The sequence below is a fragment of the Capricornis sumatraensis genome, chromosome 2 (assembly GCF_032405125.1).
Source record: "Capricornis sumatraensis isolate serow.1 chromosome 2, serow.2, whole genome shotgun sequence".
Lineage (NCBI taxonomy): Eukaryota > Metazoa > Chordata > Mammalia > Artiodactyla > Bovidae > Capricornis > Capricornis sumatraensis.
Window position 1 is genome coordinate 190839629 of NC_091070.1, and position 72089 is coordinate 190911717.

The following is a 72089-nucleotide window of genomic DNA, read 5'->3' on the forward strand; positions in this document are numbered from 1 at the left end:
AGCAGTAGTTCAGTTCTGTTTGTGTGTTTTGATTTTCTCTCCTTCTGGGAGGTGAAGCAGAGCCTCAACCACAGAGCTGTCTGAATAAGCTTCTTCTCTCTCCCTTCTGCTTGTCTATTTCTAATTTGGGCAAAACTGAATTAACTGAGCTTGTTAAAACTGAGTGCTGACTCTGAATAAAAGCCAGTCTCTATGCAGACTCAGTCATAAAATATGTGGTGTTGATGCAGGATATTTGAGATCTTCATGGTAGAGTTCAGAGATCTTTTCTGGCCTAAGATTAGAGAGTGAAAGCTATTAGAAAAGCTCACCTCAGGATGGACATGTGGAGCCTGAAGTATGAATACTTTGAATATCTTTGGTCTGCCCTCATCTCTCTCTTGTTTCAACATAGGTGGGTACAACTGTGCTCATCACCATTTTACAGTCAGTGAAGAATGAAGCCTCAGACAGAAGGATTGGTGTTAGGAACATGGGCGTGTCTTGAGGACCTGTGGGGCATTATCATTCAACTAAATTAAACTCTTTATTTAGACTCAGAGTCATACAGTTCAGGGACTTCCCTTCTGGTCCAGCAATTTATATTCTGTGCTTCCTCTGCAGGGGGTGCAGGTGGGGAAGTTCTTCCTGTCATGAGGTGCAGCCAGTGGGGGGAAAAAAAAAAAAAGAAAAAACTTAAAAATCAGCAGTAATCACATTTTTAAAAGAATCATACAGTTCATCAAAATAGATTATTAGGTATGTTTCTTCTCTGGATTAATTTTATCCCAATAAACTATTGTTTTAGAAGCATCACCTCTCACTATGATAGAATCATGAAAGAATCACAGGACATTCATGCTAGAAGAAACCTTCCAGGTGAAACAGACTGTGCTTCCCTGATGCTATTCTAAAGGTCCTTGTTGGTCCTGAAAAAATTTTTCCAGTCTGGAAAAATGAAATAAAAATGAGGAAAGTGAGAAAATTCAGCCATTTTTAAATAAAGTTAACTCATTCCATTTAAAGAAATGCCTTGTATCCTATAATTTTGCTCTTCCTTCTTTTCTGATGTCCTGGATCCTTTTATTTAAAATGATTGTAATGGTAAGTGCCAGTTCTCTGAAAGGGATCTAAATATTTATCAAGTCAAAAGTTTGAATTCTATGTCACGCTTCTGGTTTGTGATTACTCTGGTTTTATTGTTTGATCTATAAATTTCAAGTTTGAGAATTTAAGAGTTAAAACTTAAGAATTTCAGCCAGCTCCTTTATTTTCAGATGGGAGAACAGAGACCCTGAGGAAAATGCCAAATGGAACACAACCAGAAAGCTGGAAAGCCAGAACCAAAGGCTGGCCTTGCTGTTCTTTCTGCTCCACATCTCTGTCCTTCAATAGGTAGGATGTTAGTCTTATTACCAATTCTGTGGGATGAGAAACATGAAGTTTTTAAAGAGGAAGGGATTGGAGAAAATGGAATTCTATTTCTCAAACACACTGATGTGCCAGACAATCTGAATACTTCATATATGTTATTTTGTTAATTCTTTTAGACAACTCTAAAAGAAAGGTTAAAATTGAATACACATTATAACTGGAGAAAACTAAGTTCAGAGATGTGAAATAACTTGATGATTCAGAGTCCACCAAATCACATTATCACCTAGTTATTGGTCATTCAACAAATATCTATAGAGAGTCTTCCCCATACAGGATAAGTCTAATGCAAGTAATTAAATAATTTAGCAAATTATAAAGTGATAACCAAGCATTCAGTAATTGTTTACAATTCCTCTCAAACAGTGCTGTGAAGCTGCTTATCATTATCTCCATTTTAAGGTGAGGAACACAAGCTAACAGAGTTTAAGTGGCTGGCCCAAAGCCTTATATTTGCCATGTTGTTGAGCTGAGGCTGGCTTTCTGACTTTTAATCTTATCTTCCTTGCCCTATTTTATGTTAGGCATATCTTTTTCTAGAGAGGAAACATGATGCACTGGCAAAACTTTAGTCTACAAAGGATCATGAGTCCATAAGCTGCAATTGTTGCTTTGAAAAGGCAGAAGTAAAAGAAGAGTTGATGGAGATACCAGACATGAAAGGGTTGTAAGTTCTGGGCTTTCCAATAATAAGCCATTCTCCTCCAGATGATTTTAATAATCTCCAGCACATGTGTTCTAACCCCTTGATGCTGTACAATATGTGTAACCAAATAAAAGATCTCTCCAGATTCAGAGATTTACTGTTTGTGATGGGAAAAGGCCAACCAGATGACATCATTTATATTCCAAATATGAGCTGCTGCCAAGGCTAGTGATGTTAAGCTGGAGAAATTGATCCTCAACATTATTCTATGAAGAAAAAAAGAAAGAGGTCTTGGCCTTGATAGTATCATTTTTAAAAATTTATGTGACTGCGAAGACGAGTTTAATAAGCTTCTATTTTATCTAGAATTGCTTAAGTCCAATGTGTGGGTTGTTTAGGCACACAATCACTTCCATATATTGCAAGTTACCAGGTTAGGGACTAAGAGTTATCATTTTGCTGTTGCTATTGAATGCTGTTGAATTGGTGGGCAGACTGACCTGAGTCTGTCTGCTCCAGCAGAGCACACAGCTTTCAGAGCTGTGCTCACTTGTTCCAAATCAAAGGTCCCCAGTTTATAAGTGCAGTATAATAGTCTCTGCTCCCATTTCTCAACTTCTTCATGTCTAACGCAATCATGGTTTCTTCTTCTTTTTTTTTTTTTCAGGTATTAATATCCTGCACTACCATGATATACAGGGAAAGTTGGCCCCATTACCAGTTACAAAGGTAGATCGTGATTCAGTTCAGTTCAATTCAGTCGCTCAGTCGTGTCTGACTCTTTGCGACCCCATGGACTGCAGCTCGCCAGCCTTCCCTGTCCATCACCAACTTCTACTTAAACTCATGTCCATCGAGTTGGTGATGCCATCCAACCATCTCATCCTCTGTTGTCCCCTTCTCCTCCCACCTTCAATCTTTCCTAGCATCAGGGTCTTTTCCAGTGGGTCAGTTCTTCACATCAGGTGGCCAAAGGATTAGAGTTTCAGCTTCAGCATCGGTCCTTCCAATGAATATTCGGGACTGATTTTTTTAAAGATTCACTGGTTGGACCTCCTTGCAGTCTAAGAGACTCTCAAGAGTCTTCTCCAACACCACAGTTCAAAGGCATCAATTCTTCAGCACTCAGCTTTCTTTATAGTCCAACTCTCACATCCATACATGACTACTGGAAAAACTGTAGCTTTGACTAGATGGACTTTTGTTGACAAAGTAATGTCTTTGCTCTTTAATGTGCTGTCTAGGCTGGTTATAGCTTTTCTTCCAAGGAGCAAGTGTTTTTTAATTTCATGGCTGCAGTCACCATTTGCAGTGATTTTGGAGTCCAAGAAAAGAAAGTCTGTCACTATTTCCATTGTTTCCCCATCTCTTTGCCATGAAGTGATGGGACCAGATGCCATGATCTTTGTTTTCTGAATGTTGAGCATTAAGCCAACTTTTTCACTCTCTTCTTTCATTTTCATCAAGATGCTCTTTAGTTCTTCGCTTTCTGCCATAAAGGTGGTGTCATCTGCATATCTGTGGTTATTGATATTTTTCCCAGCAATCTTGATTCCAGCCTGTGCTTCATTCAGTCCAGTGTTTCTCATGATGCACTCTGCATATAAGTTAAGTAAGCAGGGTGACAATATACAGCCTTGACATACTCCTTTCCTGATTTGGAACCAGTCTACTGTTTCATGTGCAGTTCTAAGTGTTGCTTCTTGACCTGCATAGCGATTTCTCAGGAGGCAGGTAAGGTTGTCTGGTATTCCCATCTCTTTAAGAATTTTCCACAGTTTTTTGTGATCTACACAGTCAAAGGCTTTGGCATAGTCAATAAAGCAAAAGTAGATTTTTTTTCTGGAACTCTCTTGCTTTTTGATGATCCAATGGATGTTGGCAATTTTATCTCTGGTTCCTCTGACTTTTCTAAATCCAGCTTAAACATCTGGAAGTTCACAGTTCACATACTGTTAAAGCCTAGCTTGGAGAATTTTGAATGTTACTTTGCTAGAGTGTGAGATGAGTGCAATTGTGCAGTAGTTCAAATATTCATTGGCATTGCCTTTCTTTGTGATTGGAATGAAAACTGACATATTCTAGTCCTGTGGCCACTGCTGAGTTTTCCAAGTTTGCTGCCATGTTGGTTTAGATCTTGGTTAATCTAAACCAATATACACATGCCATTCCCCTATGACCAGTGATCCAGGAGTGACCTGTTATAATCAGACAAAGGAAAGGACTTGGGTTCTATTTGAGGGAAAGGACTTTTCATCTCTCTCCCTTGCTATATGATTACAAATAGGTATAGAGCCCAAATTACTCTTGGCATCCCATTTATAATTTCAGGGTGGAAGGATCAGGTTTAGAATGAGGCCAAAGTTGGGGATGGCTGACTGGAGAGATGAAAAAAAATTCAACATGTTTGATTATACCATTGAGCTTCAGATTGTCCAATGCTTTCCCTATCCTTAGACTTTTATGGAAATATTGCATTTCCTTATTACTTAAGCCAGTTTTTATTTCTTTTGCTTGCAGCTGAAGCATTCTGATTGGAAGAGGTGACAAAATTTGCTTCCTGAGGTCCTATCAACTTTTTGAACCACACCCTCATGATGTTTTGCATTGTCTTAAATCTATGCTGAATGAATCATTTTATGTGTTCAGTTGTCACCACATGCAGATTTAGTAATTTTAAGTCAAGAATTACTCACAATATTCCATGACTTCTTGTTGTTACCACTTCCAGCCTCATCTCTAGCCGCCCTGCTCATCAGTCACTCTATCATCTTGCAATTATTCGGATATGCCAGTCTTTCTCTCATCTCTAGCCTTGTTCATGCTCTTTCCACTGACTCTGACAATTTCCCTGATGACCTCTTTCCCCAAACTTTCCCTCCACTGAATCTTGACTTAGGCATAATTTCCCCTGGGAAGCCTTCTCTTCTTTGGCCTTTCTTATACTTCTCTAGCATGCTATTCTTCCCCTATAGAAGTACTTTCCATTGTATATGGAAGTGACCCATCATCTCTTCTGGCCTGTGGATACTTTGAGGACAGGAAACATCTGTTTACAGTTTTGTCCCCAGGGCTTAACACATAGTTGGTACTACATAAAATATTTGTTGAAAGAATGATGAATTAATTACTTAAAGCTATTCAGACATGCCGCATGCCTAGTGCCCAAGTGCCTTAATATGGCTTTCAATGATCTGGCCCTGACTTCCTGTCCAAACCCCTCTACTGTTACTTACCAGAAATTTCTTATTTAAAGCCTACTGAATCACATATCCTTTGCTGTTTCACGTCTCAATGCCCATGATAGGCATCTTGCTACTTCCTAAACCTACCCATTGTTTTGCAGTTCTGCTTCCTTAGGTAGGGAGGGTGCTATGAAATGATAAAATGAGTAAAAACAAAAACAAAACCCACTCCAAAAAGCCCAACCTGGGTTCAAATTCTGATCACTCTTCTCAGTGACATTGGGTAGTATACTTCATCACTTGATCACAATGTGGTTATATAATTGCACCCAATGGGGTTGTCATGAAGATAAATGGATTAAGAAGTCACCTGGCACAATACTCTTTGCACTAAGTTCTTAGAATATCTGTTTGCTGAATCATTGTTGAACTCTGCCCTTCTGGCTTTAGAAACAACCAGCAATTTGATTCTATACTATTTCTTTGAATAAGTAAAATCAGAATAAAAACTGACCATGAAGTTTGGCTTCAGGAAAAGAAAATGTTTGTGAAGGAACAAAGTGGCCTTGCAGGGCCTTTATTCATCTCTACTTTAAAGTCTGGAGAGTTTTGGGTCAGCGGGAATGCTGTTTGGGGTTAGTGGGAATACTCTTTGGGAAATTAACTTTGTTTTGGCTAAAATGATTACTTCATTAGGGGTGAACCTGCAATTTCCAGGAAGTTTCAGAGTTTCCACAGTTTCAACAAAAATTGCAGTGCCCACAAGGCAACCCCTCACGGCCAGATGAGAACACAATGGCAGGTGTTTAGTGGTGCTTTTCAGATGCTGCTGGGCAAGAGAGGAAGAACTGGGGAGAAACCCATTACAACTTTTTCAGCTAGGAGGGAACCATGCTCTCTGGGTTCACAGAATGAGCTGGACTGACTATCCTTGCAACTTCCTCCCATCTTATTTGGTTCTATTTCTTGAATAAGCTCCTGGTTTCTGATCCCTGTCTTCACTCCAGTGGTTTCTGTGGTTTGGGGCACTTTACCTTTTCAGCAACCAGCTTTTCCTAGACCCATTTTAGAGGGGCAGAGGAGGAAATAAGATAGCTTCTAGAAAAGGGTACAGAAATTAGAGACTGCATCTAACAGGACTTTGCCATCACTTAAATGTCTTCACTGTTGATTGAGAGGGGACAACATGTGCTTTGGAACCCCAGAGAGTCAGTTTTGAGTTTTGGCTTATCCACATGACTTTGGGCATGCTATTTAACCTCTTTGAGCCTCAGATTTTTCATCTATAAAATAGGGATAATATCTGCCTTGTAGAGTTTTTATGGTGATGAAATGAGGCCATGAATGCAAGACATCCAGAAAAATGCAGAATGCTTAGTAGGTGTTTAACAAAGGTGACTTTATTGCTAATCTTTTATTATCACAAGAAAGTTGTATTCCCTGTAAATTGACTGTAGTCACTTCAGAGTAGGGTGGGAGGGACAGTTCTCTTTTAACCTGATTTACAATTTATAAGGGAAGAGATATAATTCAGAAAGTGTCAGAATCATATTCACTTTACATTTTAACCTCTCTGAAAGCTTTATCCACTAGAAGAGTGGGCCAACACGTGTCTTAGAATACCGAGAACCAGATCCACATTCCTCATTGGGAATGAAGTGAAGCATGGGGCAAGCTCTCCATGGAGGGAGAATTAAGTATGATCTCTCATAGAGGTAAGAAGTAAATGGGCAGAGAGAAGGAGAACTAAAGGTAGAAATGGGAGTAAGAATGCCCTGAGACTCAGTTTCCTCATTTGTAGAATAAAGAGGTGGATGACTGTGGATTGCCAAATTATTTACATTTCCTTCAAGGGGCCCAGGGAGAGCAGGGATGAAAGGAAGAAGAGAGAAGGAAAAACAGTATCATCACTGTACTAAAGATCAGGAGTGGGTAGGAAAAATGTAGTGATATTTTCTGTCTTTGGTCCATGGAATCCAGCTAATGCTTAAAGTCACTTACAACAATTTTCTTTTTTAAAAAATTAATAACCAACAAATACAATATTCCAAGGAGAATATACTCAAACTAAACAGGCCAGAGAGTAACAGTTAGAACTGGACATGGAACAACAGACTGGTTCCAAATAGGAAAAGGAGTATGTCAAGGCTATATATTGTCACCCTGCTTATTTAACTTACGTGCAGAGTACATCATGAGAAAAGCTGGACTGGGAGAAACACAAGTTGGAATCAAGATTGCTAGGAGAAATATCAAGAACCTCAGATATGCAGATGACATCACCCTTATATCAGAAAGTGAAGAGGAACTAAAAAGCCTCTTGATCAAAGTGAAAAAGGAGAGTGAAAAAGTTGGCTTAAAGCTCAACATTCAGAAAATGAAGATCATGGCATCCGGTCCCATCACTCCATGGGAAATAGATGGGGAGACAGTGGAAACTGTGTCAGACTTTATTTTTTTGGGCTCCAAAATCACTGCAGATGGTGATTGCAGCCATGAAATTAAAAGACACTTACTCCTTGGAAGAAAAGTTATGAGCAACCTAGATAGTATATTCAAAAGCAGAGACATTACTTTGCCAACTAAGGTCCGTCTAGTCAAGGCTATGGTTTATCCTGTGGTCGTGTATGGATGTGAGAGTTGGACTGTGAAGAAGGCTGAGCACTGAAGAATTGATGGTTTTGAACTGTGGTGTTGGAGAAGACTCTTGAGAGTCCCTTGGACTGCAAGGAGATCCAACCAGTCCATTCTGAAGGAGATCAGCCCAGGGATTTCTTTGGAAGGAATGATGCTGAAGCTGAAACTCCAGTACTCTGATCACCTCATGTGAAGAGTTGACTCATTAGAGAAGACTTTGATTCTGGGAGAGATTGGGGGCAGGAGGAGAAGGGGATGACCAAGGATGAGATGGCAGATGGCATCACTGACTCAACGGACGCGACTCTGAGTGAACTCTGGGAGTTGGTGATGGACAGGGAGGCCTGGCATGCTGTGATTCATGGAGTCACAAAGGGTCGGACACGATTGAGCAACTGAACTGAACTGAACTGAAACATTTTCTGAACAGCTACAAGCAGCTATTGTATTAAGTACTAGGGATATGAAGATGATTAAAATGTGGTCCATGATTCCATTGACTCCTACAGTCTAGTGGGAGAGACAGAGACCATATACATCACTTCAGTTTAGAGCCGTGAATGTTGTGATGGGGGAAGCCTAAGGGCCGTGAAGTTTTGAGGAAGCGACTTGATGGCAAATGTTGGGGAGGTCACCCCCAAGTATGTGATACCTTGCTGAGTCTTGAAGGATGAGTAGGAGTCAGCCTTGTAAGGAAAGGGTCTCCATTCAGAGTGACCCTAGTAATCCTGGGTTATTTTTCTGAATCACTCTTGGGGCAACAACATGGAAATCATTCCAAATCATTGGCTTGGGATGGTTTATTTTGTATGTGCTCAATTACTGAGTACATATTTTTCCAGGATTTGTGAGGAGATGGATTTCCATGTGTGCTGTGCTTTAGCATGTCTCCTCGGGGTATTTATTTACTGTGCTTTATTCCATAACTTAGCAGGGTGTCACAGCTGGAGGCAGCTGGTGGTAAATAAATAGCTTCCATTACCCAATCCCATCACAATCCTCCATTCTGCTTCAGAAACATGGTTTCAGCCTATGGTTCCTTCACTCTCAAATCCATTGCAATATCAAAGCCCCATGGAGTTGCAGGAGTTTCTTTTTAAAAATAAAATTGAGAGATAAAGCAAAAGACAATTTAGGGCACTGAGGAATTTAGACTCTAAGAAGACAGACTTTCTTAGTGAAACCTAATCAATCACATCAGTTCCTTGATAGGAAAACAGAGACACAAACAAACAAACCAAACTTCTTGTATTTGGTCTGCTAAGAATGTGATTTTGGGGTGATTGAGTTAAACATGGTTTGCTTGAGACTCCTTTGTGTGTCTCTGCTTTCCCATACTTTATCTTGTTTGGTGAATAATATGTGCTAGGTTTTCCAAACAAATAATGAATGAAGGCAGAGCAAATGGGAAGGATGAAGGAAGGAAACTAGAATTATCTGCTTTCTGCCTGGTAGAGGGTTGGTGTAGTAAAATTCAGATACAGACTCACAATTAATGCGGCACTGTTGTATCAAATACTACAGTGCAGAAAAGAAGGAGGGGGCTCTTCACTAGTCAACAGCCAAACATTCTCAGTCCAGTTCTTTAATATATGCAACTTACAGGCTTTCAGTTATATACAAATTCGACCTAAACTCTCCTTCTTGTGCTGTCTGGGAGGAGAGGGTCTAGTGGTATACATGAAGAGGAGAGGACAGCTTAGACACTTAGTAGAGGAGAGGAAGGCAGGCCTTAGATTCCTGAGTTAGCAAACTCTAAGAAGCCTCTAAAAAGTGGAGCTAAAAACACACATTAGAAGTGTATATGGTATTTATCCATTGAGATATCTAACATTTAAAAAGCAAAGTACGTGTCCAAGGGAGGAAAACATTGAGTGCATATAATTTTATTTTTTCATTTAATATAGCATTAGCAAACACATGATAAAGAGGAATAAGGAATTCTTAGATCTTTGCCTTGATAACATCCCTGATAATATTCTTTTACTAGGCAGGCGTTTTTCTTGAAGTTATGCTTGATAAGTCTCCATGAATAGCTCTTGGCAAGTAACAGATCAGGGTAAGAACGAACTATTGCCACAAAAACAGTTTCTGTTAGACTCTGAAACAGCTACCAATCCAGTTGGCACTTGAGCAATCAGGAGGCCAGGATGAAAAATAGAAGCCTTGTTGTAGAAATAAATGCATTTCTTCTTCAACAAGTTTGAATATGATCTCCCTTCTGAGCCTTTCCTGTTATCTTGATAAACTTGACATCAAATGAGTTCTCTGAGGAGAACAGGAGAGAGAGCAGCACATGAAGAAAAATCATGGTAGAAAAGAAAGCACGTTCTGCCTTTTGGGAGCAATTCTTTCATTTTAACAAAATCCTATAAATAGGTTTTGTTCATTTATTTGTTTGTTTTAGCTGGAGACAGTTTTTGGCATCTATGGAGCCACAGTGTTATGGGGTATTGAACTTATTTCAAGGTATTCTAAAAACTGAGACCAGAAAAGATTTGCCACAGAAATTTGGATGCATATCTGAAGGCTTCCAAAATGCAAATAGTTAGTGTGTAGTCATCATAAAAGCAAATTGCATACTCATCTTGTCTAAAAATATTCAAGTTTGAAACTTATGAGAACGGTCATAAAGCTTGAAATCTGTCTGTATGCACAGAAAGATGATATTTCATAGTATTAAGAAAGTATTTTTTAATATTTCTATATTTCATTTGTTAATTGAATTTAATTATAGGCCATATTGAAAGCAAAGATGGGATAATCAAGTAGTTAAGATTTTTTGATGGTTTCTTTGTTTTGTTTTTTGGTGTCAATAAATGTTCATTTAATTTAAGGAAAACTGTTCTCTATGGGCCCTATGCACCTGTAAGTGTGCTAAAGCCAACAGAATATTTTTTTTGGTGACCTTATCTTTTTTCCTAAATTTACCAGCCCATAGTAGTATTATGCTATAGAGGTTCTTATATAATCTTTATCATTTGACATTTTAAAATCTATTGACTTGTCCATAGATGGCACAAAACACCATTTATTAAATGTTAGAGCATTCATCTGCCCCAGCCCTTTTTTCCTTTTCTGCCTGTGGAGATAGAGTAGATGAGGAATCTTTCAAAATAGATGGATAGAGAGATTAATGCATAAACTTTAGATATGTTATCGTTTAGACCAAAGGGATCAGATGTTATCGGCTCTGCAACTATAAAGGCTTTGAGGTTGTAGAATGTCACATGACTCATAGGCATAAAAGCTCATCTAGGCTTTTTTCTTTCCTTTCAAGCTCTAATAGCATGACAAGAATCCTCATAAATTCACCCATCACAAGACCTGTATGTGGCAGTCTGCTGACTCCTTGGCTCCTGTGTTCCTCTTCTCAGCACAGCCGAGCGGCTTCATTATCACCTTGCATGTTTAACTTGGTCTTTCCATTAGAAGAAAGCTGGCCACTGTGCTCCTATTTCCTTGTCCATAAAGTGGGAATAATCATTCCTCTCTTTGGGGAGAAGAGGTCTTTCGAGGATTAAATCAGATAATAAAGTAGTATATCTAGTTCCTAATATTGACCAAGTTTTCAACATGGTAATTTATGCCTTCTGTGTCTCCTTGAAGGTCAATAGTCAGTGCTGTTTTAGGGGTGATTTGAAGTCCCCTAATTAAGTGTATATGGTGACTAAGCTTCAAGGTAACCTGCTTAATAGTTCTGCAATGAATGTATATTTCATTTCTAAAATCTTGGTCTTTTAATATATTCCTAAGGGGTGGGGGTAAAACTTATCCTGTACTTGAAGAAGAAACCTTGGATCTCTCTCTCTTTTCAATCTTGACCTAATTGGTACTTTCCAACCAGCTGTTCAGAATGAGCCCCAAGGCTTTTATAGCTTTTCCTGTCCAGCCAAAGTTTTCTGCCAGCAATGAATTGCAATCTAGCCTCATTCACTAATGCCATTAGTAATCCTTTAGGTGACACGGTTAAGAGTTGAGCTCTCTTTGAGATCTAAAGAAGATTGGTTCCAATCCTTACTTCTCTGCCTTTCTCAAGATGCCTGTGACTTTCAAGAGACTTAAGTGATGGTGGCTATATTTGACTCTGTTTTCTCTCTTATGAATGATCTCACTATTTCCATCTAATTTCTCTGTTCTACATTATATTGTTCCTCTGCCTTGATTTCTATGCAAAATCAGCTCATACAGTTGAGCTGATTTATTTGTGATACATTTATTGAGGATAAACAGAGGATTCTAAGAAGGAATTTATACCGCTACAGTGAAAGCAATTTTAAATTTAGTGTGAAGATTTCGGTATATTAGATCATTGTTTAGCAAATATCTACTCCATACTGCTACCTCTGCCTTCATCAGAGGAGTTTACCTCTCTACTCCAGTGATAATAGGCTTGGTCATGTGACTTGCTTCAGCCAACAGAGCATTATCAGAGGTAACAGAAGCAGAGGCTGGAAATGTGATGTGATTGTGAGAAGGGATCTGGCCCTTGCAGGACCCCACTGGTCCCAGAGGAATGAAGGCCATATATAGTAGACCTGAGAGAAACACAAGGCCTAGACCAAGAATTAGCCTAGACTTTCAAACTCACAAATGCTAGTTAACAATTACTTATTGTTGTTTTCTGTTTTGGAATCACCTGTTATACAGCAATATCTAACTGATACAAGGTCTCATTGTTCTTGAATATCTTTTGGAAATGGAGAATTTCTTTGGCCATGGTGAATTTCCACTGTTCTCTTCATTCTGTACAGTGGCCTAGCCCCATGCCATTTAATTTTTCTCCACTTCCCCTACTTTTCACTAATCTTCTCTTTTTCCTCTATCACCCAAACTCATATTAATTTTGGATGTAGTGTACATTATTTCTTCTTTTCATGCCTTAGCTTCTGCATCCCCCAGAACAGTAGTTTCATTTCAAGCTGCTTTATAAGTTTTTAACAAACAAAGAAAAATTTCCCCTTAGAGGAATTCTTGCTCTGCTTGTTAAAACAACATTTTCTCTTATCTATCATCTGCTCCCACCTCCATTCCCCGTTTCAGAGCTCAGATCCACATATGGTAACATCTTGGAGAATTTCAGCAATGATATCAGGTGGCAGGCCAAGCTTGATTGGTCTGGGGTTGCTTAGATTACAGTGTTTGCTTGGTATTCATACTGGCCTGAGCATTTAAACTAGTGTGATCAACACGAAATAGCATGTATCCTTGAAAAAGTATTGTGAAACCTCTTTTTTTGTCCCTACCTTTGGCCTCATTCTCCTATCCATTCCAACATTTCTGTAGTTCTATATAATTTGATAGTGTCTCCTAGTCTTTGGGCTTTCTTGGTAGCTCAGCTGGTAAAGAATCCACCTGCAATTCAGGAGATCCCGGTTGGACTCCTGGGTCAGGAAGAAACCCTGGGAAGGGATAGATTACCCACTCCAGTTCTCTTGGGCTTCCCGGGTGGCTCAAATGGTTAGTCTTTTATTCTCTGCCACTGTTTCTTTTTTTTTTTTTTTTAACTTTTATTTTATATTGGAGTATAGCTGATTGACAATATTGTGATAGTTTCAGATGTACAGCAATATGATTCAGTTATACATATATATGTATCTATCCTTTTCCATATCCTTTTCCCATTTAGGTTGTTATATAATATTAAGCAGAGTTCCCTGTGCTGTATAATAGGTTCTTGTTGATTATCCATTTTAAATACAGCAGTGTATATGTGTTAATCCCAAGCTCCCTAACTATCCCACTGATTTTTAACTAGCAAGTATTCACTTGATCTTTCCTATTCCAGGTCCCTTCTATAACTGCCACTTTCTTCTCTGCTCAACTTTAATGACAAAAGACTCCCATACACCAGAACAGTCCCTCAGTTCCCCTGATCAGAAGGCTCTGCGATAAGGGTAATCACGGTTTTTCCATCCACTCAGGGCCTAATGAAGGGATGGGGGAAATACAACCCACAATCCCAGCCATGTTTGACACTGTTGTTTCTGCCAGCACTCTGTTTATTGCCAGTACTGCATCTAGAATATCTTTCCTTCTGGGTTTTGGACAAAGTTCTGGCTGATTCTGTTCTTTCTGGAGTTGTTGCCTTCTCTGACCTGGGCTCCTAAGATCAGTCTCTGTCCCACCCCTCTTGATTCCCATGTTCCCCAGAACTGTGTTTCATCTGCTACCCTGACCTGTCCTTGTGACTTGAATGTAGAAGTGTTCACCCTTCTACTGAGTGACCACTGCTGTTTACCTCATGCTCCTGCTGAAGCCTGCTATTTCTTGCACTCAATGCCTCTCTGCTATGGGCCTGTCAAGCAGAAGGACTCTCGGGTTGTGGTCTGACCTTTTAGGAGCGCTTGTTGTCACTCAGTACCCCAGTGCCTCCTGGATCAGGATCAGGGTCACTAGATATCTAAAGCACTGAAAGGATTATGGTGTCCCTCCCTCATATGCAAGTCAAAATAAAATTGAATAAAGCCATAAAACTGATAGGCTAGGTGAAATTAAAATCAACTCCTCTTTCAGTTTTGTATTATTAATAGAACATTCTGGATCTACCAGAGCAGAACTTCTATTATATTGTTTCTTGTAAAATTACTCATTCATTCATGTATTTAATTGTGTATTAGGTAACCTTTCTTAAGGCATGGTTCAGATGGCTGCAATTAGAAAACCCCACATTGATTAAATCTCAGTCTTGTTCACACTGCCACACCCCTTGCCCGTGTTACCTTTGGGCATGTGTGTGTTCTCAGTCACTTCAGTCATGTCCCACTCTGCCTCCCCATGGACTGTAACCTGCCAGGCTCCTCTGTTCATGCGATTTTCCTGTCATAATACTACAGTGAGTTGCCATGCCCCCTCCAGGGAATCTTCCTGACCCAGGGATTGAACCCACATCTCCTGCACTGCAGGTGGGTTCTTTATCTTGGAGCTACCGGGGAAGGCCTGCTACCTTCATAGCATGCCTTTATATGCTTGCATGCTACACATTTCCTCTTTCCAGGCCCTCCAGAAAGATGAGTATTCTTGTCCACTATTTAGAAAGACCTTCCTCTCCTGCTGTCTTGTGGGGAGAGAAATCTAGTTAGTGCTGTGAGTGGCTAAGCCTGGTTAGTGCTGTGAGGAGCACTTATATTTCCTTCACTAAATTTCCAGGCTGGTTTGCTTTTGCAGGGCAAGGGCAGGGAGGGACAGTGAGTAACGTCTAGCAAGGCCTCTTCTGTTGAAATCCAAACACACTCAGGCTGTGCACTTAGAACTAGCCCAGGAAGGCTGCCAGGTGTTTATACTGCCTTTCCACAGAAAGCAAAGCTTTTTTATTTTTGTTTGCTTATTTGTTGAGTTGTGAAAGGGAAGTTTGAATAAGACCCATTCCTGGGCAATGGAGGGCAGAATGTTTAGAGGTCCTGATGAAATACATGACTGATCTCTAGGTGGGTGATTGTCTTGCTGTTTGACAGCTGGGGAAACTGGAGGTCCTTGGAGCACAGACTGGACAGGATCTTTTTCTGGCTTGTTGTTTGGAGAGCTATGTGCTTGTTGGACAAGTAATAGTCCCTAGGGAATATGGCTTTGCAGCTAAGAACCTAGGCTCTGGAATTAGTTCTGGGATTGAATCATAGTTCTGCCTTAGGCAAATTGTATCCTATGTCTGGGCCTTAGTTTCCTTACTGAAAAATGGGGATCATATCTTACTGGGCTCTTTATTTTAGAAATTAATGATATAATCTAGTTCAAAAAATTAACACAGTAACTGGAACTTCCTGAAAGCTCTGTTCCTTCATCTACAGGTGAGATACAGGACTTCATCTGGCTCACGTGTTCTTGGGATCCATGGTGGTATCAGGACTGCTCTGGGCTGCTTGCTTTCACAGGTAGACACCCCTTTCTTGGCCTCTGGATGTTCTTCAAGGTTTTCCTTGTCTTGTCTTGTTGTCCTGACAACTCAGGCCTTGACTCATGAAGAGCCTCTCTCCACATGAACAAACACATTGATGGTATGTATGTATCTTAGACCAGAAGTTGTGGCCTGTGTAACCAAGGGAGAATTTCTGTTGAGTCACAAAATTAGCTGCTAGCATTTAGACACTAGAAGTCAGAAAATGTAAGGGTGTATGTTATGGGGATGTTTTCTGCCTTTTTTTAGTGGTTGCTTGTGTTGACCCCTCACTAATAATGTCTTTCTCTTCACTTCACCCATTGGTCATACTGACAGACAGCATGGAGCAGAAAAGAAGTGCTCACCAGGATTCGGTCTTGTATCTGCTACTGTCTCACAGTGGTACCTCAGGAACATATTTCAATATTTTGACCTCTTTGACGCAGTATGCATGATGAGTAGGGCATGGACTAGAGTATCTGGTTTCAAATCCAATTGCTCAGTGAGCTTTGTGACTTTGAACACACTACTGACCTTCCTCAGTCTCAGGTTAGGATGAGGATAACAATAGCACCTCTCCCATTGCTTGTTTCAAAGATTAGATAAGATATAGTAATAATTAAAGCTTCCCTAGTGGTTCAGAGGTAAAGAATATGCCTGCCAATGCAGGAGATGCAAGAGACATAGGAGATGCAGGAGACATCTCTGGGTTGGGAAGACCCCCTGGAGGAGGAAATGGCAACCCGCTCCAGTATTCTTGCTGGAAAATCTCATGGACAGAGGAGCCTGGTGGGCTATAGTCCATTGAGTCACAAAGAGTCAGACATGACTGAGCAACTGAGCACAGCACAGCAGTAATAATTGATAAAGCTCACAATAAAATATACTAAATATATATACTTAATGTGTATATATATATACATTAAATAGCTGATATGTGTGTGTATACACACACACAGAGACACACACACACACACACACACACCCTTGGAGGAGGAAATGGCAACCCGCTCCAGTATTCTTGCCTGGAAAATCCCACAGACAGAGGAGGCTGGCAGGATAGAGTCCATAGGGTCATAAAACACAACTGAAGCAACTGAATACACACACTTGCACATACACACACACACACACACACACACAAACATATGTAGAGATACTTTTATCACTCATTTATTATACACAAAATTATATAAATATATACACAAATATATCACTTAGAATTGTGCTCAGTGCATAGTCAATGCTAAGTAAGAGGCTGTTGTCACTGTAATCATCATCCAATTCTTTTCCTGTAAAATGAGTGATGATAAAACTCCTTCATAAAGTTGTTTTAAGGTGAAGTATTTCCTTTTCTTCATTCTTGTTCCCAGTCCAGCTCAACTTTCTCTTTCTCTCTCTCTTTCTTTCCTTTCTTCTGTCCTGCCTTCTTTCCCCCTTTCCTCCATCTCTCCTTTCCTTCTTTCTGTCTTTCAACTGTAGGGTCTTTGTTGTACTCAAGACATAAATACAAAGCAGAAAACAGTATAATTACAACAATTGAGTCTGGAGAATAACAATCTAGAGAAATATATAAAACATTTTTAGCTGGTTGAAAACAAAGCTTGCTAATAATTGCTTTCAGTATGAAGTGCAGATGGTCAATACCAAAATCAGATTGATTATATTCTTGCAACCAAAGATGGAGGAGCTCATAAGTCAGCAAAAACAAGACCAGGAGCTCATTGTGGCTTAGATCGTGAACTCCTTATTACAAAATTCAGACTTAAATTGAAGAAAGTAAGGAAAACCACTAGACCATTCAGGTATGACCTAAATCAAATCAATTTTGCTATGAAAGTGACAAATAGATCCAAAGACTTAGATCTGATAGACAGAGTGCCTGAAGAACTATGGACTGAGGTTCATGACATTTGTATAGGAGGCAGTGATCAAGACCGTCCACAATAATAAGTGAAAAAGGCAAAATGGTTGTGTGAGGAGGCCTTACATATAGCTGAGAAAAGAAGAGAAGTGAAAGGCAAAGGAGAAAAGGAAGATATACCCATTTGAATGCAGAGTTCCAAAGAATAGCAAGGAGAGATGAGAAAGCCTTCCTCAGTGACAAATGCAAAGAAATAGAGGAAAACAATAGAGTGGAAAGACTAGAGATCTCTTCAAGAAAATTAGAGATACCAAGGGAACATATCAGGCAAAGATGAACACAATAAAGAACAGAAATAGCATGGACCTAACAGAAGCAGAAGATAAGAGGTAGTAAGAATGCACAGAAGAACTAAAAAAAAAAAGATCTTCATGACCCAGATAACCATGATGGTGTAATCACTCACCAGAGCCAGACATCCTAGACTGCAAATTCAAGTGGGCCTTAGGAAGCATCACTTCAAACAAAGCTAGTGGAAGATGGAATTCCAGTTGAGCTAGTTCAAATCCTAAAAGATGATGTTGTTAAAATGCTGCACTCAATAGGCCAGCACATTTGGAAAACTCAGCAGTGGCCACAGGACTGGAAAATGTCAGTTTTCTTTCCGATCACAAAGAAAGGCAATGCCAAAGAATGTTCAAAGTACTGGACAATTGCACTCATCTCACACTCTAGCAGTGTGATGCTCAAATTCTCCAAGCCAGGCTTCAACAATACATAAACCGGGAACTTTCAGATGTTCAAGCTGTATTTAGAAAAGGCAGAGGAACCAGAGATCAAATTGCGAACATCCTCTGGATCATCAAAAAAACAAGAGAGTTCCGGAAAAACATCACTTCTGCTTTATTGACTATGCCAAAGCCTTGATTGTGTTCAGTTCAGTGCAGTTCAATCACTCAATTGTGTCTGACTCTTTGTGACCAAAGGGACTGCAGCATGCCAGGTTTCTCTGTCCATCACCAACTCGCAGAGCATGCTCAAAATCATGTCCATCAAGTCGGTGAACTGCCAACCATCTCAACATCCTCTGTTGTTCCATTCTCCTCCTGTCTTCAATCTTTCCCAGCATCAGGGTCTTTTCCAATGACTCAGTTCTTCACATCAGGTGGCCAAAGGATTGGAGTTTCAGCTTCAGCATCAGTCCTTCCAATGAATATTCAGGACTGATTTCTTTTAGGATTAACTGGTTTGATCTCCATGCAGTCCAAGAGACTCTCAAGAGTCTTCCCCAGCACCGTAGTTCAAAAGCATCAATTTTAATACTTAGCTTTCTTTATAATCCAACTCTTACATCAATAAATGACTACTGGAAAAACCATAGTTTGACTAGACCAACATTTGTTGGCAGAGTAATGTCTCTGCTTTTTGATATGCTGTCTAGGTTACTCATAGCTTCTCTTCCAAGGAGCAAGCATTTTTTAATTTCATGGCTGCAGTCACCATCTGCAGTGATCTTGGAGCCCAGGTAAAGAAAGTGTCACTGTTTCCATTGTTACCCCATCTATTTGCCATGACGTGATGGGACCGGATGCCATAATCTTAGTTTTCTGAATGTTGAGCTTTAAGCCAACTTTGTCACTCTCCACTTTCACTTTCTTCAAGAGGCTCTTTAGTTCTGCTTTGCTTTCTGCCATAAAGGTGGTGTCATTAGCATACCTGAAGTTATTGATATTTTTGCTGGTAACCTTGATTCCAGCCCTGCATTTCACATGACACACTCTACATATAAGTTGAATAAGCAGGGTGAAAATATACAGCCTTGACCTACTCCTTTTCCTATTTGGAACCAGTCTGTTGTTCCATGTCCAGTTCTAATTGTTGCTTCTTGACCTGCAGACAAATTTCTCAGGAGGGAGGTAAGGTAGACTGGTATTCCCATCTCTTTAAGAATTTTCCAGAGTGAAGTAAGCCAGAAAGAAAAACACCAATACAGTATACTAACACATATATATTGAATTTAGAAAGATGGCAATGATGACCCTGTATGCAAGGCAGCAAAAAAGACACAGATGTGCATAGAGGACTTTTGGACTCAGAGGGAGAGGGAGAGGGTGGGATGATTTGGGAGAATAGCACTGAAACATGTACACTATCCTGTAAGAATCGAATCGCCAGTCTATGTCCGATGCAGGATACAGCATGCTTGGGGCTGGTGCACGGGGATGACCCAGAGGGATGTTATGGGGAGGGAGGTGGGAGGGGGTTCATGTTTGGGAATGCATGTACACCCGTGGTGGATTCATGTCAATGTATGGCAAAACCAATACAGTATTGTAACGTAAAATAAAGTAAAAAGAAAAAAGAAAAAAAAGAATTTTCCATAATTTGTTGGGATTCACACAGTTGAAGTCTTTGGCATAGTCAATAAAGCAAAAGTAGACATTTTTTTGGAACTGTCTTGCTTTTTCGATGATCCAGAGGATGTTGGCAATTTGATCTGGTTCCTCTGCCCTTTCTAAATCCAACTTGAACATCTGGGAGTTCATGGTTCACATACTGTTAAAGCCTGGTTTGGAGAATTTTGAGCATTACTTTGCTAGCGTTTAAGATGTGTGCAACTGTGTGGTAGTTTGAACATTCTTTGGCACTGCTTTTCTTTGGGAATGGCAGGAAATTGGACTGTTCCCAGTCCTGTGGCCACTGCTGAGTTTTCCACATTTGCTGACATATTGAGTGCAGCACTTTAACAGCATCATATTTTAGGATTTGAATTCCATCACCTCCACTAGCTTTGTTTGCAGTGATGCTTCCTAAATCCCACTTGTTTTCATACTCCAGGATGTCTGGCTCTAGGTGAGTGATCACGTCATCATGGTTACCAGGGTCATGAAGATCTTTGTTGTATAGTTCTTCAGTGTATTCTTGCCACCTCTTCTTAATATCTTCTGCTTCTGTTAGGTCCATACAATTTCTGTCCTTTATTGTGCCCATCTTTGCAAGAAATGTTCCCTTGGTATCTCTAATTTTCTTGAAGAGATCTCTAGTCTTTCTCATTCTATTGTTTTCCTCTATTTCTTTGCACTGATCCCTGAGGAAGGCTTTCTTATCTCTCCTTGCTATTCTTATGAACTCTGCCTTCAAATTGGTAAATATTTCCTATCCTCCTTTGCCTTTCACTTCTCTTCTTTTCTCAGCTATATGTAAGGCCTCCTCAGACAACCATTTTGCCTTTTTGCATTTCTTTTTCTTGGGGATGTTCTTGATCACTGCTTCCTGTTCAATTTCAAGAACCTCTGTCCATAATTCTTCAGGCATTCTTTCTATCACAGTGTGTGTCTTTGACTGCGTGGATCACAACAAACTGTGAGAAAATCTTAAAGAGATGGGAATAACAGACCACATTATTTGCCTCCTGAAAAATCTGTATGCAGGTCAAGAGGCAACAGTTAGAATTGGATATGTAACAACAGACTGGTTCCAAATTGCAAAAGGAGTATGACAAGGCTGTATATTGTCACTCTGCTTATTTAACTTATATGCAGAGTACATCATGTTTAATGCCAGGCTGGATTAAGCACAAACTGGGATCAAGAATGATGGAAAAAATATCAATAACCTCAGATACACAGATTATACCACCCTTATGGCAGAAAGTGAAGAAAGTCTAAAGAGCCTCTTGACAAAAGTAAAAGAGAAGAGTGAAAAAGTTGGCTTAAAATTCAACATTCAAAAAACTAAGATCATGACATATGGTCCCATCACTTCATGGCAAATAGATTGGGAAACAATGGAAACAGTGACGGACTTTATTTTCTTGGGCTCCAAGATCACTGCTAGTGGTAACTGCAGTCATGAAATTAAAGATGCTTGCTCCTCAGAAGACAAGCTATAAGTCACCTAGACAGCATATTAAAAAGCAGAGACATTACTTTGCCAGAAAAGTTCTGTCTAGTCAAAGCTATGGTTTTTCCAGTAATCATGTATGGATGTGAGAGTTGGACTATAAAAAAAGCTGAGTACCAAAGAATTGATGCTTTTGAACCATTGGAGAGGAGTCTTGAGAGTCCTTTGGACTGCAAGGAGATCCAACCAATCAGTCCTAAAGGAAATCAGTCCTGAATATTCACTGGAAGGATTGATGCTAAAGCTGAAACTCCAATTCTTTGGCCACCTGATGTGAAGAACTGACTCATTGGAAAAGTCCCTGATGCTGAGAAAGATTGAAGGCAGAAGGAAAAGGGGATGGCAGAGGATGAGATGGTTAAATGGCATCACTGACTCACATGACATGAGTCTGAGCAAGTTCCGGGAGCTGGTAATGGACAGGGAAGCCTGTTGTGCTATTGTCCACGGGCTCACACAATTTGGACAGGACTGAGTGACTGAAATGAACCGATGAAGTGCTCCTTTCAAGAGTAAGAAAAAAAATTCCTTCTCCAGAGGATCGTCTCAACCCAGAGATCGAACCCAGGTCTCCCACATTGCAGGCAGATTCTTTACCATCTGAGCTACCAGGGAACCCCTTAAAGAAAAAAAATTAACTTAGACTCAAAATCTTTTGTGTGATCTTTTAGGCAATTCTACTAAATGTCAAAGTTGAAAAAACAACGTAGGCACTAATTTTGCACATAACTGTGTTGGCTTATGGAAAATTTGTTAGATAAGTGTGATTTCATTTGTTAGACAAGTGTGATTAATCATGATTTAATAAAATAGCCAGATTCTTCATGCTTTTTTAGCTAACCTATCATCTTCTGATCCTTCCAGCTCACATCACTTATCTCTTTTTCTGCATCCCCAGCATGTGATATCTAATAAAAGTAAATAAATATTGTTTAAAGGATAATAAGAACCATAGTTGAGAATGTTCTTTTAAAATTCAAGGCTCAGGTCAAATCTACTTTTGCTTCTGTAGACTCTCCCAAGGCAACTCTATCTCATCTTTCTCTATGTGCCTCAGTTCAGTTCAGTTCAGTTGTTCAGTCATGTCTGACTCTTTGCGACCCCATGAATCACAGCATGCCAGGCCTCCCTGTCCATCACCAACTCCCGGAGTTCACCCAGACCCACGTCCATCGAGTCAGTGATACCATCCAGCCATCTCATCCTCGGTCGTCCCCTTCTCCTCCTGCCTCTAATCCCTCCCAGCATCAGAGTCTTTTCCAAAGAGTCAACACTTCACATGAGGTGGCCAAAGTACTGGAGTTTCAGCTTTAGTGTCAGTCCTTCCAAGGAAATCCCAGGGCTGATCTCCTTCAGAATGGACTGGTTGGATCTCCTTGCAGTCCAAGGGACTCTCAAGAGTCTTTTCCAATACCACTGTTCAAAACCATCAATTCTTTGGTACTCAGCTTTCTTCACAGTCCAACTCTCACATCTATACATGACCACTGGAAAAACCGTAGCCTTGATTAGACAGACCTTTGTTGGCAAAATAATGTCTCTGCTTTTCAATATGATACCTAGGTTGGTCATAACTTTTCTTCCAAAGAGTAAGTGTCTTTTAATTTCATGGCTGCAGTCACCATCTGCAGTGATTTTGGAGCCCCCCAAAATAAAGTCTGACACTATTTCCACTGTTTTCCCATCTATTTCCCATGAAGGGATGGGACCAAACCATGATCTTCATTTTCTGAATGTTGAGCTTTAAGCCAACTTTGTCACTCTCCACTTTCACTTTCATCAAGAGGCTTATTTCCTCTTCACTTTCTGCCATAAGGGTGATGTTATCTGCATATCTGAGGTTATTGATATTTCTCTGGGCAATCTTGATTCCAGCCTGTGCTTCCTCCAGACCAGCGTTTCTCATGATGTACTCTGCATAGAAGTTAAATAAGCAGGGTGCCAATATACAGCCTTGATGTAATCCTTGTCCTATTTGGAACCAGTCTGTTGTTCCATGTCCAGTTCTAACTGTTGCTTCCTGACCTGCATATAGGTTTCTCAAGGGGCAGGTCAGGTGGTCTGGTATTCCCATCTCTTTCAGAATTTTCAACAGTTTATTGTGATCCACACAGTTAAAGGCTTTGAATAGTCAATAAAGCAGAAATAGATATTTTTCTGGAGCTCTCTTGCTATTTCAATGATCTAGCAGATGTTGGCAATTTGACCTCTGGTTCCTCTGCCTTTTCTAAAACCAGCTTAAACATCTGGAAGTTCATGGTTCAAGTATTGCTGAAGGCTGGCTTGGAGAATTTTGAGCATTACTTTACTAGCATGTGGCACTAAGTGCAGGTGGCAGCGGCGGGCCGGTGCACTAAGTGCGGCCGAGAGCAACCCCACGTCCGAAGTCAGGGACACCGGCCCAGAGAGCCTGACTGTGACAGCACAGGAATGGCTGGGAGGAGCCACCCCCGCATCCGAGGTCAGGGGCGGCAGCCAAGAGGAGCTACCCCGCATCCAAGGTCAGCAGTGGCCGGGAGGAGACACCCCACGTCTGAGGTCAGGGTGGCGGCCGGGAAGAGCTACCCAGCGTCCGAAGCCAGTGGCGGCCGGGAGGAGACACCCCACGTCCGAGGTCAAGGGTGGCCATGGGAAGCCACTCATGCCTGAGGCCAGGGGCGGTGATCGTGAGGAGCCACCCTGAGCCTGAGGCCAGGGGCAGCAGCTGGGAGGAGGCAACCACGCCCGAGGCCAAGGCCAGCAGCCAGGAGGAGCAACCTGAGGAGTGGTGGCTGAGCAGGTGCAGGAGGGCCTAGAGGAGCTATCCCAGTTGAAGGTCAGGAACAGCGGTGGTAAGGAGATACCCCTCATCCAAAGTAAGGAGCAGCAGCTGTGCTTTGCTGGAGCAGCCATGAAGAGATACCCCATGCCCCAGGTAAGAGAAACTGAAGTAAGATGGTAGGTATTGCAAGAGGGCATCAGAGGGCAGGCACACTGAAACCACACTCACAAAAAACTAGTCAATCTAATCACACTAGGACACAGCCATGTCTAACTCAATGAAACCAAGCCATGCCTGTGGGGCAACCCAAGACGGGAGGGTCATGGTGGAGAGGTCTGACAGAGCCTGGTCCGCTGGAGAAGGGAATGGCAAGCCACTTCAGTATTCTTGCCTTGAGAACCCCATGAACAGTATGAAAAGGCAAAATGAGAGGATACCGAAAGAGGAACTCCCCAGGTCATTAGGTGCCCAATATGCTACTGGAGATCAGTGGAGAAATAACTCCAGAAAGAATGAAGGGATGGAGCCAAAGCAAAAACAATACACAGCTGTGGATGTGACTGGTGATAGAAGCAAGATCCGATGCTGTAAAGAGGAATATTTCATAGGAACCTGGAATATCAGGTCCATGAATCAAGGCAAATTGGAAGTGGTCAAACAAGAGATGGCAAGGGTGAACGTTGACATTCTAGTAATCAACGAACTAATATGGACTGGAATGGGTGGATTTAACTCAGATGACCATCATATCTACTACTGTGGGCAGGAATCCCTCAGAAGAAATGGAGTAGCCATCATGGTCAACAGAAGAGTCCAAAATTCAGTACTTGGATGCAGTCTCACAAATGACAGAATGATCTCTGTTCATCTCCATGGCAAACCATTCAATATCACAGTTATCCAAGTCTATGCCCCAATCAGTAATGCTGAAGAAGCTGAAGTTGAACGGTTTTATGAAGACCTACAAGACCTTTTAGAACTAACACCCCCAAAAGATGTCTTTTTCATTATAGGGGAATGGAATGCAAAAGTAGGAAGTCAAGAAACACCTGGAGTAACAGGCAGATTTGGCCTTGGAATGCGGACTGAAGCAGGGCAAAGACTAATAGAGTTTTGCCAAGAAAATGCACTGGTCATAGCAAACACCCTCTTCCAACAACACAAGAGAAGACTCTACACATGGGCATCACCAGATGGTCAACACCAAAATCAGATTGATTATATTCTTTGCAGCCAAAGATGGAGAAGCTCTATACAGTCAACAAAAACAAGACCAGGAGCTGACTGTGGCTCAGATCATGAATCCTTATTACCAAATTCAGACTCAAATTGAAGAAAGTAGGGAAAATCGCTAGACCATTCAGGTATGACCTAAATCAAATCCCTTATGATTATACAGTGGAAGTGAGAAATAGATTTAAGGGCCTAGATCTGATAGATAGAGTGCCTGATGAACTATGGAATGAGGTTTGTGACATTGTACAGGAGACAAGGATCAAGATCATCCCCATGGAATAGAAATGCAAAAAAGCAAAATGGCTGTCTGGGGAGGCCTTACAAATAGCTGTGAAAAGAAGAGAGGTGAAAAGCACAGGAGAAAAGGAAAGATATAAGCGTCTGAATACAGAGTTCCAAAGAATAGCAAGAAGAGATAAGAAAACCTTCTTCAGTGATCAATGCAAAGAAATAGAGGAAAAGAACAAAATGGGAAAGACTAGAGCTCTCTTTAAGAAAATTAGAGATACCAATTGAACATTTCATGCAAAGATGGGCTCGATAAAGGACAGAAATGGTCTGGACCTAACAGAAGTAGAAGATATTAAAAAGAGCTGGCAAGAATACACAGAAGAACAGTACAAAAAAGATCTTCATGACCCAGATAATCATAATCATGTGATCACTATTCTAGAGCCAGACATCTTGGAAAGTGAAGCCAAGTGGGCCTTAGTAAGCATCACTATGAACAAAGCTAGTGGAGGTGATGGAATTCCAGTTGAGCTGTTTCAAATCCTGAAAGATGATGCTGTGAAAGTGCTGCACTCAATATACCAGCAAATTTGGAAAACTCAGCAGTGGCCACAGGACTGGAAAAGGTCCGTTTTCATTCCAATTCCAAAGAAAGGCAATACCAAAGAATGCTCAAACTACTGCACAGTTGCACTCATCTCACATGCTAGTAAAGTAATGCTCAAAATTCTCCAAGCCAGGCTTCAGCAATACATGAACCGTGAACTCCCTGATGTTCAAGCTGGTTTTGGAAAAGGCAGAGGAACCAGAGATCAAATTGCCAACATCTGCTGGATCATCAAAAAAGCAAGAGAGTTCCAGAAAAACATCTATTTCTGCTGTATTTACTATGCCAAAGCCTTTGACTGTGTGGATCACAATAAACTGTGGAAAATTCTGAAAGAGATGGAAATACCAGATCACCTGACCTGCCTCTTAAGAAATCTGTATGAAGGTCAGGAAGCAACAGTTAGAACCCAAATAGGAAAAGGAGTACGTCAAGGCTGCATATTGTCACCCTACTTATTTAACTTCTATGCAGAGTACATCATGAGAAACGCTTGACTGGAAGAAACACAAGCTGGTATCAAGATTGCTGGGAGAAATATCAATAACCTCAGATATGCAGATGACACCACCTTTATGGCAGAAAGTGAAGAGGAGCTAAAAAGCCTCTTGATAAAAGTGAAAGAGGAGAGCGAAAAAGTTGGCTTAAAGCTCAACATTCAGAAAATGAAGATCATGGCCTCTGGTCCCATCACTTCATGGGAAATAGATGGGGAAACAGTGGAAACAGTTTCAGACTTTATTTTTTTGGGCTCCAGAATCACTGCAGTTGGTGACTGTAGCCATGAAATTAAAAGACGCTTACTCCTTGGAAGAAAAGTTATGACCAACCTAGATATTATGTCCAAAAGCAGAGACATTACTTTGCTGACTAAGGTCCGTCTAGTCAAGGCTATGGTTTTTCCTGTGGTCATGTATGGATGTGAGAGTTGGACTGTGAAGAAGGGTGAGCGCTGAAGAATTAATGCTTTTGAACTGTGGTGTTGGAGAAGACGCTTGAAAGTCCCTTGGACTGCAAGGAGATCCAACCAGTCCATTTTGAAGGAGATCAGCCCTGGGATTTCTTTGGAAGGAATGATGCTAAAGCTGAAACTCCAGTACTTTGGCCACCTCATGAGAAGTGTTGACTCATTGGAAAAGACTGATGCTGGGAGTGATTGGGGGCAGGAGAAGAAGGGGACGACCGAGGATGAGATGGCTGGATGGCATCACGGACTCGATGGACATGAATCTGAGTAAATTCCTGGAGATGGCGATGGACAGGGAGGCCTGGCGTGCTGCGATTCATTGGGTAGCAAAGAGTAGGACACAACTGAGTGACTGAACTGAACTGAAGTTACTAGCATGTGTGATAAGTGCAATTGTGCAGTTGTTTGAGCATTCTTTGGCATCGTCTTTCTTTGGGATTGGAATGAAAACTGACCTTTTCCAGTCCTGTGGCCACTGCTGAGTTTTCCGAATTTGTTGGCATATTGAGTGCAGCACTTTCACAGCATTGTCTTTCAGGATTTGAAATAGCTCAGCTTGAATTCCATCACCTCCAATAGCTTTGTTCATAGTGATGCTTTCTATGACCCATTTGACTTCACATTCCAGGATGTCTGGCTCTAGGTGAGTGATCACGCCATCATGAATATCTTGGTCGTGAAGATGTTTTTTGTACAGTTCTGTGTATTCTTGCCACCTCTTCTTAATATCTTCTACTTCTGTTAGGTCCAGACCATTTCTGTCCTTTATTGAGCCCATCTTTGCATGAAATGTTCCCTTGGTATCTCTAATTTTCTTCAAGAGATCTCTAGTCTTTCCTATTCTGTTGTTTTCCTCTACTTTTTTGCATTGATCGCTGAGGAAGGCTTTCTATCTCTTCTTGCTCTTCTTTGGAACTCTGTATTCAGATGTTTATATCTTTCCTTTTCTCCTTTGCTTTTCATTTCTCTTCTTTTCACAGCTATTTGTAAGGCCTCCTCAGAGAGCTATTTTGCTTTTTTTGCATTTCTTTTCCATGGGATGGTCTTGATCCCTGTCTCCTGTACAGTGTCATGAAGCTCCATCCATCGTTCCTAGTTGGAGATAAAAGCTGTAAGGGAAACACTGTTTGCTCTTAACTGATTACTGTCCTCAAATATCCTTTTTCGTATGCAGCTAGGTGAGGTTTCCCAGTCTCCGTTACATGAAGCGTGACCACGTGTCTGAGTTCCCTCCAAGAGTCTGTGAGCATAGTGATGGCTCTGCCTCCAGGCCTGGCCCACATCAGCCTCCCACATTTGCTTCTCCATGCTCATTCTCTCTTCCAGCCCACTGAGATGTCGACACCTAGGGTAATCTTGGAAGCCACAAAGTAAATATTCCAAGCTTCCATCAGTATGGAGGAGAGTGGCCCTGCCAACACACACTACGGACCATTAAGTGAACAAGAAATACATTTTGATTGTGTTAAGCCACTGAAGTTTTGTCTGTTTGTTACTGTAGCCTGGCCTAATACAATATTAGGTACATAAACAAATCAAATTTGGGGTCCAAAAAATAGGATCACAAGGGAAACTGAGCTACCAAAGTGAAGGGTAATAGAAACTAACTTTCCTTTTGGGCTCACTGAATACCAAAACTAATACTTGGCAAGTGGCAGGTGCATTGCATAATTTCTCCCATATAATTTTTCTTGGAACCCCTTTCTTGGAAGCCATAATGCCAGGTATTATGATCCCTGTTTAACAGATGAGGGATGTGAAATAGAGAAAGGTAATATAAATTGCACAGCAAGTAGGTGAGAGAACTGAGATTCAAGGCAAATCTGATGAAGTCCAAAGCTCTTCTGCCCACCCCTTACTGCCTCTGGGGAGATGTCCAGTCCATTGCTGTAGTCCATAGGTGTTCAATGGGGGCAAAGAAAGCATCGTATAAGTAGATTTATGTCAGTCTTGTTTTCAGACACTTTGAATGAGCTGCTTATTTTTTTAACCACATAACAGGCTGTTTCATGAGAAGTCTCTACCCCTGCAGACTGGGGAATCATCCATCCCACAGGACTAAGTATGAACACAGGTGACTCTGTCAAGAGCCTGGCATGTGGCCTGGTGCCAGGTCAGAGCAGCTGATCCCAGCTTTCATGGCGCTATTTACAGTTCATGGCCTTCCTGGCCTCTGTCATACCCCTCAGAGTGGCTGCCTTGTCTACATTCCTTGGTCACTCTGGATAAACAGAACACCCTAGCCCACTTATGCAACTTTCAAGAGAGATTTCTAAACATAGAGATGTTTGTAAACTTTCCTTCTCCCACTTGTTTTAATGGAGTGTTGGGGCTTGGAAACCAGTCTCCCAGCTGGGTCATCTTGGGCACATCTCTGGGCTTCAATTTATCCCTCTGCAAAAGAAGTTGGTCTAGAGCTGGATATTTAAAACTTCATATCACTAAAGACATCATTTGATATAATAAATGATCTCAAGAACCCTTTAATTTTCTATTAAAAAGAAAAAACTAAGGACATGTCTTATCTTTGGTGCCTAATACAATGCCTGGCACAAAACCAGTGTTCTGTAGATATTTGCTTACAGGATTAGTGTCTCTAAAACTTCCCTAAGCTTAGTAGTCATTTGTGCTTTTTACCAAGTATTTCAAATGCTCTCCTCTCCCAGGCATATGATAAGATGGCTCTGCCAAGTCCCCTCATGGCTGCACTAGGCCACCGGATGTATTCTGGCCAGTGAGCTGTGAGAGAAAGGCTAAACACTGTCTCCAGGGCAAGATCCTCAAACCTTCCATTTCTGTCCACAGGAAGAAGGCGATGTTATAGATGGGGGCTATCTAATTCACCTGAGTCCTGGAGGGAGTGGAGGACGTGGAGTCTTAGCTGACTCAACAGATGTGCACCCGAAGCAGAGGCACACTTTCATTGTTCTAAATCACTGAGACTTTTATTTATCTACTTATTTATCTTAGCTGCACTGGGCCTTTGTTGCTGTGTGTGGGCTTTCTCTAGTTGCCGTGAGCAGAGGCTACTCTTCATTCTGGTGTGAGGGCTTCTCATTGCAGTGGCTTCTCTTGTTGAGGAGCACAGGTTCCAGGAGCGCCAGCTTCTGTAGTCTCAGTTTGCAGACCCTAGAGGACAGGCTCAGTAGTTGTGGTATGGGCACTCAGTTGTCCCACAGCATGTGGAATCTTCCCTGACCAGGGATCAAACCCATGTCCTTTGCATTGACAGGCAGGTTCTTACTCATTAAAACCAGGGAAGTCCAATACTGACATTTTGAAGATGTTTATTGTCATAGCGTAATCTGGCCTGTCCCAACTGATTCAGTAAATTAAATTGTAATCAAGTGGATTTCTCACTTTTAATAGCCACTTCCAAATATAGCCTCTAACAAGAATAAACAAAGTAGTGTGATCATATTCAACTGATAGCATTCCTGCCAAAATCAAAGCAATGTGATAATTTCAGTAGCAATGATCACAATAGATAGTTTATTTCACTTAAAAATATAATTTATGTTAGGTTTTCATTTTTTGTTTTAATTAAAATTTTTAATTGAAGGAGAGTTGATTTACAATGTTTCGAGTATACAGCAAAATGATTCAATTATACATATATATATATATATATATATATATATATATAGATAGATAGATAGATAGATAGTTGTTCAGTCACTAAGTTGTGTCCAACTCCCTGCAACTGCAGCCCACCATGCTTCCCTGTCCTTCACTATCTCCCAGAGTTTGCTCAGATTCATATCCATTGAGTTGGTGATCTATCTAACCATCTCATCCTCTGCTCTCTTCTCCTTTTGGGTTTCCTACATGGTAGGCAGCAGCAGCAGGCAGATTCTTTACCATCTGAGCCACCAGGGAAGCCATATATATACTTTTTTTCAGATTCTTTCCTATTTTAGGTTCTAACACCTCAATTTTCCCTGGGGAAATAGGATATAAAAGAGAGGCAACACAATAGTTAGTGCCAGTATGGCTGGGTTCTGGTGAGGGCTCTCTTCTGGGTAACAGACTGCCCACTTCTCCCTGTGTTCTCACATAGCTGAAGGAGAACAAGTGAGCTATCTCATGATTTTTATAAGGGCACTAATACCATTCACGAGGGTTCTACCCTCTTGATTCCATTTATTAATCCCAGTTACCTCCCAAAGACCCTACTTCCTAATACCATCACATTCAGTTCAGTTCAGTCGCTCAGTCATGTCCAACTCTTTGTGACCCCATGAATCGCAGCACGCCAGGCCTCCCTGTCCATCACCAACTCCTGGAGTTCACCCAAACTCATGTGCCTTGAGTCGATGATGCCATCACATTAGAGGGGAAATTTTCAATATATGAATTTTGGAAGAAATACAAACATTCACTCCATAACATTCTTTATACATTTTCCCTAGATTTTCCAAATGTCAATATCTTATTAAAATTTTAGAAATTCTTTTCTCTTTTTCTCTGTGTTTTTTGAAACGTTTGAGAATAAATTGTAGACATATTTCTTTAACCCTAAGTGCTTCAGTGTGTTTTTCCTAAAAACAAAGTTACACTCTTTTGTAACCACACTACAATTAGCAAACTCAGGAAGTTAGCATTGAGAGTATGGTGGTGGTGGTTAGTCACATCTGACTTTTGGAAACCCATGGACTGTAGCCCATCAGGCTCCTCTGTCCATGGGATTTCCCAGGCAAGAATGCTGGAGTGGGTAGCCATTTCCTTCTCCAGGGGGTCTTCCTGACCCAGGGATTGAACTCACATCTTCAGTATTGCAGGCAGATTCTATACCAATTGAGCAACCAGGGACACCTCAAACTATTATCTAATCTATGAACCTTATTCAAAACTTTCCAGTGTCCCAATAATATCTTTTATAACAAAAGAAAACTGTGGCTTACTCATTACACTCAATTGTTATGCCTCTTTGGTCTTAGTTAATCTGGAGCAATTTTGTTCAGTCTCCCTATTTCTTTCATAGCACTGACATTTTTTAAATGTGCAGGTCAGTTATTGTGTGGAATGTTCTTCAATTTGGTTATCTATGTTCCCATAGGATTAGATTCAGATTATGCATTTTTGGCAAAAGTATCACAGAATGATGTTACAGTCTTCTCAGTGCTTTATGTCAGGAGGCATGTGGTGCCTGCCAATTTTCTCTACTGTAAAGATCCTATTTTCTTCTTTATAATTAGTTTTGGAGAGATACTTTGAAATTATACTGATATCCTGTTACTCCTCAAACTTTCACCCACTAGTTTTAGCACTCATGATAATTCTTGCCTGAATCACTTATTGTCATGACTGCCAAGTGGTGATTTTCTAAATCCAATATTTTGTCTGTTTTTATTAGTTGGTTTTCTACTGTAAGGAATATCTTTCCCTTCTTCACCATTTGCTTAGATTCTTACAGACTCATCATGTATTCTTTTTTAATTCAGCGAATTACAATCTTTGCTATATTTATTTGTTTTGCTGCTCATGTACCATTGGCCACCTCTAGTCATTTTCCATATTTGTTTCAAAATTCATTGTTTTCAGAAGCCTGGTCCAGTCCACCTGGGCCAATGAGCATCTCACTTCTTTGCGTGCCCTTGTATCATGAATGTCCCCTTCCTTACACATGTTTCTTGTTGGGTACTTCTTGGTTTCTATTTTCATATTAAATTGTGAGCTCTTGAGTATAGGGAGAGTGTCTGATTCATCTGTATATCTTCAGTGTTTAGTGCAGTGACTGGTGAAAGGGGAAAACTCAGTTCATCCTTGTTCAGAGCTTGAATGAATGGAAGAAAGAAAAACAGTGCTTAAACTTCTACCAATCTGCCTCAATCCTGTTTGGGGGCACTAGCTCCAACTAGCTAAAAGGAAATCATCTATTAATGTTCATAGCAGGCTACTGTGGGTCTTGCAATAGCAAGGCCAAATCAACGCGGATTAAATTGTTGACATGTAGGAACTTAACATAAACGTTCCCCCCCATCGCAGGGGCTGCCTGCCAACTCTGATCTCATATCCTTACTATTTCTTTACCATTAATTTGATATGTTTCTGGTTTTCCTATTGGTTCTTCATTCATTAAGAACCTCTCTTCTCAAAAATAAAATAAAGAGGTGTTATCAACCCTTCCACTGGAGGTGGTGAATTAGTGGAAAGAGTCTGGGCTCTTGATTAAGGGACTTGGGTTAGTTCCCTATCTGTGCAGCTAGATATGTGACTCTGGGTGAGTTATTAACTTTATTGGGTCTTTGTAGCCTTTACTTTGAAACAGAGCTCATAAGACCTGTGATGCAAAGATATTCTGGGCTCCAAATGAGGTAACCTCCATGAAATCACTTTGAAATTCTCTTGGAGAATCTGAACTTTTACTTGGTGTTCCATTTTGTCTGAGATGAACCTTCCTGGTCTCTGCTGCCTGTTTATCGGAAAATCCCTCCTTAAGATTCAGAATTCCACTCATATATTGCCTCCTGGCATGTGGCATCCTTGGGTGACATATTGTACCCTTCAGCTCTCAGGTTTGTCTTACTACAACAAAAAGGGACACTGGGATATATATTTTCCATCCATAAGCCACACATTGAATTTTTCCCCCTGAACTGTACCTTGATTATATTCATGGTCCTGGCATTTATTTGTATAGATTCTTTGCACGATCCCTCAGTTAAACTTTCAGCTCTCGGACTCTGAAAGTTTCATTTGGTTCCCAAAGGTTCCCCCTCTCAGGGTAATCCATGCCCCAAAGCCTCATACTTAGGCTGACCTCCTATGTCAAACACTCTTTGCTGCCTCACCCTAACTCAATGGATTTTCCCTAGATTTGAGAAGAAGAAAAAAAGAAAAAAAAAAAGCTGTTAGAGATGGAAAGGAAGACCAGAACATGTGTATTAAAAAGGTAGCAGCTATTTTAATTAGGAATTTACAGATGGAGCCAGATGAGACACATTAAACTTTTCCTTTGGTTGTCCATCCCCAATAAGGAGAATTCATCCCTTCTAACCCTGCCTCTGTAGTGGTAGTAGGTTTACAGTATGCTACAGTGAGGAGGATTTTATAGTTGTTCCCAGGATGAAATGGAGTAATTGATTTGTAGTTCTTCCAAGGACACGGAAAGGAGGAATTGGCAGCACCTGTGCCATATTCGTGCCATCCCTGATCTAGTCCAACGTCTTCTACAGTTAATGAACCTTATTGTCATCTTTGGACTAGACATTCTTTCTGGTCCTTGAGAGTTTTACATTCTCAGTGCCTGGTCCCTCCCATTCAGAAGGCAGTGTGGGTAAGATGCTCTCCAAAGGTGAGGTATAGCAGGATGATGGATGATTTTTCTGCCACTATGTCACTCCTGAATTTTCATCACCGCATTCCTGATTTGACAAGTGATTTAGCATCCCAGGCTGGGGAAGGACTGATGGATGAATCGGTCCTCTGTGCATGGCCGTTGGGCAGGAAATTAATAAGAATGCTAGCTGACATGATCTATGGTACTGTAAGCTCATTATGCCTGATTAGCTTCCAGCCTTTCACTCCCTCTGACAGCTACAGGGCCTCAAGGTTTCCAATGGCAACCGTTTCCCTTTCTCTAGCTGATTGCTAGGCCTCTGACCATGAAACCAGACCACCCCCTACCACCACAGACTTGTCAGAGTGGGGACTTTTCTGCATAGTGTTACCTCCTCCTTCTTGGCAGTGGGAAGGTAAGCTCCTGGGTTGTCTAAGTGGTGTTGACAGTGAGGCCCTTTGAACTCAGGAAACAAAGTTTGAAGGGGTCAGTTCAGTTCAGTTGATCAAGTTCTTATCAAGCTACTTACTATGTGCTGACATCTGTATTCATTATGGAAGAGGCAATAGAAGGAGACCACATGAAGCAGAAAATAAGGGGGAAGTATTTTAATTTCTATAGCAAATATTTATGAAATACAGTAGCCCTAAGCACGGTGGTAGGCATTAGGAACAAATGGTTGTGGATAAGTAGATAAAATGAAATAGAGGAGAGTGCCATAAATGAATTCAAATCAATATATATTTGAATTTACATATTATTATATGAATATAATTGAATATATATATGTTCAAGTGAATTCAAAATGTCTAATACATATATATTCATATGCAAACATACATTTATGCATGAATATATTCACACATACATATATTTATGTATATATTCTAAAAGTACCTACTATACCTATTATATCCTCAAAATTGGGTTAACCTCTCTTTGGCATCATCTTTGTCATCCTGAACCCTTGTCACCTTGTTCATGCTCCCCTAAAACACACTTTTTTGTACTTTTATTTCAGGTTTTATTGTTTTTCAAATAGCCATAGATTAGCCTACATTTGTCATTTTGAATAAGGCATATGGGTTGAGATTTCAGTTTCAGTAGAGATGGGAGAGAAATGAACAGTGAATAAATCTAATTTAGGTAAACATTACTGGCAGTTTCTATAGTAATTATTTTTATGAATATAGATTCTAAACAAATCCACTTGAAAGTGCTATTGGTTCTTCTCCTGTGGGCAGCCAAGTGGAGACTTTTGCTTTCTTGGTGGAGTAGAAATGAGATAGATTTTAGCTTTAGGGTCAAACTCAAAAGTTATTGCTGCAGAGAGAGCTCTTCCCTGACCCCATTCATGAGGTGAAGCTTTCTGTTACATGAGAAGTGTATTTTCTTTTTCAGGCAAGGCTTTATTGGGGCACCTGCTACAGTAAGAGAGAGAAAAAAATAACATATTCACTTGCTTGCCTGCTCACTGGGGTGGGGACGAGCTTATTCTTTATATCAGGTGAGGGTACGGATGTGTACGAGGCTTGGGCCAGAGGGGCAGCTTAGGTGTTTTGCCCACTCCTCTGTAGTGTTAGGAGAAGGCAGTGGCACCCCATCCAGTACTCTTGCCTGGAAAATCCCATGGACGGAGGAGCCTGGCAGGCTGCGGTCCATGGGCTCTCTAAGAGTCAGACATGACTGAGCAACTTCACTTTCACTTTTCACTTTCATGCATTGGAGAAGGAAATGGCAACCCACTCCAGTGTTCTTGTTGGGAGAATCTCAGGGACAGCAGAGCCTGGTGGGCTGCCGTCTATGGGGTCACACAGAGTTGGACAAGACTGAAGCGACTTAGCAGCTGTAGTGTTAAGTACAGAGGGCATGCTCAATTGAAATTGACTCTCTAAAAGTTGTACAGTGCCATGCAAATGTTAATAATTATTATCTACTACATAGGGTTTCCCTGGTGGCTCAGATGGTAAAGAATCCACCTGCAATGAGGGAGATCAAGGTTCCATCCCCGGGTTGGGAAGATTCCCTGGAGAAGGGAATGGCAACTTACTTCAGTATTCTTGCCTGGTGAATTCCATGGACAGAGGAACCTGGTGGGCTACAGTCCATGGGCTGGCAAAGAGTCAGACATGACTGAGTGACTCACACACACACACAACCTAGGACATGATCAGTGGGAAGTAAAATGGTCAGATACACTTCTGCATATCTTTGGGTTAGGTCTAGTTTAATTTTAGCCTATGGACAAGGATGAAGTTTTCTTCTTCTTCCCACCATTCGTGGCCAACCACAGGGGACCTCATTAGTGACTAAGTTTGTACTTGCCACACCCCTATTGGCCTAAGTAATAGGGTCTGAAAATGTACATGGCCTTAGAACAATTCAGATGTGGATTTAATAGCATTTAGAGGATAACAACCAGGCAGACATACCCAGCCTCCCTAAAATTGTCTCTCAATGATCTCATAAGAGATTAACATTTGAGGTAGTGGGAAGTGCATTAGTCTGGGCAGATTGTGCAAATCTTAGTCCTTGATTAAAAGGGGGAGCAAAGGGCCTTGATCCTCCGCATTCCTTGGTCTCTTGTCATTAAGACATTCTGGCTCAAGTTCGATTCGATTTTCAAAATATTTTTCAAATACTTTAAGAGGCTGTTTTTTCCTCTCTTTCTTTCCCAGGGATCGTGGAGGGTGGTGTGGTTTGCTTGCCATGTGAACTCAAGTGAGTCATTTCAAGTCTCTGAAGCTGTTTCCTCATGTATGAAATGGAACTCAAAATCTCTACCCCGTCTACCTCTGAGGTTTTTTGTAGCACTGAGTCAGCAAAGAGAGAGAAGATCTCTTAAAACTCTGGAAATATAAGGATTCTTTATTATCAGGGGTTTTTGGAGGGAGAACAAGGAAGATATGTCGCTGTCTTCACAGATCAACACCAACATTTTCAAAATCAAGTTGACACATACAAATTAATAGTCCCATCTTGATATGCTCACTGGACAAGAACAAGCACAGACTCTAAAGTACTGGCTGACCTGCTCACCCCTGCCCCATCCCACTTCCTGCAAGTGCATATTTGTGGTTTTTGACAGCTTGCATTGAGAAGTGATCAGCTTTAATTTTCTTTTTTTTTTCCCGTACAGCCATAGATTAGCCTACTTCTGTCATTCTGAATAGATATGAAGACTGAAATGTCAATTTTAATAGTGATGGTAAGAGCAAATTAATATAGAATAAATTTGATTGAGCTAAATACTACTGGCAGTAATTTTATGATGGTGATTTTTATGACTATAGAGTTCTGAAGAAATTGAACTTGTAGGTTTGTTGGTGGTTCTTTTTCCCATAGACAGCCAAGTAGAGTTTTGCTCTGACCCTGGTGAAGTACAAAGGGGATAGATTTTAGCCCCAGGCAGTTCTGAGTTCCAACCTTGATCAGATTACTTACTTTCTACTTATGTATTATAACAGACCACTTTTTTTTGTCAAACATTTTTAGTTGCACTTTCACATCTTACAAATCTTGTTGCTTGCAGGCCTTCTCACTCTTTGAAACAATGAAATTCAGGGCTTAGGCGAGAAGCCCAGTACCTTCATAAAACAACAGAGCTATTGCTCAGTTTTGACTTAACGTTAGGCATCTGAGTCCATAACAAGTTAAAAGCTTAAAGGTGAGTTTTTTGGAGGAAGAATACAGCAGTTAGGATTTGCATTTGGTTTCATGTCACAGAAACCTGGCTAGTAAGACTTTATCCATAGGGTTTTGTTTTGTCCGTGTGTGTGTGTGTGTGTGTGTGTGTGTGTGTGTGTGTGTCTGTGTGTGTGTGGTGGGGTAAGTGTGTATTTTTTCTTACATAACAACAAATCTAGAGGCAGGTAATTCAGAACTAGTGTGGTGGCAACACAATGTTCTTTGGCACCCCATGATGGTTGGTTTTATGTGTCAACTTGGCCAGACTACTATAGACTATAGTCTCCAATTAACTTAGTGTTGCGAAGGCATTTCCTAGATGCAATTAAAATCTGCAATCAGTTTTCTCTAGGCAAGGAAGATTATCTTAGACAACCTAGATGGCCCTGATTCAGTCCATTCAGAGCAGATCTTCAAAGGCTTTCCCGAAGAAAGAAAGAATTTCACTATAGATTGCAGCTTTTTCCTGGACCCCAGAGTTTTAGCTCATCTTTCCTGATAAGCTGCCTTACAGGTTTCAGACTTGCCTAGCCTAGACAACCCCTACAATTACATAAATCAGTCCTTTGCAATCCAGCTCTCTCTCTGTCACCGTCCCCAACCCCCAGACTAGTTCTGCTTCTCTATGGAACTGTGCCTGATACAGACCCAGACTCCTACCTTTCTCTGTCACCATCTTTAGTGCTTGCAAGTTGGCTACCGCATGGCTGGGCGTCATGCCTGCATTCCTGGCAGGAAGAAGGGGAAAAGAAAGAGGACAGAAACCCAAAACAAACACCAGTCAAAGCCTATTCTCTTTTAACAAGGAAAACCCTGCCCAGAGCCTTCCACTTGTAGGAGGAGGAAGACCCAGTCACGTGACCAGGACTAGCATAACAACCTTTGGGTCTGTGGAGGAGAGCACTTTTAACTGGGCACCCTGTGACCCTGAATAAAACAGAGGATCTAGAGTAAGGAAGAGCAAGGGAATGGAGATTGGGTTGGCAACTGCAGGGAAGATTTTTAAAATTCCTTTATAATATAAAGAACAAATCCTGAAAGTCTTAGGTCACAGTTTCTTCTGTGATAAGCTATAGAAAGATTCCTGGCCCGACCTGAGGCAACCAGGCCTTGGAGTAGAAGAACACATGTGTAGGAAATGAGAGCCCTGAGGCCCATGCCTTCCGACTAGAAAGATTCTGGGAAAAAGAGAGAAATAAGAAAGGCAGGCAGATTGTGCCCTACCTCTCTCTGAACCTCAGCCCAACATTAGGTATTAGCTGCCTAATATGTAGGCAGGCCAAGGCACTGCCCTTGGCCTTATATTTAGGACTCTGAAAGGAGGTACAAATTCAAACTCATTGGGATAGAATAGGGAGACAGAGGGATAACCAGAACTAGTTTTCTCCAAGCCATCCATCGCCCCTGTGTGCTAAGAACAGGTGACCCACATTTCCTACATGACCCTGGCAGGCTTGGAAGGTGATTGAGTTCAGAAGCAGCAAGCTTGCCTTAGGGGCTTCCCAGTTGGTGCTAGTGGTAAAGGACCCATCTGCCAATGCAGGTAGACGTAAGGGACACAGGTTCCACCCCTGGGTTGGAAAGATGTCCTGGAGGAGGGCATGGAAACCCACTTCACTATTCTTGCCTGGAAAATCCTATGGACAGAGGAGCCTGGTAGGCTATGGTCCATAGGACCACAAAGAGTCGGACATGACTAAAGCAACTTAGCATGCACGCAAGCTTGCTGTAGGACCTGCTGTAATGAGTAAGAAGAGCCAGAGCCAGGACGAAGAGCATGGCAGGGACTGGAGGTGAGGCCTTGGCAGAACCTGAAGTGTCAGAGACAAAGTTGTGAACAAGTGCCCCAGGACCTTCAGGAGCTGACGGGGGGAATGGGAGGAGGTGGGTTTGGGAGGCGGGGAAAGACATAGAGACCTTGAGTTGCCTAGTGGTCACCATTGGTAGCAAAGAAGGGCACTACCCAGACACAAGGGCAGTTGCCAGAAGTAATAGCAGTGGCCAGTCCAGGGAGCAGCTCTAAATGGTCCCTCCACAGAAGAGGCTGTGGTCTCAGAGTGTCCAGATCTCCAGTCTGCTGCCTTTGGTCTCTCTCTACTAGACAGGAGCAGGAGGAAAAAAGCCAAATATGAGTGATTGAGTCAGTTTCACCCAAAGAAAGCTAACTAACCGCAAAGGACTGCTAACTTATTACATCAGAATGTATGTGCAGCAGACTGGATTAGAATAGTCCTCCCATCCCCACCCCTCAACTGCTCAGGAGATGGAGAGTCACTCATAGTTCAACTCACGAAAGTTAAGGAGAAAATGAACTATATTTCTTTGCACATTAGAATCAGTGTGTAATTTTGCAATTCCTTCCCCAACCATGTAAGATAAAGACAATAATACCTCCTGAGGTGGTTGGGAGGATGTGAATGAATCTCTGCCCCTCTGTAAATGCTCAGGTGAGTCAGGCATGAATAATGGGGTAGCTTAATATTAGTCACCTGGACTGATTGGCAAGCAGGACCTAAACAAAGCAAGGCTTCCTGTCACCCTTGGGATAGCAAAGGAAGGAAGGTGCCCAGGAGCACACATCCCGATCAGATTGTTCCCAAATGTTCCCCCTCCACCATCACCCATATGTGTTACTTTATTACCTTGTTTCTTTTCATTCATAGTGCATCACAATACTGTTTATGTATTTTTATTTGTTTATTTTACATCTCTAGAAGGGCAAGCGGAGAAGGCAATGGAAACCCACTCCAGTACTCTTGCCTGGAAAATCCCATGGACAGAGGAGCCTGGTAGGCTGCAGTCCATGGGGTTGCGAAGAGCTGGACACAACTGAGCAACTTCACTTTCACTTTTCACTTTCATGCATTGGAGAAGGAAATAGCAACCCACTCCAGTGTTCTTGCCTGGAGAATCTCAGGGACGGCAGAGCCTAGTGGGCTGCCATCTATGGGGTTGCACAGAGTTGGACACAACTGAAGTGACTTAGCAGCATCAGCAGCAGCAGAAGGGCAAGAGCCATATCTAATTTCCTGAAAACTTCGGTATATGGTAGACGTATATTAACTAATTCGTTAATGATGCCATTGCTTCCTTAGAGCCCTGTGAAATCCAAGCATGGCCCATCATAACATGGGAGCATTTTCATCAAAGGTAAAAACAGCTTTCTCTCTGCAGTCACTATCCACTAATATAATTTGCTAATTTTAATTTAGTTTTCAAAACCAATGAAAAATTACTATTTTAATAAATACCAACTTTGAAGTATTTATGAATTGAGATTCAAATATGTGATGATCTATTTATTCTTAGGTAAAATGCCTGTTTTTTTTTTTTTCACATTTACATTGCCAATGTAACATGAAACCAAAATATACCACTTCCAAGATCCATATCTAACCTTGATTTCATTGTGATCTGTTTTCCACATTCTTTCATTACTCTTAGTGTTTTTTGTAGGGGAATGAAGCTCTCCTAGTAACCTAAGTTCAGTTCAGTCGCTCAGTCGTGTCCAACTCTTTGCGACACCATGAACGGCAGCACACCAGGCCTCCCTTACCATCACCAACTCCCAGAGTCCACCCAAATCCATGTCCATTGAGTTGGTGATGCCATCCAACCAACTCATCTTCTGTCATCCCCTTCTCCTCCTGCCCTCAATCTTTCTCAGCATCAGTGTCTTTTCAAATGAGGCAGCTCTTTGCATGAGGTGGCCAAAGTATTGGAGTTTCAGCTTCAACATCAGTCCTTTCAATGAACACTCAGGACTGATCTCCTTTAGGATGGACTGGTTGGATCTCCTTGTGGTCCAAGGGACTTTCAAGAGTCTGGTTCAACATCACAGTTAAAAAGCATCTATTCTTTGGTGCTCAGCTTTCTTTATAATCCAACTCTCACATCCATACAGACCTTGTTGGCAAAGTAATGTCTCTGCTTTTTAATATGCTGTCTAGGTTGGTCATAACTTTCGTTCCAAGGAGTTCAGTTCAGTTCAGTCAGTCATGTCCGACTTTTTGTGACCCCATGAACGGCAGCACACCAGGCCTCCCTGTCCATCACCAACTCCTAGAGTTCACTCAGACTCACGTCCATTGAGTCAGTGATGCCATCCAGCCATCTCATCCTCTGTCGTCCACTTCTCCTACTGCCCCCAATCCCTCCCAGCATCAGAGTCTTTTCCAATGAGTCAACTCTTCACATGAGGTAGCCAACGTACAGGGGTCTCAGCTTTAGCATCATTCCTTCCAAAGAGATCCCAGGGCTGATCTGCTTCAGAATGGACTGGTTGGATCTCCTTGCAGTCCAAGGGACTCTCAAGAGTCTTCTCCAACACCACAGTTCAAAAGCATCAATTCTTCACCACTCAGCTTTCTTCACAGTCCAACTCTCACATCCATACATGACCACTGGAAAAACCATAGCCTTGACTAGATGGACCTTTGTTGGCAAAGTAATATCTCTGCTTTTCAATATGCTATCTAGGTTGGTCATAACTTTTCTTCAAAGGAGTAAGCGTCTTTTGTTTTCATGGCTGCAGTCACCATCTGCGGTGATTTTGGAGCCCAGAAAAATAAAGTCTGACATTGGTTCCACTGTTTCCCCATCTATTTGCTGTGAAGTGATGGGACCAGATGCCATGATCTTCATTTTCTGAATGTTGAGCTTTAAGCCAAATTTTTCACTCTCCTCTTTCACTTTCATCAAGAGGCTTCTTATCTCCTCTTCACTTTCTGCTATAAGGGTGGTGTCATCTGCATATCTTAGGTGACTGATATTTCTCTCAGAAATCTTGATTCCAGCTTGTGCTACCTCCAGACCAGCGTTTCTCATGATGTACTCTGCATAGAAGTTAAATAAGCAGGGTGACAATATACAGCCTTGACGTACTCCTTTTCCTATTTGGAACCAGTCTGTTGTTCCATGTCCAGTTCTAACTGTTGCTTCCTGACCTGCATACAGATTTCTCAAGAGGCAGGTCAGGTGGTCTGGTATTCCCATCTCTTTCAGAATTTTCCACAGATTATTGTGATCCACACAGTCAAAGGCTTTGGCATAGTCAATATAGCAGAAATAGAAGTTTTTCTGGAACTCTCTTGCTTTTTCCATGATCCAGTAGATGTTGGCAATTTGTTCTCTGGTTCCTCTGCCTTTTCTAAAACCGACTTGAACATCTGGAAGTTTATAGTTCACGTATCACTGAAGTCTGGCTTGGAGAATTTTGAGCATTACTTTACTAGCATGTGAGATGAGTGCAACTGTGTGGTAGTTTAAGCATTTTTTGGCATTGCCTTTCTTTGGAATTGGAATGAAAACGGACCTTTTCCAGTCCTGTGGCCACTGCTGAGTTTTCCAAATTTGCTGGTATATTGAGTGCAGCACTTTCACAGCATCATCTTTCAGGATTTGAAATAGCTCAACTGGAATTCCATCACCTCTACTCACTTTGTTCATAGTGATGCTTCCTCAGGTGCACTTGATTTCACATTCCAGGATGTCTGGCTCTAGGTAAGTGATCATATCATCATTATTATCTGCCTCATAAAGAGCTTTTTGTGCAATTCTTCTGTGTATTCTTGCTACCTCTTCTTAATATCTTCTGCTTCTGTTAGGTCCATACAATTTCTGTCCTTTACTGAACCCATATTTGCATGAAATGTTCCCTTGGTATCTCTAATTTTCTTGAAGAGATATCTAGTCTTTCGCAATCTATTGTTTTCCTCTACTTCCTTGCATTGATCGCTGAAGAAGGCTTTCTTATCTCTCCTTGCTATTCCTAGGAACTATGATTTCAAATGGGTATATCTTCCCTTTTCTCCTTTGCTTTTCACTTCCCTTCCTTTCACAGATCTTTGTAAGGCCTCCTCAGACAGCCATTTTGCCTTTTTGCATTTCTTTTTCTTGGGGATGGTCTTGATTACTGTCTCCTGTACAATGTCACGAACCTCCATCCACAGTTCATCAGGCACTCTGTCTATCAGATCTAGTCCCTTAGATCTATTTCTCACTTCCACTATAGTCATAAGCGATTTGATTTAGGATAAGACCTGTTAATAGCTTGTAGGAAAGAAGTTCCAGAATGGCTTTCCAGAGTGCTTACTCCAAACAATATGTGTGTATGCATGTGTGTGTGTTTCATATACATACACACTCACACATAATCTGTGTGTGTGTTGTATATACATATACTCTGATGTCCATACTTATCACATAGAGTACATATATTTGATGTATAGTACTTTATGAGTCATGAAATCAAAGCCAGAAGGCTCCTAAAGTTTATCACTCCCGTTCCCTTGTTTCAGAATCAAGGAAACTTATGTCCAGAGAGGTCAAGGGATTTTTCAAAGATCAGAGTCCTTAGGTGCCAGAGCAGCGTTTTGCATAGCAAGCTTTTGACTTCTGTTTGAGAGCCCTTTCTAGGACTCAGTCTGCCTTCAATAAATGTGTCTTCCATCTGGCTGGGAATTGGGTCCTGCAACCAGCCTAAACACTTACCACTCTATTGGAGAGTAATGATGAAAAGACCCAATTTCTTGAACCCTATCAGTGAGGGAGCTCATTTGGAACCATCTCTGTTAACAGGAAACTTTTGACCTTCTCCCAAATTCCAGCAGGAAATTGGAAAGATTCTTATGTCAAAAAGACTGCACTGGAGTGATAAACCAGATATAGCTGCTAGTGGAGGGTATCTGTGGAGGAAAGCAGGGAGAAAGATGGAGGCGTAAGGGGAAGGATGGACAGATATTGTGATGGAGAAATGAGAAAACAAAGAAAGGAGGGAGCCAGTGAGAGATTAGAGGGAAGCAGAGAGACAGATGGACTTAGGGAAGATACAGAAAGAAGAAAAGAGAGGAAGAAAGAGAAAAGAGAAGGTGAAGGCAGAGACAAACACAAGATATCCAAAAGCCAGAGGACTTGGTATAAGCTTATTTTTAAAGGGTGTATTAGTTACTTTTCCAAATACCATGTGCAATATATTTTTCTTCAACCTCCAGACACATTTTCAGGTGAAGTACCTTCATACTTAAAGCACTGGGTCCAATTGCTAACCTAAAAAGTTCAAATAAACACACCATTTTCCTTGAATTTTCAGACTTGTTTGTAGCATACTGGCACCCTGGAAATAAAGAAATACAGAAGAGAGACAACGAGAGGAGAGGGTGGGGCGAGACAGGCAGAGCAAAACCAAGAGCTAGGAAAAAAGGTAGGTATGATTCAGAAGCTTAGACCAAGAAAGCTACATGAAGAGCTAGGACAGAGACATGTACCATGCAACTCTGCAACTCGATCTCAGAAGTGAGGAATGTGGGGGGCCTGGAATGGGAAACCCTAGAGAGTCAATGCCCAAAAACATATCTTCCAAGGGTAAGGGGTTTTGAATGGAAGTAGGTTTGGACTGTGAGATGGTTCTCTCTTTAAAGAACAGAGTGGAGGGGTTCTTTTCAATACATAAACCTGAAGAAAGAATGAGGATCTATTTTTTCTAACTTGCTTATACAATACGACAAGCTCTGGAGATGTTATGAACTGAGTTTTGAGCCCCTGAAACTCATATGTTGAAGGCCTAACTCCCAGTATGAATGTATTTGAAGATACAGCCTATGGGCAGATAAAAGGTTAAATGAGGTCATACAGTGGGGCCCTGATCTCATAGGACTTATGTCCTCATAAGAAGAAGAGGAGATACCATTTCTTTCTTGCTTCTTCATTCTCTCCTTCCTCCTCTCTCTCTCCATACGCAGAGGAAAGGTTATCTGAGGACAGAGCAAGAACACAGCCATATGAAAGCAAGGAAGAGATTGTCACTGAAAATTGAATCTGCCCACACCTTGACCTGGGGCTTCTAGACTCTAGAGAAAATTAATGTCTGTTGTTTTAAGCTACCCAGTCTGTGGTATTTTGTTATAGCAGCCTGGGCTGACTAATACAGGCCATATGACATTCAATTAGGTTTTGTCAAATGCCTTTATTTATAGGCATCAAAATTTATAGCCAGACCAGACCTGACAAATAGTGGTTCTCAATAAACTTGTGTTGAAAAAGACCAGTTTACATGAAGCTAATTATAATGTAATAGCAACAACATTAACATACAAGATAATAAGCTATGCAAATGTTAGTTGATTTTGTATTTGATCCTCACAGTAACTCAAGAGACACTCTTATGATTATCCTGCCCATTTTACAGGTGGGAAAATGGTCTTACCCCTCTCATGCTTCAGTGTACTGAAGGTTCCTCATTAGGTAGGTGTCAGGGCAAGGCTCAAACTCACACCTTTTGGCTCCTTCTGTGGCTCTCGTCCACCAGAAGTGCTTCTTCTTGGGGAAGAAGTTAGAACTCACGTGCTGAAGTTAACTGCTTTTTTTGAATCTGTCTGAAAAATCTCATGTGTTCCTTCAGAGCTCAATGTGATCATAGCCAGAAATTTTTGGCAAAGATTTTTATCATGACAATATGTTCTGAACGACTAATGGGTTGAAGTGGACGGTGAAGCATGACATCCATCCATAATGCATGGAGGATGGGTCAAGGGGAGCAAGGGGAGGGGTGAGCAAAGCCCCCCTGGAATCAGGAACACTATTGAGCCGTTGGAAGTTACATTAAACAGAGAGGAGGAATGTCGAAGTCCTGGAATTGAAAGAAATCCAATACTGGAGCGTCAAGGCAGAGTAATTTAGAAGTTCAGAGCAAGGAAAAATAGAAAATGACATCTGATACAAGAAAATGTCTCTGACCTGGACAATAAAATAAAATTAGCCTGCACTGCATGTTGGGAAGGCAGGGTTTTAAAGAAAGGGAATTTTGGCAATGGTTAGTGACTTAGCTTCATGCAAGGGGAAAAAATTAACTACATAACTATGCTTTTTTTCTTTGACTCCTGGGTGGACAGTTTGCATTTATTGAGCACCTGTCTACCATAGCTATGGCCAGATCAACAATGTTACCTTGTATTGACTTTCTCCCCTTCCTCTTTCTCATCTGTGTTTTTCTCCTGCCCCTCATCCCCTCTTTCTGGAATCACTTCATAAACAAACTGCCTGCATTTTTGTCTTGAGTTCTGCCTTTGAGGGAAACCAGACTAAGAGAGTTGATTATAGAAGTCTTAGAATGACATTTGTGGGATTGATCAGTAGGCTCTTTTGGATCAAAAGCTTAGTTTCCAAGAAGGGAACTTCAACCAAGTGACACAATAAGATTTCCACCGAATTTCAAACTGTATTTTCACCTGGGCATTTTGGGCTCTGATATCTTTAGACCAAGAAGCAAAGAAGGAGTTCCTGAGTTGGTGGGGGTAATGGATCCTGACTCCCAAGAGAAGCTAGGGTTGCTGCCACAGAATGGAGGCAGGGCTGAGTACATCAGAAACTCAAGGGACTCATCTTCCATGTATGGTGAGAATGATGAGTTGACAACTGAAGCAGCCATGCCCAGGAGCTGCCATGGGCTTAGACACCTTAGAGATGTCATCTTGGGGCAGGTCGCCAGGAAAGCAGCCTAGACTGACTCAACTGCTAGATGGGAGTGATGGCAATCTGTAGAAGGTGTTGGAGGAGTGAGGTGATAGATACTAATTAAGGCTTGGAACAGCTGAGGCTGTGAGGATCTAGCTTGTTTCACTTGCAGAATAGAGGCTAGGCACCTCCTGGAAGGAGATGAACTTAATGGAAGGCATAAGTAAATCTCAGTTCAGTTCAGTTCAATTCAGTTCAGTCGCTCCATCATGTCTGACTCTTTGCAACCCCATGGACTGCAGCATGCCAGGCTTCCCTGTCCATCACAGATCCCAGAGTTTACTGAAGCTCGTGTCCATCGAGTCAGTGATGCCATCCAACCATCTCAACCTCTGTTCTCTTCTCCTCCCGCCTTCAATCTTTCCCAGCATCAGGGTCTTTTCCAATGAGTCAGTTCTTCACATCAGGTGGCCAAAGTTTTGGAGTTTCAGCTTCAACATCAGTCCTTCCAATGAATATTCAGGACTGATTGGACTGGTTGGATCTCCTTGAAGTCCAAGGGACTCTCAAGAGTCTTTTCCAAAACCACAGTTCAAAAGCATCAATTCTTCAGTGCTCAGCTTTCTTTATAGTCCAACTCTCACATCCATACATGACTACTGGAAAAAACATAGCTTTGACTAGATGGACCTTTGTTGGCAAAGTAATATCTCTGCTTTTGAATATGCTGCCTAGGTTGGTCATAACTTTCCTTCCAAGGAGTAAGCATCTTTTAATTTCATGGCTGCAGCCACCAACTGCAGTGATTTTGGAGCCACAAAAATAAAGTCTACCATAGTTTCCATTGTTTCCCCATCTATTTGCCATGAAGTGATGGGACCAGATGCAATGAACTTCATTTTTTTAATGTTGAGTTTTAAGCAAACTTTTTCACACTCCTCTTTCACTTTCATCAAGAGACACTTTAGTTCTTCTTTGCTTCCTGCCATAAGGGTGGTGTCATCTGCATATCTGAGGTTATTGATATTTCTTCTGGCAATCTTGATTCCAGCTTGTGCTTCATCCAGTCCAGCGTTTCTCATTATATACTCTGCATACAAATTAAATAAGCAGGGTGACAATATATAGCCTTGAAGTACTCCTTTTCCTATTTGGAACCAGTCTGTTGTTCCATGTCCAGTTCTAAGTGTTTCTTCCTGACCTGTATACAGATTTCTCAAGAGGCAGGGATGGTATTCCCATCCCAGGGTGGTCTGGTATTCCCATCTCTTTCAGAATTTTCCACAGTTTATTATGATCCACACAGTCAAAGGCTTTGGCATAGTCAATAAAGTAGAAGTAGATGTTTATCTGGAACTCTCTTGCTTTATCGCTTTATCAATGGTCCAGAAGTTTGGGCTTCTCTGATAGCTCAGTTGGTAAAGAATCTGCCTGCAATGCAGGAGACCCCGGTTAGATTCCTTGGTCAGGAAGATCCCCTGGAGAAGGGATATGCTACCCATGACAGTATTCATGAGCTTTCCTTGTGACTCAGTTGGTAAAGAATCCGCCGGCAATGTGGGAGACCTGGGTTCCAACCCTCGGTTGGAAAGATCCACTGGAGAAGAGAAAGGCTACCCACTCCCGTATTCTCGCCTGGAGAATTCCATGGACTATATAGTTCATGGGGTCGCAAAGAGTTGGACACAACTGAGCAACATTGACTTTCACTTTCAGAGTATGTTGGCAATTTGATCTCTGGTCCTTCTGCCTTTTCTAAAACCAGCTTGAACATCTGGAAGTTCACTGTTCACATATTGTTGAAGCCTGGCTTGGAGAATTTTGAGCATTACTTTACTAGCATGTGAGATGAGTGCAATTGTGTGGTAGTTTGAGCATTCTTTGGCATTGCCTTTCTTTGGAACTGGAATGAAAACTGACCTTTTCCAGTCCTGTGGTCACTGCTGAGTTTTCCAAATTTACTGGCATATTGAGCACAGCACTTTCACAGCATCATCTTTTAGGATTTGAAATAGCTCAACTGGAATTACATCACCTCCACTAGTTTTGTTCATAGTGATGCTTCCTCAGGCGCACTTGATTTCACATTCCAGGGTGTCTGGCTCTAGGTGAGTGAGCACACAATCGTGGTTATTTGGGTCGTGAAGATCTTTTTTGTAGAGTTCTTCTGTGTATTCTTGCCACCCCTTCTTAATATCTTCTGCTTCTGTTAGGTCCACACCATGTCTATCATTAATTGAGCCCATCTTTGCCTAAAATGTTCCCTTGGTATCTCTAATTTTCTTGAAGAGATTTTTAGTCTTTCCCATTCTATTGTTTTCCTCTATTTCTTTGCATTGATCACTGAAGAAGCCTTTCTTATTGCTCCTTGTTATTCTTTGGAATTCTGCATTCAAATGGGTATATCTTTCCTTTCCTCCTTTGCTTTTCACTTCTCTCCTTTTGACAGCTATTTGTAAGTCCTCCTCAGACAGCCATTTTGCTTTTCTGCAGTTCTTTTTCTTGGGGATGGTCTTGCTCCCTGTCTCCTGTACAGTGTCACGAACCTCCGACCATAGTTCATCAGGCACTCTGTCTATCAGATCTAGCCCCTTAAATCTATTTCTCATTGCCACTGTATAATCATAAGGGATTTGATTTAGGTCATACCTGAATGGTCTAGTGGTTTTCCCTACTTTCTTCAATTTAAGTCTGAATTTAGCAATAAGGTGTTCATGATCTGAGCCACACAGTTCCTGGTCTTGTTTTTGCTGACTATATAGAGCTTTTCCATCTTTGGCTGCAAAGAATATAATCAGTCTGTTTTCAGTGTTGACCATCTGGTGATGTCCATGTGTATAATCTTCTCTTGTGTTGTTGCAAGAGGGTGTTTGCTATGACCAGTGCGTTCTCTTGACAAAACTCAATTAGCCTTTGCCTTGCTTCATTCTACTCCAAGGCCAAATTTGCCTGTTACTCCAGTTGTTTCTTGACTTCCTACTTTTGCATTCCAGTCCCCTATAACGAAAAGGACATCTTTTTTGGGTGTTAGTTCTAGAAGGTCATGTAGGTCTTCATAGAACTGTTCAACTTCAGCATTACTGGTCAGGGCATAGGCTTGGATTACTGTGATATTGAATGGTTTGCCTTGGAAGTGAACAGAGATCATTCTGTCATTTTTGAGACTGCATCCAAGTACTGCGTTTTGGACTCTTTTGTTGATTATGATGGCTCCTCCATTTCTTCTAAGGGATTCCTTCTCATAAGAGTAGATATAATGGTCATCTGAGTTAAATTCACCCATTCCAGTCCATTTTAGTTTGTTGATTCCTAAAATGTCAATGTTCACTCTTGCCATCTCCTGTTAGATTATTTCCAATTTGCCTTGATTCATGGACCTGCATTCTAGGTTCCTATGCAATATTGTTCTTTACAGCATCGGACCTTACTTCCATCACCAGTCACATCCACAGCTGGGTTTTGCTTTGGCTTTGGCTCTGTCTTTCATTCTTTCTGGAGTTATTTTTTTCCAGTGATCCAATAGCATTTGGGCACCTACCAATCTGGGTAGTTCATCTTTCAGTGTCCTATCTTTTTGCCTTTTCATACTGTTTATGGTTTTCTCAAGGCAGGAATACTGAAGTGGTTTGCCATTCATTCCCTTCTCCAATGAACCACATTTTGTCAGAACTCTCCACCATCACCCAGCTGTCTTGGGTGGCCCCACATGGCATGGCTCATAGTTTCATTGAGTTAGAAAAGGCTGTGGTCCATGTGATTAGATTGGTTAGTTTTCTGTGATTATGGTTTTCAGTTTGTCTGCCCTCTGATGGAGAAGGATAATAGTCTTACGGAAGCTTCCTGATGGGAGAAACTGATTGAGGGGGAAACTGGGTCTTATTCTAATGGGTGGGGCCATGCTCAGTAAATCTTTATTCTTGAACAATGGGGTCAATAGCCAGTAAATAAATTCTGCCTCCACTGACCTCCTGGGCAAATAATTCTGAGATACATTCTGGAAGACTCCTTAAGAGTGCTGGCAGGATTAAGCATCACTCTCCTGTGTGGTGACCAGATTAATAATGATTCATCCTCATATAAGTTTTCTTTCCTTTTCTCTTTCTGTCTGTTTCATTTGCCCTGCTCCCAATTCCTATTTCCAGGAATCATTTCCCAAATAAATTATTTGGAGACTAGCCTTTGTCTCACTGTATACTTTAGGGGAGTAGATAGGTTAAGATCATGTAGTTTTGAAATTGTCTTCTAATTGTACTGGGTAACTAGTCTTGTGTGTGTGTTAGTTGCTTAGTTGTGTCCGACTCTGCAATGCCATAGGCCCCAGCCCCACCAGGCCACTCTGTCTGTGGGATTCTCCAGGCAAGAACACCGGAGTGGGTTGCCATTTCCTTCTCCAAAAGGAACTATAGAAAGAAAGAAAGTGAAGTGGCTCAGTCATGTCTGACTCTTTGCGACACCATGGACTGTAGCAATACTATATTACATATATAGATATACAGATATAGATATATTAAGTAAATACTATATGATTAGATTTTTATTTGTTTTGATGAATTGGAGATGGCTTACCTTTTAATTTGATGCAGGTTTTGTCCCTCGATTAGGAAGCTCCCCTGGAGTAGGAAATGGTAACCCACTATAGTATTCTTGCCTGAAAAATTCCATGGACAGAGGAGCCTGATGGGCTACAGTCCATTGTGTTGCCAAGGACACTACTGAGTGACTAAGCACACACATAGCTTTTAATTTACTTTGAATTATTCACAGTATTCATTGTACTTACAGTTTGCAAACAATTTTTAACAATTCTTTTCTGTTGTCTATTCTTACCATCAGATTTTTTCCTTCCTGTATCTGGTTCTCAGAATGATATCTGGGAATTCTCACTAGCGATGCTGATTAGATGGCTAATGACAAGTGGGTAACGAATCTTTCATAACAATTTATATTTGCTATGGATTTTTCCCTAGTCTGTTGCTTACTTTCTAAATTAGCTTTTTCTAATTTTAAATTGTTGGTCCTATATTTAATGTTTAATAATAGTCAATGGTTAGGGAGATTAAACTGTACATATTAACAACAAATAGCACTAGCTCTTAAAACTAGAACTATAACCAGAAAAATATGTTTATGGTATAACATTAAATGAAAACAGAGAATAATAAAACTGTATTATATTAAATACAGTAACTATAAAAAAGGTTGACAGTGATTCTTCCAAGATAGTAACAGATAGTATAGTACTCTAGTCTTGGGCTAAAGGACAAAAATACTTTTAAAAATCTTATGCTGTTAAATTCCTTAAAAGTATTTCTAAAGTAAATAGCAGTTAAACACATGCAATTTTTGGTGTCAAAGTAAACTGATGTGATTCAAATCTGATTGTGTCTGTCTTTTCCATGCAGTTGGTAACACACAGGGCTTTGTTCTTTCATTTGGAGAAAGTCACACTTTATTAATAATAACAACCCAATCTCTTGAGGGATCACTGAGCAAAGGCACAGAGCTTTGGAATGCTAGGTTCTGCCCCTGGTTTCAGGATATTTGGAAAACATTTCCCTGGAAGCTAAAGGAGCAGGGAATTTGCTTTTTTTCAATGGCCTCCTCAAACACATGTAACTTACTGGAGCTTAAAGACTTACATTTGTAAAAGCCATTAGTGTCGATTAATGTAGACAAATGATTGAAATAGGGACATTGGGAGGTGCAACTCTGCACCTTGTACCATTTATGGGCAGGAAATGAGGAACAATTAGGTTGGTAAGGCTGGAAAACACCCCACTAGCCTTGCCTGCATGGGGTCAGCTTCAGGAAAGCTCAGGGGGAGTGTAATGGGAGAAGGACTGGGGCCAGGACAGCGGCAGATGGGAGCAACAGACAGCAGTTTTGGCCAAAGCAGACTTCTCAGCTTTGCTTGTCCACTTTGGACATTGCTGGTAATACTGATGACAACTTGCACTGGGTTCTTACAAATATCTTGGACATATACTCAGTCGTTGATTAATTCATCTACTTTCTCAGTCAACAAATGTTTTCTGAGCACTTCGTCTGTTCAAGGGATCCTGTGGTGAATGGGGCATAATTTCTGTCTTTCTGGAAGTGATAGTCTAGGGAATTTCAGGGTAGTGTGATGGAACATGGGGGCTGTAGGAGCTCACAGAGTCACTTAAATCTAGTTGCAGATGTTATGGAAGGCTTTTCATAGGAGGTGAAGTGCAAAGTGAGATGTGATGGACAAATAGAAATTCTCATTTTAAAAAATAAGAAAACTGACTTAGAAAGTTTAAGCCATCTGCCCTAGCACAGAAAACAAAGAGGAAGCCAACTCATGTCTGGCTCTAAGGGCAAAATAACATAAATGTTTCTAATGGGAGTTGACCTATTTATATGCCTAATGTATTTTGAATTTTTTATTGAATTATTTGTGAAAAATTGAATTTCATACTCTCTGCTTAAGTAGGCTAGGAAGTGGATTTTTTTTTTTTCATTTTCTTACTAAAACTCACTCTTATACAGACTTCTCAAATAATTCCAAGGTACTTTGCCTTGCCATAAGGGGCATATAAACAAATTCTATGATGCTTCTGTGTTCTAGACTCATCGTCTGGTGGAGAAGGCTGTGACAAGGATGAGAACAGAATTTCTCAAACTGTGAGATAAGGGAGTAAGAAATTCCTTCTGGTTTTGTTTAGAGAATATGATTAAAAGACTTGGATAGACCTAAAGAGGTATAATATTTGAGTAAGGACTGAAAGTTGAAGACAGGGGAAGGGACCAACCTTATAAACAAGCCTTCATGTAATATGATATCATAGTGTGATGCTACATTTTGATATGCCACTTTATGATAATGAAGTGTTATGACTGCTGTTGGCTTTTTCTTTCTCCTGATTATTAATTATATATCCCAATATCCATTTTTCTATCAGCCAACTCATATAAATGCTTACCTGGTTTAGTCTTTAAAATTGTACTTGGACTGGAAAATTTGATAACTCATTGAAGCACATGGTAGGTTAGATAACTGTTCAAACATTTTTAGAATGGGCATAACACAGGGATCACCATTTCAGGAGCAAAAAATATGGATGAGAGTGTTTGAGCATAAGGTGACATAGTTCAGCTCAGGTCAGTTCAGTCACTCAGTCGTGTTCAACTCTTTGCAACCCCATGGACTGCAGCACACCAGGCCTTCCTGTCCATCACCAACTCCTGGAGTTTACTCAAACTCATGTTCATTGAGTCAGTAATGCCATCCAACCATCTTATCCTCTGTTGGCCCTTTGTCCTCCTGCCTTTAATCTTTCTCAGCATCAGAGTCTTTTCAAATAAGTCAGTTCTTTGCATAGAGTGGCCAAAGGGTTAGAGTTTCAGCTTCAACATCAGTCCTTCCAATGAATGTTCAGGACTGATTTCCTTTAGGATGGACTGGTTGGATCTTCTTGCAGTTCGAGGGACTCTCAAGAATCTTCCCCAACATCACAGTTCAAAAGCATCAATTCTTCAGCACTCACCTTTCTTTATAGTCCAACTCTCCATCCATACATGACTACTGGAAAAACCATAGCTTTGACTACATGGACCTTTGTTGCAAAGTAATGTCTCTGTTTTTTAATATGGTGTCTAGGTTGGTCATAGCTTTTCTTCCAAGGAGCAAGTATCTTTTAATTTCATGGCTGCAATCACCATCTGCAGTGATTTTGGAGCCCCCCCAAATAAAGTCTGCTACTGTTTCCACTGTTTCTCCATCTATTTGCCATGAAGTGACAGAACCAGATGCCATGATCTTAGTTTTCTGAATGTTGAGCTTTAAGCCAACTTTTTCATGCTTCTCTTTCACCTTCATCAAGAGGCTTTTTAGTTCTTCTTTGCTTTCCGCCATGAGGGTGGTGTCATCTGCATATCTGAGGTTATCAATATTTCTTCTGGCAATCTTGATTCCAGCTTGTGCTTTATCCAGCCCAGTGTTTCTCATGATGTACTATACATACAAATTAAATAAACAAGGTGACAATATACAGTTTTGATGTACTCCTTTCCCAATTTGGAACCAGTCTGTTTTTCCATGTTGAGTTCTAACTATTGCTTCTTGACCTGCATATAAGGATCCTGATAATATACTGAAGAGTTCATCCTTTTTTGATTTTAATTTTTAAATTAATTTATTTATCTGTCTGCATTTAGTCTTGGTTGTCTCATATGGGCTTGTTAGTTGCAGCATGTAAGTTCTAGTGCCCTGACCAGGATGCAGCCCAGGCCCCCTGCATTTGTAGCTTGGAGTCTTAGGCACTGAGAGAAGTCCTATGAGCATGCTTTTTAAAAATAGTTGTTAGTCATGGACCAATAGATTATGGCCAGGGAGCAAGAGGTTTTCAGAGTTAGTAGACTGTCTGATTTTCCAAGAGAAATCTACATTTTTTTGTGGATAATCTAGAGCATTTTAAATGTTAGCAGTAAATTACTGCTTTAGCATATTCTAGGTGAAACAATGACAGTTAAAAACAGTCTGTAAATTGGATCCCATCTATAAGCCAACAATTTGCAATGGCTGGCCCAATAAAAACTGAACTAAGCTTTTGAGCACATTCCTAAGTTCCTTATTTATATAACTCATTTAATTCTCACAATAAACCTTTGGAAGCAGGAATGGTGATGAAGATGATCATGATGATGATGCCATTTTACATATGATGAAATGGGACAGAGGTTAAGTAATTCCCAAGAACACCTAGTTATCAAATAGGAGAATCAACATTCAGTTGAAGGAAATCTAGCCCTAGAATTTGTGTTCATGATCACTATACTGCAATGCTTCTCAAAGTAAATGGCTTTATTTATTTTGTTTAAGGACTTCTTGACAACTATTGGAGGTACTCAGCGACCTTTTTCAGACCTTAATTTTGTTTCAGATGGTAAGGGTGTGAGAGACTTCCATGAAAGCATGCAATCCCTCACTTATTTAAAGCATATTTTTCAGTAACATCAAACTGTATTATCAAGAAGAATGGGCTTTGGAAACCTAGATTCAAGGTTGAATTCTTGCTCCTCCAATTATTGGCTGACTTGAGTCTTGATTTCCTCACTTGAACAATGAGGATGTTGAAAAATACCCTTCAGGGTTATTGTAAAAAAATGGAAGTAATGCATGAAAAATAACTTGGCTCAAAATAAGTGCTTGTTAAATTAGAGACAGTATGATGACAATGATCATTTTGGTGAGGAATTTAACTAGTGCATATAAGACACTGTGTTGTGGGGCATCAAATATTAATCCCATAGAGTTCCTGTCATAAGAAAATTGGGGTGTCAAGTAGTTAAATAAAGGAGAAAATACACTTTAATACATTTTTATAAATTGTTATAATATAAGGTATGTGATGGCACCCCACTCCAGTACTCTTCCCTGGAAGTTCCCATGGATGGAGGAGCCTGATGGGCTGCAGTCCATGGGGTCACTAAGAGTCAGATACGATTGAGCGACCTCCCTTTCACTTTTCACTTTCATGCATTGGAGAAGGAAATGGCAACCCACGCCAGTGTTCTTGCCTGGAGAATCTCAGGGACGGGGGAGCCTGGTGGGCTGCCATCTATGGGGTTGCACAGAGTCGGACACGACTGAAGTGACTTAGCAGTAGCAAGGTACCATTAAGAGGTGTACAGGTGAGTATGTAAAGCAGAGATCACCATCATTGGAGGATATCAGTGAAGACTTCTTAGAGGAAGAGGCATTTGAGCTACTTTTTTTCTTTGTTTTAAAGGTAAAACAAGTTTTAGCCAAGAGGATTTGAGGTTAAGGGGCCGTAGATGAAATGAGATAGTTTGAGCAGAGGCACCAAGATGGGGTGCATGGGTGTCCTAGTTGTGGAAATACTAATTAGTTAGGTGAAAGCAGAGAGCAGGATGCATGGAATACAATGGCTGTAGAAACATCTGCAGGACCATTCTTCAGGTTCAACCAAGAGGTAGCATTGTTGTTTCTCACCAGCTGGTACACACAGGGTCTGTCTTCACATATTATCTTGGCTATAAAAGGGAAATGGAGGGGACAGCTGGCAAATGTGCAAACTAGAGGGAAGGAACTTAATTTCCTGTCCAATCAAGGTTCACTGACTTATGGAGAAGGGATTCCAGTTAGAAAGCCATATGTCCTCAAATAAAAGCAGGAGGAAGACATGTGGGATCCAAGAGTTCCATAAAACAAGTTGGAAATTGGGACTTATGAAAGTGTCTACTAGAAGAACCATTTGAAATCAATTGGCTCCACCTAGACCTGTAAGACTTTCCTAAGTGCACAATGGAATACTTATCTGATGAGTTCTCTCTTCACAACAAAGTCTACATTCAAACCAGAAAAGCAATGCTATATGGTAGGAAAAAGGCCAACTGTGGAATCATTCACCCCTGGGTCCAAAGTCTGGGTCTTTTCCTGACAAGTTCTAAGAATTCAAACAAGTCTTTTGTCTCTCAGCTTCTGAACCATATATTCAAAAAATAATAATATTTATTGTGATTTAATGGTATCATAATTAAACATTTTAAAAGGAGATGTTTATATTTTAGGGGTGTAGCAATACTGGTATCACCTGCAGCATGGTGTAAACAGTCCATTCTCTGTGGTGCATTATCTTAACTTGGTGTCTCTGTTATAACATCCTGACACATGTCCATCACCTTGTTCCAAATTCCTTCAGGCTACATCCTTATCTCTGCATCCTTCCCATATATCCTTTCAAATTCCACTCCACTACAATTGAGGATAGGCATGACCAGGCAAAAGCAGTATGCTGCAAGATAAAGAACATGGATTTGCAGTCATAAGCCATGGATTCTTAGCATTGGCTCTACCAATAAATATGGCCTTTGAATTTCAACTTCCTCATCTGAAAAAAAGTAGTGAATAAATGAGACCATGTATATGAAAATATATGATACAGAACAGGTACTTAGTGCATGCATAATAAATGATAGGGGTGGAAAAAAGAAAACCAAGCAGTTCCTGGCCACTGGGTCTAGACATCGACTATCTTGGGGGTAGGACAAGGTGATGGGAATGGAACAAAATTATTCACGACAGCTTCAGTTGCAGATAACAGTAGTCTTTCTGTGCTCTTGCTGACAAAACAAGACAACTTGTTTCTTTCCTAATCTAGTTGTGTAGTTAAGTCTGACACGGGTTCCCAGATAGAAACCAGAACTATTCATTCCACAACCATCTCCTGAATTTTTCATATCTTTGTCTTTTCCCAGTATATGCCCTCCATTTAAAATTCATTTCTTTTATATTTTACTCTCTGTTCTCTTTTGTTATACCACTGAGGCTGAAAATTGAGTCTTATTTTTATTGCATCTCCTATGCTTTCCTCTCATGACCCAGATAATCACAATGGTGTGGTCACTCACCTAGAGCCAGACATCCTGCAATGCGAAGTCAAATAGGCCTTAGAAAGCATCACTAGGAACAAAGCTAGTGGAGGTGATGGAATTCCAGTTGAGCTATTTCAAATCCTGAAAGACAATGCTGTGAAAGTGCTGCACTCGATATGCCAGCAAATTTGGAAAACTCAGCAGTGGCCACAGGACTGGAAAAGGTCCGTTTTCATTCCAATCCCAAAGAAAGGCAATATCAAAGAATATTCAAACTACCGCACAATTGCACTCATCTCACACGCTTGTAAAGTAATGCTCAAAATTCTTCAAGCCAGGCTTCAGCAATACGTGAACTGTGAACTTCCAGATGTTCAAGTCAATTTTAGAAAAAGCAGAGGAACCAGAGATCAAATTGCCAACATCTGCTGGATCATTAAGAAAGCAAGAGAGTTCCAGAAAAACATCGATTTCTGCTTTATTGACTCTGCCAAAGCCTTTGACTGTGTGGATCACAATAAACTGTGGAAAATTCTGAAAGAGATGGGAATACCAGACTACCTGACCTGCCCCTTGAGAAATCTGTATGCAAGTCTGGAAGCAACAGTTAGAACTGGACATGGAACAACAGACTGTTTATATTGGCACCCTGCTTATTTAACTTCTATGCAGAGTACATCATGAGAAATGGTGGGCTGGAAGAAGCACAAGCTGGAATCAAGATTTCTGGGAGAAACATCAATCACCTCAGATATGCAGATGACACCACCCTTATGGCAGAAAGTGAAGAGAAACTAAAAAAATCTCTTGATGAAAGTGAAAGAGGAGAGTGAAAAAGTTGGCTTGAAGCTCAATATTCAGAAAATAGGATCATGGCATCTGGTCCTATCACTTCATGGGAAATAGATGGGGAAACAATGGAAACAGATGGGGAAACAGGGGTAACAGTGGAAACAGTGTCAGACTTTATTTTGCTGGGTCCAAAATCACTTCAGATGGTGATTGCAGCCATGAAATTAAAAAACGCTTACTCCTTGGAAGGAAAGTTATGACCAACCTAGATAGCATATTCAAAAGCAGAGATATTACTTTGTCAACAAAGGTCCGTCTAGTCAAGGCTATGGTTTTTCCAGTGGTCAATTATGGATGTGAGAATTGGACTGTGAAGAAAGCTGAGCACTGAAGAATTGATGCTTTTGAACTGTGGTGTTGAAGAAGACTCTTGTGAGTCCCTTGGACTGCAAGGAGATCCAACCAGTCCATCCTAAAGGAGATCAGTCCGGGTGTTCATTGGAAGGACTGATGTTGAAGCTGAAACTCCAATACTTTGGCCACCTCATGTGAAGAGTTGACTCATTGGAAAAGACTCTGATGCTGGGAGGGACTGGGGGCAGGAGGGGAAGGGGAAGAGAGAGGATGAGATGGATGGATTGCATCACCGACTCGATGGACATGAGTTCGGGCAAACTCCGGGAGTTGATGATGGACAGGGAGGCCTGGCATGCTATAATTCATGGTGTCACAGAGTCGGACACGACTGAGCAACTGAATTGAACTGAACTGAACTGATGCTTTCCTCATAACACCTAACCCAAAGCTATGTATATGGTAAGTTTTCAGCACTTTTGTTTTCCTTAGGAAGGGTCAGAAAAAAAGAGGTTAAAAGAGAATAACTCAGAAACTCAGTCTAGTCCAAGGCTGCCATTTCTCAAACTGAAATCCACAAATTATAGATAGCATTCTGCAAAGCACCTGAAGATATGTGTAAAATGTTAAATCTGAATGTGTACTTTTTTCTAGGTGGGGTATCCATAGCTTTTCTCTATTTTCAAAGCAGAACACAATCTACAAAATGCTTAAACTCCACCCTTGTGCTTTATGAATGAAGCTTAAAGAAGTACAAGCCTAATGAAGCACATATTTTAGCTAAAGTAATATAGTCACCGAGAGACTAATAGAATCAGGAAGAGACACAGGACCTGCTGGTTTTCCTCCCAGAAGTCTTGACAAGCATATTGTAATTCATTCATCCATTCATTCACCCTTTCAACTCTTTTTTATATAGTTACTCTGCACTACTTATTATTTAAGTGTTGAGCTTAGAGCATTGAACCAAACAGATACTCCTGCCTTCGTAAAGCTTACTTTTTAAAAGTTTTATTGGAGCATAGTTGATTTACAATGTTGTATTAGTTTCTGCTGTACAGCAAAGTGATTCAGTTATACGTACATATGTATACATATATCAACTCTTTTTAAGATTCTTTTCCCATATAGGTCATTATAGAGTATTGAGTTGAATTCCCTGTGCTGTACAGTAGGTTCTTCTTGCTGCTGTTGTTCAGTCGCTAAAATGTGCAACTCTTTGTGGCCCCAGGAACTGCAGCATGCCAGTATTCCCTGTCCTTTGTTATCTCCTGGAGTCTGCTCAAAGTCATGTCCATGGAGTCAGTGATGCCATCCAACCATATCATCTTCTGTGGTCCCTTTCTCTTCCTGCCCTCAGTCTTTTCTAGCATCAGGGTCTTGTCCAATGAGTCAGCTTTTTGCATCAGGTGGTCAAAGTATTGACTCTTCAGCTTCAGCTTCAGTCCTTCCAATGAATATTCAGGGTTGATTTCCTTTAGGATTGACTGGTTTGATCTCCTTGCAGCCCAAGAGACTCTCAAGAATCTTCTCCAGCACCACAGTTCAAAAGCATCAATTCTTTGGCACTCAGCCCTCTTTATGGTCAAACTCTCACATCCATACATAACTACTGGAAAAACCATAGCTTTGGCTATACGGCTCTTTGTCAGCAAAGTGATAACTTTGCTTTTCAATATGCTGTCTAAGTCTGTCATAGCTTTTCTTTCAAGGAGCAAGCATCTTTTAATTTCACAGCTGAAGTCACTGTAAGCAGTGATTTTGGAACCTAAGAAAATAAAATCTGCCACCTTCCACTTTTTCCCCAACTATTTGTCATGGAGGTTCTTATTAGTTTTTAATTTTATATATAGCAGTGTGTACACTTACTTTCTAGAGGAGAGAGGCAAAAAATATACAAAGCCATACTATTGAATATATCAGAAGGTGATTAGTGCCATGGAGAAAACTAATGGTGAGAAAGGAAATGGGAAGTGCCTCTGGAGATGAGTGGCGCTGGTTTAAAGAGGTCAGAGACTTGGAGACTTTTGTGCTGTCACTGAATTACAACTAATTCTTGTTATTTGTGGAACTATGTTCTATAAAGTTGCCACAAGTACCAAATTAGAAAATACTGAACCATGGCTCCTAGGGGAAATATAGTGTTAGGCTCCTCTGAGCCTCTGTTCACAACATCTTTGTCAACTAATCAATTCATAATCCTGTTTTATGTGAATTTCTGTTTAAAGATGCCTTATTTAATATATATATATTGCTGAATCATTAGCATTGAGCTCACACCCAACAGTACTATAACTCATGGCTAAAGGAAGCTTGTCAAACACACACATATTTTTCTCTGTAAGGCACATCACAATCTTCTTACACTTAGAAACGCTAGGCAGAATTGCAACTATGTTTGGTGGTGGTGTTTTCAACAGTAAAATCACCAACAGAGAACAAAAATGTATGAACAACATGACACTGTTAGAACACAAGGAGGATGCTCATTTATAGGGCGAGCCAAGATGAGAAGGCCAAGCATCTCCTAGTTTGAAATTGGCTGGTGTCATGTGTGATGAGCATCTCAAAACTTCTGCCACCTTGTGCACTAATGAACATGAAATCCCCCTAAGTATTGACCAGGGGGATTACAAATAAATTTTAGCAAGCTTGTGATTTCACACATATTTTGTTGTTGTTGCTCAGTCACCAACTCATGTCCAACTCTTCATGACCCTATGGCCTGCAGCATGCCAGGCCTCCCTGTCCTTCACCATCTCCCAGAGTTTGTCCATGTCCATTGAATCTGTGATGCCATCCAACCATCTCATCCTCTGTCACCCTCTTCTCCTTCACCTTCAATCTTTACCAGCATCAGGGTCTTGTCCAATGAGCCAGCTCTTCACATCAGGTGACCAAAAAAGTACTGAGCTTCAGCTTCAGCATCAGTCCTTCCAAAGACTATTCAGAGTTGATTTCCTTTAAGATTGACTGGTTTGATCTCCTTGCAGTCCAAGGGACTGTCAAGAGTCTTCTCCAACACCACAGTTCAAACACATCTGTTCATTGGCACTCTGCCTTCTTTATTGTCCAGCTCTCACATCCATTCACACATACAAAATCGACAAATAATGAGGACCACCTCTAGCTGGCTTGCTGGGAAATGGAGGTGGTTTCCTGGGAGACTGATTGATACCCATTGGTTTCCTATCTCTCTGCTCAGTGCTCTTTAGTTGTTTATAATCTGTGCTTATTTGAAATGTTTGTTCTCAATTGCTGTGGTATAAGACTTTTTTCTCTAAATCTGCTCAAATGCTACTGAATGGGAAAAAGAATGAGAAAAGCCAGATGTAGAAGCAGAGGAACTTTTTCATCTAAGAGTTTTGTTCAGGCAGACAGCCTGCTTGTATTTCCTGTAGACTTTTAAATTCAGGGGCCCAGATCCTAGCCGCTGTGCAGGGATAATTCGTGACTCCTTTACAGTGTAATTAATCCCTTCCCCCACCTCACCTCTAACTTCCCAAGTCCCCTTCCTTATGGACATGGTCCAAAAACATTAGCAAAGTTTCTTTCCTGATTTGTGACTTGCCCCAAAGAGCATAATGTCTCTAATTAGATGATTTTAAAAAAGTAAAGAGCAATTTTACATCGTCTTTAAACCAAAATTTTACCCCCCTTCTTCCCCCTGAACTCCCCACCGACCTAGGTAATGCAATTCCAATTTTTAAATGAAAATCACTGGAAATAAAAATTGTTACTAAAAAAACCAGTTTGAGAAAGGCAATTGATTCTAGAAAACAGGACTCAGCAATACAGCTTGATTATGCTACAGGAAGTCCTTGAATGGAGTGGAGAGATTGAACCTAAACATCAGACTAAGGAGGAGAAGAAACTCAGAATCTAGACCTAGTTCTGCTTGTATATCCAGTGTGACTTTAGGCAAGATTCTCCCTCTCTGTGCTTTCATTTCTTAATTGGGAAATGAGAGATTGGATGCTCTCTGCAGGGGTCTCCAACCTTCTTGGATCTAATGTCTGATGATCTGAAGTGGAGCTGAGGTAATAATAATAGAAATAAACTGCATGATAAATGCAATGCATTGAATCATCCCGAAACCACCCCTTCTCCCAGTCTGTGGAAAAATTGTCTGCTAGGAAACCCATCCCTGGTGCCAAAAATGTTGAGGACCACTGCATAGGATAACTTCCAGCCTTAAGATTCTGGGACATTGAAAATATAAAATCTAATAGTACTCTTTATCTGTATCCATTAATTTATTGGAAAATATTTTGAAGTATGTTTTGAAGCCTAGCCTCTTTCTAAGAAAATCGTGCTAAGAAATTTCAGAATTTGTAGAATATCAGAGTCACCACTGATGGGCCCAGAACATCTGTACTTTATTTATGCAGCCACGGTATTCCTGGTAACACAGTCTACACTTCCTCATACAAGAGCTAAAAACTTATGTGATCTCACCCTTGCCTAGAGTCACTTTTCTTCATCCCAACCTTTACTTTTTAATTCCCCCTATGTCAAGCCATGCAAAATTTTTCTTTAATTCCCTTTCTGTATCAAGCACACTCACTTTTGCTCTCTCTTTGGGAAACCCATTTCCCCATTTGTTCTTTTGGAAGGGGTTTATTTGTTCAATGTTTAAGAAACTGTTCATATCTCGGCTCTTCTGGGAAGGCTTTCAGGTCTTTACCAGGTCTATCTGACTTCCCTTACTCCATACCAGTAAAGAGTTCTACCAAAGTGCTGATAACTCTGGTAAAAACTTATTTATAGACTCATATTTTTTGCTAGACTGTGAACCCTTGTCTATTTCCCTTACACAGAGTTTGATACCTGATATTCAGGAATGTTTGATGAATGAAGAATGAATAAATAAACCTAAGATAAAAAACACATGGAAAATCAAAGCATGATTATTTCATTATTTACCCCAATTATGGGATCACCCTCTACTTAGCACTAGCTATGAATACCATGCAAACTATGAGCCTAGTATTGCCAAATCTTTCAAATTTTCAAGAAAAGAAAAAAAAGTCTGAACATTTATGTAAAAATTTACCATTTTTAATATTGGGAAGTCATTTAACCTTATCTAAAATCTGGTTTGGCACACAAAACATAGGCCTCCAGGTGTACAACCACTAGCCTGAGATAAGATTCAGATCCCTTTGCATATAGTCCATGCCTTTCCAAGTTTGTATCTGCTTCCCTGTATTCTCCACTTTATTTTTATCCACTCTTGGCAATCACTTTCATTTCTATCATTCTTTGATAACAATTCATACTTCTATTCTGTAAGACCATTGCATCTACTTTTCCTCTTATGGTCTTTTCTTTCAATCTTCACTTGGAGAAATGCTCTCATATTTCACAGTCAGCTTCATGCAACTTTCCTATTTCCTAGGAAGACTTCTACTCTGTAGAAAGAGAAATTTTTTCCTCTAGGATTTAATAGAACTCTGGGTGGACTTCTGTCATTGTTTTTGCCACCATGTGTTATAGCCACTTTTCTGTAAGTTATTCTAGAGCATTCTTTTATTTATCTATTTTTTAAAATAGATAAATATTTAAAAATAAAATAAAATCTCCACTGTGCCAGATACTGTGTTCCTGCTAAGGATTCAGATGTGAAACCAACAGTGTCTCAGCCTCCAAAGAACTCACAATATAACAAAAAGGGCCATTATTATATTTATCTCTGAATTTCTAGCACTTTGCACCAAATAGTAGGGGCTCTATCAGTTCAGTTCAGTTCAGTCGCTCAGTCACGTCTGACTCTTTGTGACCCCATGCATCACAGCACACCAGGCCTCCCTGTCCATCACCAACTCCGAGAGTTCAGCCAAACTCAGGTCCATCGAGTCAGTGATGCCATCCAGCCATCTCATCCTCTGTTGCCCCCTTCTCCTCCTGCCCCCAATCCTACCCAGCATCAGAGTCTTTTCCAATGAGTCAACTCTTTGCACGAGGTGGCCAAAGTATTGGAGTTTCAGCTTTAGCATCATTCCTTCCAAAGAACACCCAGGGCTGATCTCCTTTAGAATGGACTGGTTGGATCTCCTTGCAGTCCAAGAGACTCTCAAGAGTCTTCAACACCACAAAATTGATGCTTCAAAAGCATCAATTCTTCAGCACTCAGCTTTCTTCACAGTCCAACTCTCACATCCATACATGACCACTGGAAAAACCATAGCGTTAACTAGACGGACCTTTGTTGGCTCTATGAAAGTGAAAGTGAAGTCGCTCAGTCGTGTCCGACTCTTTGCGACCCCAGGGGCTGTAACCTATTAGGCTCCTCTGTCCATGGAATTTTCCAGGCAATAGCACTGTAGTGGGTTGCCATTTCCCTCTCCAGCAGATCTTCCCGACCCAGGGATCGAACCCAGGTCTTCCACATTGTAGACAGACGCTTTACCGTCTGAGCCATTTGTCAAGTATTCAATTTTATGAGGATTTTTGGTGAACAGTGCACTCTGAGGAAATCAAAACATGCCCTTGGTGTCTGGTACCTAGTAGGTACTCCATCAGTATTTGAAGACATGGGTAAGGCATGAAGCCCCCGTCTCCCCTGGATTATTACAATCTGCTTAGGAATATCTATATATCTATATCTGTATACTAATGGAAAATAATGATTGCACTTAAAGTCCCACATAGAAAGTAGGGTATAAGTATTGTAGAAGTGTAATGTAATGAAAAGTAATCATGGCATGGTATATTTAAGAAAGACTCCAGTAAGGAGGTGGGTTCTGAGTTGTGGACTATAGGATTAATATGTTTGGGTTTGGGAAAAATGTGGAGTAGATGATGTCTATGGATGCAGATGGGGATGTAGGAATGGATAAGGCTTATTTGGAGGTGAATAAAGGAGAAACAAGCAACGGAGTGAATGCTTAATGAACACGTCCAATGGGCTGTGTATGATCATACACATGACACACACAGTTATCTCATGTCCTTCCTTTAGGCAGGATGTAAGTTCTTGAGGACAGGGACCTTTTCTATTGGAGTCATCACAGTATCCCCACAGTAAGCAACATATTTTGCACATAGTAAACACTCAAAATACTTGAGTGAATGAAGCCTTCTTTTATTTATAATTTTTGTCTACTATGAAGTAGACATGATTGTCTCCATTTTACAAATAAAGAAACAAAGTTCAGAAATGGACAACAACTTTCCTAATGTCCAAGCCAATAGTCAAAGTGTGGATCACAACATCAGCATCTCCCAAGAACTTTCTAGGAAGGAAAATTCTTTAGAACTATGGAATCTGAAGTCGAGGTGGTTCTGATGCACAAGAAATTTCGAGACCCACCCTTTCAGGGGAGAAGGTAGCAGTGCAAGTTTGGCCTAGCTTAAAATCCTAAATTACGATCTATCTGCAGCCAAAAAATTATATAAGACTACATTTTCCAAAGTTTGTTTTGTGCAGTATTTTCTAATGTTCCTAATGTTGATACATATTACTACAAAATAAAAATTTCCATGTTCAAGCATGTTTGGGACATAGTGGGTTTAGCAAGTCTGAACAGGTTTGTTTTTTTTTTTTCTCCACTGTAGAATTTCTCTGAGACTTTGAACGGCACTAGGTCATGCATCTCTAACATGGCAATATAATTTTTCCAGTCTCATATAAGACAGCATGGGTTAATAGTGAATGTGGGCTTTGGTGTTTGACAACTGTATTCTAATTCTTTATCATTGTCCATTTTTGTGACTTTGGGCAAAACTGCTAACAGCTCTGCTTCTCAGTTTCTTAATCTGTACATGGATAAAAATAATTCATATGCCATGGAATTTTTGTGAAGATTAAATAAGATACTACAAGTAAAACATTTTTCATAATGCCTGGTAGTATGTAGTTAAAATAGATGCTGCACTGCTGCTGCTGCTGCTAAGTCGCTTCAGTTGTGTCCGATTCTGTGTAACCCCATAGACGGCAGCACACCAGGCTCCACCGACCCTGGGATTCTCCAAGCAAGAACACTGGAGTGGATTGCCATTTCCTTCTCCAGTGCATGAAAGTGAAAAGTGAAAGGGAGGTCGCTCAGTCTTGTCCGACTCTTAGCGATCCCATGGACTGCAGCCCACCAGGCTCCTCCATCCATAGGACTTTCCAGGTAAGAGTACTGGAGTGGGTTGCTAGTCACTATAATTGTTCTTAGTCAAAACATTACAGATTGGCTCACTCAGTACCCATTTTAGTCCATTTTTAGGGTGTCTTCCTACACTGGATAGACATCCCAAAGCTGCATTTGCTAGACATCCTTGAACTAAAATGCTGTGTTTGACTTGAGTCATGCCAAGCAAACAAGTTTTAAAAGGAAGAAGAGTCAGTGAGAGAAGGCAGCTCAGAATGACTGAACCTTCTAGAATGGGAAAATGGAGAGACATTTAGTTTTGGGAAAAGGAAGTTGAGGCAGAAGCTCAAATGTGCAGTTTTAGCATCATGAGTCTCCTGTGGCATGTAGCAGACATGATAGTTAGGACTCTGCTGCAGGCAATCTCACTACCCAAAGTGTGTTTCACGAACCAACACTGGCATCACCAGTGAGCTTGTTAGAAAAGCAAACCTCAGGCCACACCCTAGACCTGTAGAATGGGAATCTGTATTAACCAGAGTCAAGAAGATTTGTGTGCATATTAAAGTCTGGGAAAATGCTTACTGGAGTCCTATGGGCCATCCTTATGGTGTAGCTAGACTCCTTACTGGCTGCATGTAGTACTTAATATTAGGTTATATAACGATTTCTATAAAATTGTTTGTGCTCAAATGTCTAGTGTGGGTTCTATTGACTACAACTGAAAGTTTGACCATATAACCACAAAAGTCATTTTTTGGTGACAGGGGGTTAGCATGTGACACTTTTGAAAGCAGTTTTGTAAAACAATAGGAAGTAAAAGGTCGCTTATGTAATAGGGAACCAGATTTTAGAGGGGAGTCTACTTCTGTTCTCTTGAATTAGCAAGTACAAACTTTGCATTGGCAAGTACAAAAATCCTCAGTTGACAAAACTGGATTGTGTTTAAAACAATCTGGAAATTTTCAGTGGAGGCATTAATTTGCTTCCATGCACTTTAGGTAAACATTTATTTCTCTTTACAGAAAACTTTTTCATATGTGCAGATTGCCTTGGTTAGTTATAATGCAAGATATTAAGGTCATGTGTCAGAAACTGACTTGTCAGCTGGGTTAAACACACATCTTAGATTCTTTTTGGTAGAAGGTAGAAGATTCAAAGAGTTTGGGGTGGGCACGCTTTAGCTGCTCCCTTAAAAATCTTGCTACCAAGCTATTTTAAAAGCTAATCTCAGATCAAATTATTCCATACATATAAACATTTCATAAAAAACAAATATATCATTAACAAGCTGACACCAAACAGTTCGTACAAGTGCTTTCTAAAGTTGAATATCTAGCTCTTTGTCTTTTCAGTTTCTATAAACAGAATTTTGAATAAGATGTGACTCCCAAGGCAAATATAGCAACTTCCCAGAGGCAGGGTTCTATGACTCTTGAAGTTACCACCAGCCATCCAGGGCAAAAGGTGGAGGCACCATTCTGAAGAGTTACAACTTCTAAACCTTGCTGGATTCTTAACACCCTGAATATACAAGAGTGTGAGAGAATCTCTAAAATACTTTAGCCAAGTGGTATATATTTCACCAATTGGAGCCCATTCCAACATTTGTCTTGGTAATTTTCCAACTATCAATATCACCAATTAAATATATTTATGACATTCACTTTGCTAAATAACAAAGCCTTGGAATTGCTTCTAGCTGTTGATGTCATAGTTGCTTCCGGACTACAGCCTTTTTCATGTAATGCCAGCTCATACCCTTTGCAGTTTATATTCCTGACTAGAATCCTTGTGGAGGCCTCTGGGTTTAGTTTTCACCTAGGGAATGTACACATAATTTCACATTATTTATGGTGAGTAAATTACAGACAGTTTAGAAGCATGGATGTGGGTTCATTTAAATAGAATTCTGGATTAACAGGGAAACCAAGTTTTAGTCTTAAAAATTTATGGCTGGTTCATGTCAATGTATGGCAAAAACCACTACAATATTGCAAAGTAATTAGCCTCCAATTAAAACAAGTAAATAAAAATGTTTATTGATTCATTCCTTTACTCACTGATTACTGAGCCATATACTATACACTGAGGTACAGAGATTAAAAGGGCAGCCCCTGCCTCAAGGAGAGCAGAGTCCACAGAGTAGAATATGCAGTGAAAACAGTATGATGAGATCCATGGCTAGTGAGCCCCAGCTGCTGCAGTCACATTGATAATGGGTAGAGAATGAAGGGTTGGCCTGAAATGGGTGATGTCCCTGAGAAATTGACATCTAGGGTGAGTTTTCAGGATGAACAGAAGTTTATCAGTCCATTCAGGGTAGACAAAAGTGGGCGGTGGTGATGGTGTTTCAATAAAGGCAGTGTGCTATGAAATTTACTTTAACAATGATGAGACCAATAAAATTACATTCTTTCCCTTCCCCCATCTCTCATACTTAACAAGTTTGAAGAAATGAAAAGTGTCTGAATTGCTATATACTGTGAACTGGAAGTGATTGCTTTAGGCTCAGAAAATCAAAGACTCACAGAATTATAGCTACTATGCTGAAGACTTTTCACTAGGTATAAACCATTTTCTTTTTCTTTATTATCACTGACTGATTTTTTTTTCCCTTTAAAAGAAAAAGAAAGAAAGTGAAGTCCCTCAGTCACGTCCAGCTGTTTGCAACCCCATGGACTATAGCCTACCAGGCTCCTCCATCCATGGGATTTTCCAGGTGAGAAGTACTGGAGTGGGTTGCTGTTTCCTTTTCCAGGGGATCTTCCTGACCCAGGCATCAAACCTGGGTCTCCTGCATTGCAGGCAGGTGCTTTACCATCTGAGCCAAAGACTTCCCTTTTTTCCTTTTTAAGGAGGAAGAAAAACACAGGCTTCCATTACTTTTGTTATTATTTGTTTTCAGTTATTCAAGATATCTAGTTCCTCATACCCACAGTTTCATACAATATATTCCTCAGAATTTTCTGTTCATATCCTTATTCTACTACTTACAAAGTAATTGGACAATGCAATTCAACTCTCTAAACCCCTGAAAGGGTCCTGATATGGACTTAATTTGTTATAAGAGTTACATCAAATAATTTACAATTGCCTAATCCGATGCTTATCCTATCACAGGAACTGAATACATGATATTCACATGATAATGATGTGTTATTAGTGATACTAGTAATAACATTTTAAAAATGATAATGTTCTGTTGTCACACTGCACAGGTAAGAAGAGACTCATGTAAGGTGGTGGGATTGATCTAGGCCCGAACCATTGAGCTGTTAATCCATGCTGACCATTGAACTTCCTTTTAGTTTTGGAACTGAGCTCAGAAAACCATTTTTATACAGGAGTGGCTCAATTTGGCAACTCCAGGTAAAGCTTCTGTTTGGCATAAGTGCGCAGCCCTGCATTCAAGCCCTGCCTCAACCTTCCAATTGCTGGCACCCTCATGAGTGCTGGCTTCCTCCCTGGCTTCAGGTGCTCAGGTCCTGGGTGTCTCCCAAAATAAGTTCTAAGCCCTGCCTCCTCCACTGTCTTTCTAATCCATTACCTACCCATAGGTAGCTAATAAGGATCACCTTCTTCCAACAGTGACTTCCCTGGTGGTTCAGACAGTAAAGTGTCTGTCTACAATGTGGGAGACCTGGGTTCAATCCCTGGGTCAGGAAGTTCCCTGGAGAAGGAAATGGCACCCACTCTAGTACTTTTGCCTAGAAAATCCCATGGACGGAGGAGCCTGGTATCCATGGGGTTGCAAAG